We start from the raw sequence: 72089 nt of genomic DNA on the forward strand, positions 1-72089 counted from the left end.
GGGCTCGCATCGAGAGAGAGATTTCAAGTGTCTATGAGAGGATGACATCAAGTGTTGATGATCATGGTTTACAAGGGCAAGTTCAAGATAACTATCCCGAAGGATTACATGCTTGAAGCTTGTGGATGATCACATGATGGACAAGTGAAGTTAAATACAAAGCAAAGCTTCCCACATTGTGTATGGGGGAGCTACTTGAAGACTTCAACAATGTCTTGCAATTAAACTTTATCCAAGAAGAAACTTCAACTTCAATCTCAAGTGAAAGGTTCGAGTCAAAGGTGTTAGTTCCTTCGACGTTAGTGTTGTGGAGTGATGAACACCGAAGGAACACATACACTAAAGAATGGATTCTTGACAGCTATGTAGTGTAGCTCTTTTACGATTCTTGATTTATAGGGATACCGCACTATTAAGAGGGGATCAAAGGGGTTTGTGATAGATTTTCTCAAGTCAACATCTTCTCTATACAATTCCACTCCTATCCTATATACCAAAGAAAATCCAAAGCCGAATAGGTTACCCAAATATATGATAAAACCTTTGCATATTTGGAATCCTCCTTTTTGGTTGATCTTGGGTAGTTCTCTATGTGAGGACCTGGGGTTTTTCCATACCTTCAAAACGAGACCAAGATCATCAAAATCGGAGTCCGGATGTAAAAGTTGTGCCTGTTTTAGTTTCTGGGCTGCAGTAGTATGGTTTGGCCAGATCATCCGGGTTCCCGGCTGGATCATCCGGGTTACTCGAAAAATTCATCACAGAAACTTATTCTGCTAGCCGGATCATCCGGCTACCCACCCAAATCATCCGGGAATTGCCCGGATCATCCGGCTATGTCCCCGGACATCCGGGTATTACTTCACCACATTGTATATTGACCTTCCCGGACATCCGGGCATTGCCGGGTATGGGTCCAGATCATCCGGGCAGGTCAACAATTGCGGGAAACGGCTCTATTTTCTTGGGGGTATAATATCCCTCTCCCACTCCGGGAGAGGGTTGACCACTTCATCCCAAATCACCCCAAGAACACAAGTGGCTCCCTCTCACTTCTCCTACACTAAATCTTAGATCCCGGAGAGATTAGTGAGTGTCCATGAGAGTTGTTCCAATCAAAAGATAGATCCTCTCCCTCTCCCTCTTGTGACCAAAGAAATTCGTGATTTGAGCAAGTCTTGAGCATTTCCCCTTTGTTCTTGTTACTCTTGGAGGTTGGAGACTCCTAGGCGGTAGGAGTGCTCCGGTGAGGAATCAACTTGTGATCTATCCCCCGGAAAGTTTGTGAAGGTTTGGAGGCCGCCTCAAGGTCTACCACTAGTGGTTGAGAATTGCCTTCGTGGTGATATCTCAAGGAGAATAGGGTGAGCCTTCGTGGTGTTGGTGTGCCTTCGTGGTAACATCCACCTCTTTAACAGTGACTACCTTCCCTCCAAGGAAGTGAACATCGGGATACATCCTCATCTCCGTGTCTTCAGTTAATTCTAACCCTAGCCACTACTTGTGGTTTACTTTGGTCTCTTGACCTTGCATTCACTATATCTTGTTGTCCTCATTACATTGTGTTGGTTACCATATCGTAGAGATTATTTAGGCCAACACTTTATAGTCCACAATTCATACTTGCTACTATTGTTCTATCTTGTGCTTATTGTGAATTGCTAGCTTGTAACATTCATTTCCATATGTTGTGACATAACTTGTGTAAGCTTGTAGTGCTTACTTGAGTTTGATTGCATCATTCAATTCCACATATTGTGATACAATTTGTGTACATTTGTATTGCTTACTTGTGGTTTTACATATCTTGTGATATACATTGAGTAAGTTTTTCTAACTTACTTGTGCTTACTCATATCCTCGTTGTTCTCATCTTGTTTTTCCTAAGTTGTTGGTGCACTTAGTGAGCCTAGTATATTTAGGATTTGTGCTTGAAAAGTATCCGCTTAGTTTATTTCCGCATTAGGATATAGCCAAATCTGTAAAAGATTTTAAAATGCCTATTCACCCCCACCCCCCTCTAGGCGACATCATGGTCCTTTCAACAGTTATGTCAGTGAACACATACTCAAAATGTCCGGATATCATAATCACTTAACTCGGCTGGGAGTTAATCTTCCAGATGATAGTGTTATTGACAGAGTTCTCAAATCACTGCCACCAAGCTATAAAGGCTTCGTGATGAACTATAATATGCAAGGGATGGAAAAGACTATTCCCGAGCTCTTCGCAGTGCTCAAAACTGCGGAGGTGGAAATCAAGAAGGAACATCAAGTGTTGATGGTTAACAAGACCAGTAGTTTCAAGAAAAAGGGAAAGGGAAAGAAGGGGAACTTCAAGAAGAATGGCAAGCAAGTTGCCACTCCCGGGAACAAACCCAAAGCCGGACCCAAGCTTGAAACTGAGTGCTTCTACTGCAAAGGGACTGGTCACTAGAAGCGGAACTGCCCCAAGTATTTGGCGGATAAGAAGGATGGCAAAGTGAAGAAAGGTATATTTGATATACATGTTATTGATGTGTACCTTACTAATTCTCGCAGTAGTGCCTGGGTATTTGATACTGGTTCGGTTGCTCATATTTGTAACTCGAAATAGGGACTACGGATCAAACGAAGATTGGCTAAGGACGAGGTGATGATGCGCGTCGGGAATGGTTCCAAGGTCGATGTGATCGTCGTCGGCACGCTACCTCTACATCTACCTTCGGGGTTAGTTTTAGACCTAAATAATTGTTATTTGGTGCCAACATTGAGCATGAACATTATATCTGGATCTTGTTTAGTGCGAGACGGTTATTCATTTAAATCATAGAATAATAGTTATTCTATTTGTATGAGTAATATCTTTTATGGTCATGCACCCTTAAAGAGTGGTCTATTTCTGTTGAATCCCGATCATGGTGATACACATATTCGTAATATTGATGCCAAAAGATGCAAAGTTGATAATGTTAGTGAAACATATTTGTGGCACTGCCGTTTAGGTCATATTGGTGTAAAGCGCATGAAGAAACTCCATGCAAATGGACTTTTGGAATCACTTGATTATGAATCATTTGATACTTGTGAACCATGCCTCATAGGCAAGATGACTAAAACTCCGTTCTCTGGAACAATGGAACAAGCTAATGACTTATTAGAAATAATACATACCGATGTATGCGGTCCGATGAGTGTTGAGGCCTGTGGAGGGTATCGTTATTTTCTGACCTTCACACATGATTTGAACAGATATGGGTATATCTGCTTAATGAAACACAAGTCTGAAACATTTGAAAAGTTCAAAGAATTGTAGAGTGAAGTGGAGAATCATCATAACAAGAAAATAAAGCTTCTACGATCTGATCGTGGAGGTGAATATTGGAGTTACGAGTTTGGCCTTCATTTCAAACAATGTGGAATAGTTTCACAACTCACGCCACCTGGAACACCACAGCGTAATGGTGTGTCTGAACATTGTAACCGTACTTAATTAGATATGGTACGATCTATGATGTCTCTTACTAATCTACCACTATCGTTCTGTTGAGACGACACCGTATGAAATGTGGTTTGGTAATAAACCTAAGCTGTCGTTTCTTAAAATTAGGGGATGCGATGCTTATGTCAAAAGGCTTCAACCTGATAAACTTGAACCCAAATCAGAGAAGTGCGTCTTCATAGGATATTAGGATACCCTAAGGAAACAATTGGGTACACCTTCTACCACAGATCCGAAGGCAAGATCTTTGTTGCCAAGAACGGAACCTTTCTAGAGAAGGAGTTTCTCTCGAAAGAAGTGAGTGGGAGGAAAGTAGAACTTGATGAGGTAATTGTACCTTCTCTCAATTTGTAAAGTAGCTCATCCGAGAAATCCGTTCCCGTGATGCCTACACCAACTAGAGAGGAAGCTAATGATAATGATCATGAAACTTCAGATCAAGTTACTACAGAACCTCGTAGGTCAACCAGAGCATGATCCACACCAGAGTGGTACGACAATCCTATTCTGGACGTCATGTTACTTGACCATGACGAACCTACGAACTATGAAGAAGCTATGATGAGCCCAGATTCTGATAAATGGCTTAAGGCCATGAAATCCGAGATAGGATCCATGTATGAGAACAAAGTATGGACTTTGGTGGATTTGCCCAATGATCGGTGACCCATAGAGAATAAATGGATCTTCAATAAGAATACTGATGTTGATGTTAATGTTACCTTCTATAAAGCTCGACTTGTTGCAAAAGGTTTTCGACAAGTTCAAGGAGTTGACTACGATGAGACTTTCTCACCCGTAGCGATGCTTAAGTCTGTCCGAATCATGTTAGCAATTGCCGCATTTTATGATTATGAAATATGGCAAATGGACGTCAAAACTGCGTTCCTGAATGGATTTCTTAAAAAAGAGTTGTATATGATGCAACCAGAAGGTTTTGTCGATCCTATAGGTGCTAACAGAGTGTGCAAGCTCCAGCGATCCATTTATGGACTGGTGCAAGCATCTTGGAGTTGGAATCTTCGATGAGCTGATCAAATCATATGGTTTTATACAGACTTTTGGAGAAGCCTGTATTTACAAGAAAGTGAGTGGAAGCTCTGTAGCATTTCGTGTATTATATGTGGATGACATATTTTTGATTGGAAATGATATAGAATTTCTGGATAGCACAAAAGGATACTTGAATAAAAGTTTTTTAATAAAAGCAATCGGTAAAGCTGCTTATATATTGGGCATCAAGATCTATAGAGATAGATCAAGACCCTTGATAGGACTTTCACAAAACACATACCTTGATAAAGTTTTGAAGAAGTTCAAAATGGATCAGTCAAAGAAAGGGTTCTTGCCTGTGTTACAAGGTGTGAAGTTGAGTTAGACTCAATGCCCGACCACTGCAGAAGATAGAGAGAAAATGGAAGTCATTCCCTATACCTCAACCATAGGTTCTATCATGTATGTTATGTTGTGTACAAGACCTGATTTGTGCCTTGATATAAGTTTAACAGGGACGTACAAAAGTAATCCAGGAGTGGATCACTGGACAACGGTCAAGAACATCCTAAAGTACCTGGAAAGTGTTGGGGAACACAGTAATTTCAAAAAAAATCCTACAATCATGCAAGATCTATCTAGGTGATGCATAGCAACGAGAGGGGAGATTGTTGTCTATGTACCCTCGTAGACCGAAAGCGGAAGTGTTATGACAATGCGGTTGATCTAGTCGTACGTCTTGACAATCTGACCGATCCTAGCACCGAATGTATGACACCTCCGCGATCTGCACACGTTCAGCTTGGTGACGTCCCATGAACTCTAGATCCAGCTGAGGTCGAGGGAGAGTTTCGTCAGCACGACGGCGTGATGGCAGTGATGATGAAGTTATCGACACAGGGCTTCGCCTAAGCACTACAACGATATGACCGAGGAGGAAATCTTTGGAGGGGGGCACCGCACACGGCTAAACAATCAACTTGTGTGTCTATGGGGTGCCCCCCTCCCCTGTATATAAAGGAGTGGAGGAGGGGAGGGTCATCCCTCTCTATGGCGCGCCCAAGGGAGGAGTCCTACTCCCAGTAGGAGTAGGTTTCCCCCCTTCCCTAGTTGGAGTAGGAGAAGAATGAAGAGGGAGAGGGGGAGAAGGAAAGGGGGGCCGGCCCCCCTCCCAATTAGGATTGGGCTTGGGGGGGCGCCCCCACCTTGTCCGCCTCCTCCTTTCTTCCACCATGGCCCATTAAGGCCCATTAACTCCCGGGGGGGGGTCCGGTAACCTCCCGGTACTCCGGAAAATGCCCGAACCACTCGGAACCTTTCCAGTGTCCAAACATAGCCTTCCAATATATCAATCTTTATGTCTCAACCATTTCCAGACTCCTCATCATGTCCGTGATCACATCCGGGACTCCGGACAACCTCCGATACATCAAAACACATAAACTCATAATACCGATCGTCAGTGAACGTTAAGCGTGCGGACCCTACGGGTTCGAGAACTATGTAGACATGACCAAGACTCACTTTCGGTCAATAACCAAAAGCGGAACCTAGATGCTCATATTGGTTCCTACATATTCTACGAAGATCTTTATCGGTCAAACCGCATAATAACATACGTTGTTCCCTTTATCATCGGTATGTTACTTGCCCGAGATTCGATCGTCGGTATAATCATACCTAGTTCAATATCGTTATCGGTAAGTCTCTTTACTCATTTCCTAATACTTCATCCTGCAACTAACTCATTAGTTACAATGCTTGCAAGGCTTATAGTGATGAGTATTACCAAGAGGGCCCAGAGATACCTCTCCGAAACACAGAGTGACAAATCCTAATCTCGATCTATGCCAACCCAACAAATACCTTCGGAGACACCTATAGAGCACCTTTATAATCAACCATTTACGTTGTGACGTTTGGTAGCACACAAAGTGTTCCTCCAATATTCGGGAGTTGCATAATCTCATAACTGAGGAACTTGTATAAGTCATGAAGAAAGCAACAGCAATGAAACTGACACGATCATAAAGCTAAGCTAACAGATGGGTCATGCCCATCACATCATTCTCCTAATGATGTGATCCCATTTATCAAATAACAACACATGTCTATGGTTAGGAAACATAACCATCTTTGATTAATGAGCTAGTCAAGTAGTGGCATACTAGGGACTATAAGTTTTCTCTATGTATTCACACATGCACTAAGTTTCCGGTTAATACAATTCTAGCATGAATAATAAACATTTATCATGAATTAAGGAAATAAATAATAACTTTATTATTTCCTCTAGGGCATATTTCCTTCAGTCTCCCACTTGCACTAAAGTCAATGATTCTAACACCCATGGAGCTTTGGTGCTGATCATCTTTTGCTCGTGGAAGAGGCTTAGTCAACGGGTCTGCAACATTCAGATCCATGTGTATCTTGCAAATCTCTATGCCCCCTTCTGACACTTGATGACAGATGGAATTGAAGCATCTCTTGATGTGCTTGGTTCTCTTGTGAAATCTGGATTCCTTTGCCAAGGCAATTGCACCAGTATTGTCACAAAAGATTTTAATTGGACCCGATGCACTAGATATGACACCTAGATCGGATATGAACTCCTTCATCCAAACTCCTTCATTTGCTGCTTCTGAAGCAGCAATGTACTCCGCTTGACACGTAGATCCCGCCATGACGCTTTGTTTGGAATTGCACCAAATGACAACTCCTCCATTCAATAAAAATACATGTCCGGTTTGCGACTTAGAGTCATCCGGATCAGTGTCAAAGCTTGCATCGACGTAAATGTTTACGACGAGCTCTTTTTCACCTCCATAAATGAGAAACATATCCTTAGTCCTTTTCAGGTATTTCAGGATGTTCTTGATCGCTGTCCAGTGCTCCACTCAGGGATTACTTTGGTACCTCCCTGCTATGCTTATAGCAAGACATACATCAGGTCTGGTACACAACATTGCATACATGATAGAACCTATGGCTGAAGCATAGGGAATGACTTTCATTTTCTCTATATCTTCTGCAGTGGTTGGGCATTGAGTCTGACTCAACTTCACACCTTGTAACACAGGCAAGAACCCTTTCTTTGACTAGTCCATTTTGAAATTCTTCAAAACTTTATCAAGGTATGTGCTTTGTGAAAGTCCAATTAAGTGTCTTGATCTATCTCTATAGATCTTGATGCCCAATATGTAAGCAGCTTCTCCGAGGTCTTTCATAGAAAACTCTTATTCAGGTATCCCTTTATGCTATCCAGAATTTCTATATCATTTCCAATCAACAATATGTCATCCACATATAATATTAGAAATGCTACAGAGCTCCCACTCACTTTCTTGTAAATACAGGCTTCTCCAAAAGTCTGTATAAAACCATATGCTTTGATCACACTATCAAAGCGTTTATTCCAACTCTGAGAGTCTTGCACCAGTCCATAAATGGATCGCTGGAGCTTGCACACTTTGTTAACACCCTTTGGATCGACAAAACCTTCTGGTTGCATCATATACAACTCTTCTTCCAGAAATCCATTCAGGAATGCAGTTTTGACATCCATTTGCCAAATTTCATAATCATAAAATGCAGAAATTGCAAACATGATTTGGACAGACTTAAGCATCGCTACGGGTGAGAAAGTCTCATTGTAGTCAACTCCTTGAACTTGTTGAAAACCTTTCGCAACAAGTCGAGCTTTGTAAACAGTAACATTACCGTCTGCGTCGGTCTTCTTCTTAAAGATCCATTTATTTTCTATGGCATGCCGATCATCGGGCAAGTCCATCAAAGTCCACATGTTGTTTTCATACATGAATCCCATCTCAGATTTCATGGCCTCAAGCCATTTCACAGAATCTGGGCTCATCATCGCTTCCTCATAGTTCATAGGTTCATCATGGTCTAGTAACATGACTTCCAGAACAGGATTACCGTACCACTCTAGTACGGATCTTACTCTGGAAGACCTACAAAGTTCGGTAGTAATTTGATCTGAAGTCTCATGATACTCATCATTAACTTCCTCACTAATAGGTGTAGGAATCACTGGAACTGATTTCGGTGATGAACTACTTTCCAATAAGGGAGAAGGTACAATTACTTCATCAAGTTCTACTTTCCTCCCACTCACTTCTTTCGAGAGAAACTCCTTCTCTAGAAAGGATCCATTCTTAGCAACAAAGATTTTGCCTTTGGATCTGTGATATAAGGTGTACCCAACAGTTTCCTTTGGGTATCCTATGAAGACGCACTTCTCCGATTTGGGTTCGAGCTTATCAGGTTGAAGCTTTTTTCACATAAGCATCGCAGCCCCAAACTTTAAGAAATGACAACTTTGGTTTCTTGCCAAACCATAGTTCATAAGGTGTCGTCTCAACGGATTTTGATGGTGCCCTATTTAAACTTTTAAAGTGAATGCAACCGTCTCTAAAGCATAACCCCAAAACGATAGCGGTAAATCAGTAAGAGACATCATAGATCGCACCATATCCAATAAAGTACGGTTACGATGTTTGGACACACCATTTCGCTGTGGTGTTCCAGGTGGCGTTAATTGTTAAACTATCCCATGTTGTTTCAAATGAAGACCAAACTCGTAACTCAAATATTCTCCTCCACGATCAAATTGTAGAAACTTTATTTTCTTGTTACGATGATTTTCCACTTCACTCTAAAATTCTTTGAACTTTTCAAATGTTTCAGACTTATGCTTCATTAAGTAGATATAACCATATCTGCTCAAATCATCTGTGAAGGTAAGAAAATAACGATACCCACCACGAGCTTCAATACTCATTGGACCGTATACATCGGTATGTATTATTTCCAACAAGTCAGTAGCTCGTTCCATTGTTTCGAAGAACGGAGTTTTAGTCATCTTGCCCATGAGGCATGGTTCGCAAGCACCAAGTGATTCATAATCAAGTGATTCCAAAAGTCCATCAACATGGAGTTTCTTCATGCGCTTTATGTTGGGGAACATAGTAATTTCAAAAAAAATCCTACACACACGCAAGATCATGGTGATGCATAGCAATGAGAGGGGTGAGTGTCGTCCACGTACCCTCGTAGACCGTAAGCGGAAGCGTTATGACAACGCGGTTGATGTAGTCGTACGTCTTCATGATTGATCGATCCTAGTACCAAACGTACGGCACCTCCGCGATCTGCACACGTTCAGCTTGGTGATGTCCCATAAACTCACGATCTAGTAGAGCTTCAAGGGAGAGTTCTGTCAGCACGACGACGTGATGACGGTGTTGATGAAGCTACCGACGCAGGGCTTCGACTAAGCACCGCTACGATATGACTGAGGTGGATTATGGTGGAGGGGACACCGCACACAGCTAAAGATCAATGATCAACTTGTGTGTCTATGGGGTGCCTCCCTCCTCCGTATATAAAGGAGTGGAGGAGGGGGAGGGGCCGGCCCTCCTAGGCGCGCCCCAAGGGGAGTCCTACTCCCACCGGGAGTAGGACTCCAACCCTTCCAAGAGTAGGAGTAGGAGAGAGGGAAGGAGGAGAGAGGGGAAAGGAAAGGGGGGCGCCGCCCCCACCCCTCCTTGTACAATTCGGACTAGAGGGGGAGGGGGGCGCGGCCTGCCCTGGCCGCCCCTCCACTTCTCCACTAAGGCCCAATAGGCCCATCACACTCCCTTGGGGGGGGTCCAATAACCCCCCGGTACTTCGGTATTTGTCCGAACTTGCCCGGAACCCTTCTGAAGTCCAAACATAGTCATCCAATATATCGATCTTTGTGTCTCAACCATTTCGAGACTCCTCGTCATGTCCGTGATCATATTCGGGACTCCGAACTACCTTCGGTACATCAAAACACATAAACTCATAATACCTATGGTCACCGAATGTTAAGCGTGCGGACCCTACGGGTTCGAGAACTATGTAGACATGACTGAGACACGTTTCCGGTCAATAACCAATAGCGGAACCTGGATGCTCATATTGGCTCCTACATATTCTACGAAGATCTTTATCAGTCAAACCGCATAACAACATACGTTGTTCCCTTTGTCATCGGTATGTTACTTGCACAAGATTCGATCATCGGTATCTCAATACCTAGCTCAATCTCATTACCGGCAAGTCTATTTACTCGTTCCGTAATGCATCATTCCGCAACTAACACGTTATTCACATTGCTTGCAAGGCTTATAGTGATGTGCATTACCGAGAGGGCCCAGAGATACCTCTCCGACAATCGGAGTGACAAATCCTAATCTCGATCTATGCCAACTCAAGAAGTGCCATCGGAGACACCTGTAGAGCACCTTTATAATCACCCAGTTACGTTGTGACATTTGGAAGCACACAAAGTGTTCCTCCGGTAATCGGGAGTTGCATAATCTCATAGTCATAGGAACATGTATAAGTCATGAAGAAAGCAATAGCAGTAAACTAAAATGATCAAGTGCTAAGCTAACAGAATGGGTCAAGTCAATCACATCATTCTCCTAATGATGTGATCCCGTTTATCAAATGACAACTCATGTCTATGGCTAGGAAACTTTAACCATCTTTGATCAACGAGCTAGTCAAGTAGAGGCATACTAGTGACACTCTATTTGTCTGTGTATTCACACATGTATTATGTTTCCGGTTAATACAATTCTAGCATGAATAATAAACATTTATCATGAAATAAGGAAATAAATAATAACTTTATTATTGCCTCTAGGGCATTTTCCTTCACTTTACACCGATATGACCCAAATGGCAGTGCCACGAATAAGTTGCACTATCATTATTAACTTTGTGTCTTTTGGCTTCAATATTATGAATATGTGTATCATCACTATCGAGATTCAACAAAAATAGACAACTTAGAAAGGGTGCATGACCATAAAATATATTACTCATATAAATAGAACAACCATTATTTTCTAATTTAAATGAATAACCGTCTCACATTAAACAAGATCCAGATATAATGTTCATGCTCAACGCTGGCACCAAATAACAATTATTCAGGTCTAAAACTAATCCCAATGGTAGATGTACAGGTAGCGTGCCGATGGCGATCACATCGACCTTGGAACCATTTCCCACGCGCATCGTCAGCTCGTCCTTAGCCAATCTTTGCTTAATCCGTAGCCCCTATTTCGAGTTGCAAATATGAATAACAGAACAAGTATCAAACACCCAGGCGCTACTGCGAGGATTAGTTAAGTACACATCAATAACATGTATATCAAATATACCTTTCACTTTGCCATCCTTCTTATCCTCCAAATACTTGGGGCAGTTCTGCTTCCAGTGACCAGTCCCTTTGCAGTAGAAGCACTCAGTTTCAGGCTTAGGTCTAGACTTGGGTTTCTTCTCTTGAGCGGCAACCTTTTTGTTGTTCTTCTTGAAGTTCCCTTTCTTCCATTTGCCCTTTTTCTTCAAACTAGTGGTCTTGTTGACCATCAACACTTGATGCTCCTTTTTGATTTCTACCTCCGCAGCCTTTAGCATTGCGAAGAGCTCGAGAATAGTCTTGTTCATCCCTTGCATATTATAGTTCATCACGAAGACTTTATAGCTTGGTGGAAGTGATTAAAGAACTCTATCAATGACACAATCAACTGGAAGATCAACTCCTAGCTGAGTCAAGTGGTTATGGTATCCAGACATTCTGAGTATGTGTTCACTGACAGAACTATCTCCTCCATTTTGCAGCTATAGAACTTGTTGTAGAATTCATATCTCTCAACTCGGGCATTTGTTTGAAATATTAACTTCAACTCCTGGAACATCTCATATGCTCCATGATGTTCAAAACGTCTTTGAAGTCCCGATTCTAAGCCGTAAAGCATGGCACACTGAACTATCGAGTAGTCATCAGCTTTGCTCTGCCAGACGTTCTTAACGTCATCAGTAGCATCTGCAGCAGGCCTGGCATCCAGCGGTGCTTCCAGGACGTAATTCTTCTATGCAGCAATAAGGATAATCCTCAAGTTACGGACCCAGTCCGTGTAGTTACTGCCATCATCTTTCAACTTAGCTTTCTCTAAAAACGCATTAAAATTCAAAGGAACGATAGCACGGGCCATTGATCTACAATAACGTAGACATGCAAAATAACTATCAGGACTAAGTTCATGATAAATTAAAGTTCAATTAATCATATTACTTAAGAACTCCCATTTAGATAGACATCCCTCTAATCATTTAAGTGATCACGTGATCCAAATCAACTAAACCATGTCTGATCATCACGTGAGATGGAGTAGTTTTCAATGGTGAACATCACCATGTTGATCATATCTACTATATGATTCATGTTCGACCTTTCGGTCTCAGTGTTCTGAGGCCATATGTGCATATGCTAGGCTCGTCAAGTTTAACCCGAGTATTCTACCTGTGCAAAACTGGCTTGCACCCGTTGTATGTGAATGTAGAGCTTATCACACCCGATCATCACGTGGTGTCTCGGCATGACGAACTGTAGCAACGGTGCATACTCAGGGAGAAAACTTATACCTTGAAATTTAGTAAGGGATCATCTTATAATGCTACCGCCGTACTAAGCAAAATAAGATGCATAAAAGATAAACATCACATGCAATCAAAATATGTGACATGATATGGCCATCATCATCTTGTGCTCATGATCTCCATCACCGAAGCATCATCATGATCTCCATCGTCACCGGCGTGACACCTTGATCTTCATCATAGCATCGTTGTCATCTCGCCAACTATTGTTACTACGACTATCGCTACTGCTTAGTGATAAAGTAAAACAATTACATGGCGATTGCATTGCATACAATAAAGCGACAACCATATGGCTCCTGCCAGATGCCGATAACTTTGTTACAAAACATCATCATCTCATACAACAATTTATATCACATCATGCCTTGACCATATCATATCACATCAAGCCTTGCAAAAATAAGTTAGACGTCCTCTACTTTGTTGTTGCAAGTTTTACGTGGCTGTTACGGGCTTCTAGCAAGCACCGTTCTTACCTAGGCATCAAAACCATAATGATTTTTCATCAAGTGTGTTGTTTTAACCTTCAACAAGGACTGGCCATAGCCACACTCGATTCAACTAAAGTTGGAGAAACAGACACTCACTAGCCACCTGTGTGCGAAGCACGTCGGTAGAACCAGTCTCGCGTAAGCGTACACATAATGCCGGTCTGAGCCGCTTCAACCAACAATACCGCCGAATCAAAGTATGACATGCTGGTAAGCAGTATGACTATTATCGCCCACAACTCTTTATGTTCTACTCATGCATACAACATCTACGCATAAACCTGGCTCTGATACCACTTTGGGGAACGCAGTAATTTTAAAAAAAATCATACGGTCACGCAAGATCTATCTAGGTGATGCATAGCAACGAGAGGGAAGAGTGTTTTCTACGTACCCTCGTAGACCGAAAGCGGAAGCGTTATGACAACGTGGTTGATGTAGTCGTATGTTTTCACGATCCGACCGATCCTAGCACCGAAGGTACGGCACCTCTGTGATCTGCACACGTTCAGCTCGATGACGTCCCACGAACTCTAGATCCAGCTGAGGTCGAGGGAGAGTTTCATCAGCACGACGGCGTGAAGACGGTGATGATGAAGTTATCGACGCAGGGCTTCACCTAAGCACTACAACAATATGACCGAGGTGGAAATATATGGAGGGGGGCACCGCACATGGCTAAACAATCAACTTGTGTGTCTATGGGGTGCCCCCTCCCCCGTATATAAAGGAATGGAGGAGGGGAGGGTCGGCCCTCTCTATGGCGCGCCCAAGGGGGGGAGTCCTACTCCCAGTAGGAGTAGGTTTCCCCCCTTCCCTAGTTGGAGTAGGAGAAGAAGAAAGAGGGAGAGGGAGAGAAGGAAAGGGGGGTCGGCCCCCCTCCCAATTCAGATTGGGCTTGGGGGGCACCTTGGCCGCCTCCTTCTATCTTTCACCATGGCCCATTAAGGCCCATTAACTCCCCGGAGGGTTCCGCTAACCTCCCCGTACTCCAGAAAAATGCCCGAACCACTCAGAACATTTTCGGTGTCCAAACATAGCCTTCCAATATATCAATCTTTATGTATCGACCATTTCGAGACTCCTCGTCATGTATGTGATCACATCCGGGACTCCGAACAACCTTTGGTACATCAAAACACATAAACTCATAACATCAATCGTCATCGAACGTTAAGCGTATGGACCCTACGAGTTCGAGAACTATGTAGACATGACCGAGACTCACTTCTGGTTAATAACCAATAGCGGAACCTAGGTGCTCATATTGGCTCCTACATATTCTACGAAGATCTTTATCGGTCAAACCGCATAATAACATATGTTGTTCCCTTTGTCATCGGTATGTTACTTGCCCGAGATTCGATCATCGATATCATCATACCTAGTTCAGTCTCGTTACCGGCAAGTCTCTTTACTCGTATCGTAATACTTCATCTCGCAACTAACTCATTAGTTACAATGCTTGCAAGGCTTATAGTGATGAGTATTACCGAGAGGGACTAGAGATACTTCTTCGAAACACTGAGTGACAAATCTTAATCTCGATCTATGCCAACCCAACAAATACCTTCGGAGACACCTGTAGAGCACCTTTATAATCACCCATTTACGTTGTGACGTTTGGTAGCACACAAAGTGTTCCGCTGGTATTTGGGAGTTGCATAATCTCATAGTCTGAGGAACTTGTATAAGTCATGAAGAAAGCAGTAGCAATGAAACTGACATGATCATAATGCTAAGCTAATGGATTGGTCATGTCCATAACATCATTCTCCTAATGATGTGATCTTGTTCATCAAATGACAACACATGTCTATGGTTAGGAAACATAACCATCTTTGATTAACAAGCTAGTCAAGTAGAGGCATACTAGGGACTATAAGTTTTGTCTATGTATTCACACATGCACTAAGTTTCCGGTTAATACAATTCTAGCATGAATAATAAACATTTATCATGAATTAAGGAAATAAATAATAAATTTATTATTGCCTCTAGGGCATATTTCCTTTAAAAAGGACTAAGGATATGTTTCTCGTTTATGGAGGTGACAAAGAGCTCGGCAGTGGTTACGTCGATGCTAGCTTTGACACTGATGTGGATGACTCTAAGTCACAAACCGGATACGTATTTATATTGAATGGTGCAGTTGTCAGTTGGTGCAGTTCCAAGCAGAGCATCGTGGCGAGATCTACGTGTGAAGCGGAGTACATAGCTGCTTCGGAAGCAGCAAATGAAGGAGTCTAGATGAAGGAGTTCATATCTGATCTAGGTGTAATACCTAGTGCGTCGGGTCCAATGAAAATCTTTTGTGACAACACTGGAGCAATTGCCTTGGCGAAGGAATTCAGATTTCACAAAAAGACCAAACCCATCAAGAGACGCTTCAACTCCATTCGTGATCTAGTCAAGGAGGGAGACATAGAGATTTGCAAAATACATATGAATCTGAATGTGGCAGATGCGTTGACTAAGGCTCTTCCACGAGCAAAACATGATCAACACCAAGATCCCATGGGTGTTAGAATCATTACAGTGTAATCTAGATTATTGACTCTAGTGCAAGTGGGAGACTGAAGGAAATATGCCCTAGAGGCAATAATAAAGTTGTTATTTTATATTTTCTTATTCATGATAAATGTTTATTATTCATATGCTAGAATTGTATTAACCGGAAACTTGATACATGTGTGGATACATAGACAAAACACCGTGTCCCTAGTATGCCTCTACTTGACTAGCTCGTTAATCAAAGATGGTTAAGTTTCCTAGCCATAGACATGTATTGTCATTTGATGAACGGGATCACATCATTAGGAGAATGATGTGATGGACAAGACCCATCCGTTAGCTGAGCATTATGATCGTTCGGTTTTATTGCTACTGTTTTCTTCATGTCAAATACATATTCCTCCGACTGTGAGAATATGCAACTCCTGGATACCGGAGGAATGCCTTGTGTGCTATCAAACGTCACAACGTAACTGGGTGATTATAAAGATGCTCTACAGGTATCTCCGAAGGTGTTTGTTGGGTTGGCATGGATCGAGATTAGGATTTGACACTCTGAGTATCGGAGAGGTATCTCTGGGCCCTCTCGGTAATGCACATCATAAGAATCCTTGCAAGCAATCTGACTAATGAGTTAGTTGCGGGATGATGCATTACTGAACGAGTAAAGAAACTTGTCGGTAATGAGATTGAATTAGGTATGAAGATATCGATGATATTGTCTCCAACATATCTATAATTTTTTATTGTTCCGTGCTATTATATTACCCGTTTTAGATGTTTATGGGCTTTACTTTACACTTTTATATCATTTTTGGGACTAACCTACTAACTGGAGGCCCAGCCCGTATTGCTGTTTTTTTGCCTATTTCAGTGTTTCGAAGAAAATGAATATCAAACGGAGTCCAAACGGAATGAAACCTTCGGGAGCGATCTTTTTGGAACAAACGTGATCCAGAGGATTTGGAGTGGAAGTCAAGAAACAATCAAGGAATCCACGAGGGTGGAGGGCGCGCCTCCTGTCTCGTGGGCCCCTCGGGCGTCCATCGACCTACTTCTTCCTCCTATATATACCCATGTACCCCGAGAACATCACAAGCGACCACAAAAAACTATTTCCACCGCCGTAACCTTCTGTATCCATGAGATCCCATCTTGGAGCCTTCGCCGGTGCTCCGCCAGAGGGGGAATCAACCACGGAGGGCTTCTACATCAACACCATAGCCTCTCTGATGAGTTGTGAGTAGTTTACCACAGACCTTCGGGTCCATAGTTATTAGCTAGATGGCTTCTTCTCTCTCTTTGAATCTCAATACCATGTTCTCCTTGATCTTCTTGGAGATCTATTCGATGTAACTCTTTTTGCAGTGTGTTTGTCGAGATCGTATGAATTGTGGGTTTATGATCAAGTTTATCTATGAGAAATATTTGAATCTCCTCTGAATTCTTTTATGTGTTATTAAGTTATCTTTGCAAGTCTCTTCGAATTATCAGTTTGGTTTGGCCTACTAGATTGATCTTCCTTGCAATGGGAGAAGTGCTTAGCTTTGGGTTCAATCTTGCGGTGTCCTTTCCCAGTGACAGCAGGGGCAGCAAGGCACATATTGTATTGTTGCCATCGAGGATAAAAAGATGGGGTTTATATCATATTTCATAAGTTTATCCCTCTACATCAAGACATCTTTCTTAATGCATTTCTCTATTCTTTATGAACTTAATACTCTAGATGCATGCTGGATAACGGTCGATGTGTGGAGTAATAGTAGTAGATGCAGGTAGGAGTCGGTCTACTTGTCACGGACGTGATGCCTATATACATGATCATGCCTAGATAATCTCATAATTATTCACTTTTCTATCAATTACTCGACAGTAATTTGTTCACCCATCGTAATACTTATGCTATCTTGAGAGAAGCCACTAGTGAAACCTATGGCCCCCGGGTCTATCCTTTATCATATAAGCTTTTAATCTACTTTTATTTGCATCTTTACTTTTCCAATCTATATTATAAAATACCAAAAATATATTTATCTTATCATATTATCTCTATCAGATCTCACTTTCGCAAGTGGACGTGAAGGGATTGACAACCCCTTTATCGCGTTGGTTGTGAGTTCTTGTTTGTTTGTGTAGGTGCGTGGGACTTTTGAGGAACCTCCTACTGGATTGATACCTTGGTTCTCAAGAACTGAGGGAAATACTTATGCTACTATTGCTGCATCACCCTTTCCTCTTCAAGGAAAACCAACGCAAGCTCAAGACATAGCAACAAGGATTTCTGGCGCTGTTGCCGGGGAGGTCTTCGCTCAAGTCAAGAAATACCAAGTATCCATCACAAAATTATCTCCCTCGCATTTACATTATTTTCCATTTGCCTCTCATTTTCCTCTCCCCCACTTCACCCTTGCTGTTTTATTCGCCCTCTCTTTCCCAATCTCCTCTCTCTATCGCTTGCCTTTTTGTTTGCTTGTGTGTTGGATTACTTGTCGCGATGGCGCAAGATAATACCAAATTGTGTGATTTCTCCAATGCCAATAATAGTGATTTCCTTAGTACTCCGATTGCTCCTCTTAATGATGTTGAGTCTTGTGAAATCAATGTTGCTTTGGTGAATCTTGTTATGAAAGATCAATTCTCCGGCCTTCCTAGTGAAGATGCCGCTACCCATCTAAACAACTTTGTTGATTTGTGTGAGATGCAAAAGAAGAAATATACGGATAATGATATTGTTAAATTGAAGTTATTTCCGTTTTCACTTAGAGATCGTGCTAAAGTTTGGTTTTCGTCTTTGCATAAGAATAGTATTGATTCATGGAACAAGTGCAAAGATGCTTTTATCTCTAAGTATTTTCCTCCCGCTAAGATCATCTCTCTTAGGAACGATATTATGAATTTTAAACAATTTGATCATGAGCATTTTGCCCAATCTTGGGAAAGAATGAAATTGATGATTCGCAATTGCCCTACTCATGGTTTGAATTTATGGATGATCATACAAAAATTTTATGCCGGATTAAATTTTGCTTCTAGAAATCTTTTAGATTCGGCCGCGGGAGGCACGTTTGTGGAAATCACCTTAGGACAAGCTACAAAACTCCTTGATAATATTATGGCTAATTACTTTCAATGGCACACCGAAAGATCTACTAGTAAAAAAGTGCATGCTATAGAAGAAATTAAAGTTTTGAGTGGAAAGATGGATGAACTTATGAAATTGTTTGCTACTAAGAGTGCTCCTATTGATCCCAATGATATGCCTTTGTCTACTTTAATTGAGAATAATAATGAATCTATGGATGTGAATTTTGTTGGTAGGAATAATTTTGGTAATAATGCTTATAGAGGAAACTTTAATCCTAGACCGTTCCCTAGTAATTCCTCTAATAATTATGGAAATTCCTACAATAGTTCTTATGGTAATTTTAATAAGATGCCCTCTGATTTTGAGAATAGTGTGAAAGAATTTATGATATCTCAAAAGAATTTTAAAGCTTTGCTTGAAGAAAAATTGCTCAAAGTTGATGATTTGGCTAGGAACGTTGATAGACTCTCGCTTGATGTTGATTCTTTGAAACTTAGATCTACTCCTCCTAAGCATGATATCAATGAGTCTCTCAAATCTATAAGAATTTCCATTGATGAGTGCAAAGAAAGAACCGCTAGATTGCGTGCTAAGAAAGATTGCTTTATAAAGGCGTGTTCTTCTAGTTTCCATGAAAATAATGATGAAGATCTTAAAGTTATTGATGTGTCCCCTATTAGATATTTGTTTTGCAATATGAATCTTAATAATGATGGGACTGGAGATGAGTTAAATTTAGTTAAAAGGCGTCCCAATGATTCGCAGTTCTTAGATCTTGATGCTAAATTTGGTAAAAGTGGGATTGAAGCGGTCAAGACTTTAAATAGCATTGAACCCACTATCTTGGATTTCAAGGAATTTAATTATGATGATTGTTCTTTAGAAGATTGTATTTCCTTGTTGCAATCCATTGTGAGTTCTCCTCATGCTTATAGTCAAAATAAAGCTTTTACCAAACATATTGTTGATGCCTTGATGCAATCTTTTGATGAAAAACTTAATTTGGAAGTTTCTATACCTAAAAAACTTTATGATGAGTGGGAACCTACTATAAAAATTAAAATTAAAGATCCTAAGTGTTATGCTTTATGTGATTTGGGTGCTAGTGTTTCCACGATTCCGAAAACTTTATGTGATATTTTAGGTTTCCATGATCTTGATGATTGCTCTTTAAATTTACACCTTGCGGATTCCACCATTAAAAAGCCAATGGGAAGGATCAATGATGTTATCATTGTTGTAAATAGGAATTTGGTGCCCGTAGATTTTATCGTTCTTGATATAGATTGCAATCTTTCTTGTCCTATTATTCTTGGTAGACCTTTTCTTAGAACGATTGGTGCGATTATTGATATGAAGGAAGGGGATATTAGATTCCAATTTCCATTAAGGAAAGGCATGGAGCACTTTCCAAGAAAGAAAGTTAACTTACCTTATGAATCTATCATGCGCGCTACTTATGAGTTGAGTGCCAAAGATGGCACTACTTAGATATATCCTCGCTTTTATGCCTAGTTAGGGGCGTTAAATGATAGCGCTAGTTGGGAGGCAATCCAATTTTATTTTGTGCTTTTTGTTTTTGCTTCTGTTCAGTAATAAATTTTGCATCTACTTTCTGTTTATATGTGTTTTTATGTTTTATTTAGTGTTTGTGCCAAGTAGAACCTATAGGATAACCTATAGTGATAGTTAATTTGATTCTGCTGAAAAACAGAAACTTTGCACGCACAACAATAGTTTTAGTAATACACAGAAACGTGATTTTGCGTCGATTCTTTTTGCTGTAGATCAATAGCCAAATTTCCCAGGACGTCCTATTTTGGTAGGATTTTTAAAGTTCCAGAAGTATTCGAGAGTTACAGATTGCTACAGACTATTCTGTTTTTGACAGATTCTATTTTTTTAGTGTTGTTTGCTTATTTTGATGCATCTATGGCTAGTATGTAAGGGTATGCACCATAGAAAAGTTGAAATACAGTAGGTTTAACACCAATATAAATAAATAATGAGTTCATTACAGTACCTTATGTGGTGGTTTTTCTTTCTTTCACTAACGGAGCTTATGAGATTTCTTGTTGAGTTTTGTGTTGTGAAGTTTTCAAGTTTTGGGTAAAGATTTGATGGAGTATGGAATAAGGAGTGGCAAGAGCCTAAGCTTGGGGATGCCCATGGCACCCCAAGATATTCAAGAATAGTCAAAAACCTAAGCTTGGGGATGCCCCGGAAGGCATCCCCTCTTTCGTCTTCGTTCATTGGTAACTTTACTTGGAGCTATATTTTTATTCGCCACATGATATGTGTTTTGCTTGGAGCGTCTTGTATGATATTAGTATTTGCTTTTTAGTTTACCACAATCATCCTTGCTGTACACACCTTTTGGGGAGAAACCCACTTGATTGCAATTTATTAGAATACTCTATGTGCTTCACTTATATCTTTTGAGCTAGATAGTTTTTGCTCTAGTGCTTCACTTATATCTTTTAGAGCACGGTGGTGGCTTAATTTTAAAGAAATTGTTGACCTCTCATGCTTCACTTATATTATTTTGAGAGTCTTTTAGAATAGCATGGTATTTTCTATGGTTATAAATTGGTCCTAGAATGATGAGCATCCAAGTTAGGTATAATAAAAACTATCATAGAAAGTGCATTAAACATTAGGATCAATTTGATGCCTGATAATTGTTTTGAGATATAAAGGTGGTAATATTAGAGTCATGCTAGTGGATAATTATGAAATTGATAAATACTTGTGTTAAAGTTGGCAAGTCCCGTAGCATGCACATATGGTAAAAGTTGTGTGACAAATTTGTTGCATGAGGTGCTCTTTTGATTGTCTTCCTTGTGAGTAGCAGTCGGGGATGAGCGATGGTCTTTTCCTAACAATCTATCCCTCTAGGGGCATGCGTAGTAGTACTTTGCTTCGAGGGCTAAGTAGACTTTTGCAATAAGTATATGAGTTCTTTATGACTAATGTGAGTCCATGGATATACGCACACTCACCCTTCCACTTTGCTAGCCTTTATTGTGCCGCGCAACTTTTTGCCGGTATCATGCACCCATTATTTACCTTCCTCAAAACAGCCACCATACCTACCTATTATGGCATTTCTATAGCCATTCCGAGATATATTTCCATGCAACTTTTCGCCGTTCCGTTATTATGACACGCTCCATCATTGTCATATTGCTCTTTGCATGATCATGTAGTTGACAATGTATTTGTGGCAAGGCCACCTTCATATATTTTCATACATGTCACTCTTGATTCATTGCATATCCCGGTACACCGCCGGAGGCATTCATATAGAGTCATATTTTGTTCTAAGTTTTGAGTTGTAATTCTCGAGTTGTAAATTAATAGAAGTGTGATGATCTTCATTATTAGAGTATTGTCCCAAGTGAGGAAAGGATGATGAAGACTATGATTCCCCCACAAGTCAGGATGAGACTTCGGACTTTAAAAAAAAGAGGCCAAAGAGCCAACCAAAAAAAGAGAAAGGCCAAATAAATAAAAAAAGAAAGGCCAAATAAAAAATGAGAGAAAAAGAGAGAAGGGACAATACTACTATCTCTTTTCCACACTTGTGATTCAAAATAGCACTATGATCTTCATGATAGAGAGTCTCTTGTGTTGTCACTTTCATATGCTAGTGGGAATTTTTCATTATAGAACTTGTCTTGTATATTCCAACGATGGGCTTCCTCAAAATGCCCTAGGTCTTCGTGAGCAAGCGAGTTGGATGCACACCCACTTAGTTTCTTTTGTTGAGCTTTCATACATTTATAGCTCTAGTGCATCCATTGCATGGCAATCCCTACTCACTCACATTGATATCTATTGATGGGCATCTCCATAGCCCGTTGATACGCCTAGTTGATGTGAGACTATCTTCTCCCTTTTCGTCCTCACAACCACCACCATATACCACCATAGTGCTATGTCCATGGCTTGCGCTCATGTATTGCGTAAGAGTTGAAAAAGCTGAAGCGCGTTAAAAAGTATGAACCAATTGCTCGGCTCGTCATTGGGGTTGTGTATCATGGGAGTATTTTGTGTAATGAAAATGAAGCATGGCCTAACTATATGATTTTGTAGGGATAAGCTTTCTTTGGCTATGCTATTTTGATAGGACATGATTATTTGTTAGTATGCTTCGGGCATTATTATTTTTATGTTTTACAAGCTTTTATCTTGAATCATTTGGATCTGAACAATCATGCCACAATAAAGAAAATTACATTGAGAATTATGCTAGGTAGCATTCCACATCAAAAATTCTGTTTTTATCATTTATCTACTCGAGGACGAGCAGGAATTAAGCTTGGGGATGCTTGATACTTCTCCAACGTATCTATAATTTTTGATTGTTCCATGCTATTATATTACCCGTTTTAGATGTTTATGGGCTTTACTTTACACTTTCATATCATTTTTGGGACTAACCTACTAACCGGAGGCCCAACCTGTATTGCTGTTTTTTTGCCTATTTCAGTGTTTCGAAGAAAAGGAATATCAAACAGAGTCCAAACGGAATGAAACCTTCAGGAGCGATCTTTTTGGAACAAACGTGATCCAGAGGACTTGGAGTAGAAGTCAAGAAACAATCGAGGAAGCCACGAGGGTGTCAGGACCCTGATTCTATGCCACACCGATCTAGCATGTAACACCTCATATCACTTTGCGGCCACACGCACGGTATTCCCACGGGTGTTGCCTTACCATGCCCGGGACCGTTTGCGCCTTTTGGCACATGTATATGATAGTGTCGCTAGCATCCATATGACAAAGAACCCAGGCTGACATGGCTAGTCGTGAACCCAAAGTGGCGCTAACTTACAGGGACATGCATACATGACCCAACAATGAATGTGTCGGTCAACAGTGAGTGAATCCGGGCTATAGCAGTTGGGCTAACAGGACTCCAGAGAATCCGGGATGTAGCAGGCTAACAGGACTCCGGTAGACACCGCGTGACATTTCCCCGAAGGGACAGACACAGGAACGAAGAAGGACACATGCCGGCCAGCCTAAGTGTTCCGGAGCAGTAGCAAGCTATCAGGGCTCGGTGGAAGCACTAGGAGACATTTCCCGGTAAGAGAGGCTACTAAGGATAAACAACTAGATAGTCAGATCCCACACATAGCAATACACATTACACGTACGCATAACATGCAAGTATGTGTTGTACAACATGGCATCACAGCATAACTCAACAACTCATATAGATAAGGCTCAAAGAGCCATCATAGCATTTATTTCAAACAGGGGTCACATGACCCAACATTCAGAGCATACAAGCAACAAGCGGAAGCATTACATGTCTGGGTACAGACATCTACAAATGAAAAAGGCTGAAGAGCTTGACTATCTACAACATCTGATCAAGATCGTAGCTGAGGTACAAGCTACTTGTCGAAGTCCACGGAAACTAGTAAGACCGAAGTCTCCGCTGCAAAAACATAAATAAAGCAACATTAGTACAAAGGTACTCAACAAGACTTACATCAGATCCTATCATACATGCATTTGTATCAAGATGGTAATGTGGGGTTTAGTTGCAGCAAGCCAGCTTTGACTCGGTGGCTATCCTGTTCTACGACTACGAGAAACTTCTTTGAGGTGAGATGGCGCACACGAGTCCACTAATCACCACACAATACACTACTATGGATTCATCCCCGTCTCCCTACGAGAAGGCCATCCATAGCACTCACACTTGTCTTGAGCATTTTAGAGTATCCACTTCAAGTTGTCTATGTACCATGTAAGCATCCAAGAAGTCCATAACCGCGGACCCGGCTATTCGAATAGATCATGTTAACCCTGTAGGGGTGTACTTCTTCACACACGCTCTCGCCACTTACCGCCATGTACACGTCATGTATCTCGGCAACCTTCAAGCGGAAGCCTGGCGAGGGTGTCGGCCATGATCTGACTAACCACACAAGACTCTAGTCCAGGTTTATCGCCTATTCGGGTTCCATCTGCAAGGGAGTCTGGACGAGGTTTCCATCACGGCCCCAAACAATGTGTGCAGGGTTCCCGAGCCCACCATCCGGGTGCCACTCGGTACACCAGGCCATGTGTGCCTAGTCTGTCCCAAGCTCACACTGTCGGGTGCCACTTGGTAGAAAAATAGCACTACCCACAAACACTAGAAACTAGTTGCGACTCCTGGACAGAGATCAAGTTGGTTAATAAGTCGAGAGGGCTTGGAGCGCCCGGAGCCCAATGTGTGGTAGTATCGAGTCATTGGACAACATACATAGAACTCAGTGCTTAAGGACGGTTCCAGTGAGACAACCCACCATGTACTCCTACATGGCCTCTCACCGTTACCTTTACCAAATCATATTCACACACTTAACTCTCAGCACCAGAACATAGCACTGCACTCCAATTCATTCCCAATGAATCAGACCTGACACACTCTAAGCAATAGCAGGCATGGCATGGTAGGAACACAACAATGGCTTCAATCAACTCCTACACATGCTAGTGGGTTTCAACTATTTACTGTGGCAATGACAGGTCATGCAAAGGAATGGGTTCAACTACCGCAGCACAAAGTAGAAATTTAACCGTTGTTTTCCTAATGCAATAACAGAGAGCAGAGGCGAGAGAGTAGGATTGTATCAGAATGAACAAGGGGGTTTGCTTGCCTGGCAGATCAACAAGGGGGCACTGCTCCTCAGACAGGTACTCTGGAACGGTCTCCAGAGCAGGACCTATCGAGAAGGAACGGTGTCGACAATCAATACACAAGCATATGCAACAATATGATGCATGAACATAGCACGAATATGTGATGTGGTTTGTGCTAATGCATCTAGCATTCTATTTGAATGAAGTCCATTTGAACCAAGGTTCAAATGCAACTCCAAACTTAACATTTATAAATGACATTCATATGTTTTCACCTATACAGCAGGTTTAGGTTGGTTTTTCATGCATGAAACTAGTACAGATGGATAGATTGCATTTTTCTGATAATTTTTCATATATAAATTATTTCAATCTGAGCTACGGTTGAATTTCTATGATTTTTTGAAGTTTATATCATTTTTTGGAATTTCCTGATTTAATTTAAATCCATAAAATAAATAACTGCGTCAGCACTGTGTCATGCTTGCATCAGCAAGTCAACAACGCTGACTCAAGTCAAACCTGACGTGTGGGGTCCACACGTTAGTGTCTTAGGGTTAAACAGGGGGTTAGTTTATCCTAAATACATGATTAGGGCGCTGGGCCCACGAGTCAGTGTTAGGGGGAGGGATTAGCTAAACGGTGATTAGCCCTAAGCTAATCACCTGACCCACTGGCCCACCTGACGGGCCGGCGAGGTCAAAGGGGTCAAACCCCATCGGCGTTTAGCCGCCGACGAGGCCGAACGCGGCGAAGGGGCTCGGGATCGTCGTTCCGACGACCAAATGCGCGGCGAAGACCACCTACACGAAGCCCAGGCTCGCGCGCATCCAGTGGGACACGCGGAGACCGTGGGGGTGCCGGAGCTCGCCGGAGCAGAGCTCGCGGCGGCGGCCGGAGCACGGCCAAGGGCGGGCGAGGGCTGCGATGCACGATGGAGTGAGCGGAGAGGCTCTACGACCTCTTGGCGTCACCAGGAGCACGGTGACGCACTCGATTGTGGGCTATGGTGGCTAGGGCGATGGCGGCGACATGGATGGCAGCGAGAAGCTACGGCCGTGGAGGGGGATGGAGCTACGGCGTGCGAACGGCTAAACAGAGAGAGGGGGACGGGGCAGGAGCTCACGACAGTTCCGATGGAGTGTTCGGCGAGCTCGGGGAGGCCGGACGCGAGTGGAACGGCAAGGGTGATCTCCGGCGACCGGAGATGAAGACGGCGGCGATGGCGGCTCTCCAGGGCTTCCCGCATCGCGTGGCTCGACGGAGAGGTGGACGGCGACGTGGCGGAGCTTCTGAGCTGGTCGGAGAGGCGAGGGGGAGGCGGTGGCTACGATAACGGCGAGCGGCGGTGACGGCAGCGCTCGTGCGGGTCGAGAGAGAGAGCCAGGGGAGGAGGGAGAGCGAGGGAGAGTGAGGGAGAGTGAGGGAGGTGCGGAGCGGCGCGTGGCGTCATCCGGGCGTTCCAGGCGACGAGGGGGAGAAGCAGGAGGTGGCGGGAGACGTGGCCGCGGGTGAGCGCGTGCGCGACACGCACAGTACGAGTAGGCGCGAGGAAGAAGACAGAGGAGGAGGCGGGCTGGGCTGCTGCTGGGCTGGCAACACTGCTGGGCCAGCACAGGAGCTGGGCCGCATTTCAGAAGTCTGAGGGTTTCACAAATCCCCATTTCAAATTTAAATGAAATTTAAACATGATGCACACATGACGAGCTAGCCTTGAGCATACCAGAACTAGGGATGTGACAGAGGGTGGAGGGCGCGCCCCCCTGTCTCGTGGGCCCCTTGGGCATCCACCGACCTACTTCTTCCTCCTATATATACCCATGTACCCCGAGAACATCAGAAGCGACCACGAAAAACTATTTCCACCGCCGTAACCTTCTGTATCCGCGAGATCCCATCTTGGAGCCTTTGCCGGCACTCCGCCGGAGGGGGAATTGATCACGGAGGGCCTCTACATCATCTCCAAGGCCTCTCTGATGAGTTGTGAGTAGTTTACCACAGACCTTCGGGTCCATATTTATTATCTAGATGGCTTCTTCTCTCTCTTTGAATCTCAATACCATGTTCTCCTTGATCTTCTTGGAGATCTATTCGATGTAACTCTTTTTGCGGTGTGTTTGTCGAGATCCGATGAATTGTGGGTTTATGATCAAGTTTATCTATGAGAAATATTTGAATCTCCTCTGAATTCTTTTATGTGTTATTAAGTTATCTTTGCAAATCTCTTCGAATTATCAATTTGGTTTGGCCTACTAGATTGATCTTTCTTGCAATGGGAGAAGTGCTTAGTTTTGGGTTCAATCTTGCGGTGTCCTTTCCCAATGACAGCAGGGGCAGCAAGGCACGTATTGTATTGTTGCCATTGAGGATAAAAAGATGGGGTTTATATCATATTGCATGAGTTTATCCCTCTACATCATGTCATCTTTCTTAATGCGTTACTCTGTTCTTTATGAACTTAATAATCTAGATGCATGCTGGATAGCGGTCGATGTGTGGAGTAATAGTAGTAGATGCAGGCAGGAGTCGGTCTACTTTGTCGTGGACGTGATGCCTATATACATGATCATGCCTAGATAATCTCATAATTATTCGCTTTTCTATCAATTGTTCGACAGTAATGTGTTCACCCACTGTAATACTTATGCTATCTTGAGAGAAGCCACTAGTGAAACCTATGGCCCCCGGGTCTATCCTTTATCATATAAGCTTTCAATCTACTTTGCATCTTTACTTTTCCAATCTATATTATAAAATACCAAAAATATATTTATCTTATCATATTATCTCTATCAGATCTCACTTTCGCAAGTGGTCGTGAAGGGATTGACAACCCCTTTATCGCGTTGGTTGCAAGTTCTTGTTTGTTTGTGTAGGTGCGTGGGACTTTTGAGGAGCCTCCTACTGGATTGATACCTTGGTTCTCAGAAAATGAGGAAAATACTTACGCTACTATTGCTGCATCACCCTTTCCTCTTCAAGGAAAACCAACGCAAGCTCAAGACGTAGCAACCGACGGTCGAATCTCGGGCAAGTAACATACCGGTGACAAAGGGAATAACGTATGTTGTCATAACGGTTCGACCGATAAAGATCTTCGTAGAATATATAGGAACCAATATGAGCATCCAGGTTCCGCTATTGGTTATTGACCGGAGAGGTGTCTCGGTCATGTCTACATAGTTCTCGAACCCGTAGGGTCCGCACGCTTAACGTTCGATGACGATTTTGTATTATATGAGTTATGTGATTTGGTGACCGGATGTTGTTTGGAGTCCCGGATGAGATCACGAACATGACGAGGAGTCTCGAAATAGTCGAGAGGTAAAGATTGATATATTGGATGATAGTATTCGGACACCGGAAGTGTTCCGGAATGTATCGGGTACATATCGGAGTACCGGGGGTGGGGGTTACCGGACCCCCCGGGGTAAGATATGGGCCATATGGGCCATAGGATGGGAGCACACCAACCCATAAGGGGTGGCGCGCCCCCCTCAAGGAAGGAGGCCGAATTGGAGTAGGAGGAGGGGGCGCCCCCCCCCTCTTTCTTTCCTTCCCCCTCTCTTCCCTTCTCCCCCTTCCGATAAAAGGAAAGGGGGGAGGCCGACTTGGACTAGGAGCCCAAGTAGGATTCCTCCTACTTGGGCGCGCCTAGGGCTGCCTCTCTCCCCCCTCCTTTATATACGTGGGAAGGGGGCGCCTAGAACACACATCAACTATTCCTAGTCGTGTGTGGCGCCCCCTCCACAGTTTACGCCTTCGGTTATATTCACGTAGTGCTTAGGCGAAGCCCTGCGCGGATCACTTCGCCATCACCATCAACACGCTGTCGTGCTGATGCAACTCTCCCTCGACACTTTGCTGGATCAAGAGTTCGAGGGACGTCATCGAGCTGAACGTGTGTAGAACTCAGAGGTGCCGCACGTTCGGTGCTTGATCGGTCGGAACGAGAAGAAGTTCGATTACATCAACCGCGTTAACAAATGCTTCGCTTTCGGTCTACGAGGGTACATAGACACACTCTTCCCCTCTCGTTGCTATGCATCTCCTAGATAGATCTTGCATGAGCGTAGGATTTTTTTAAAATTGCATGCTACGTTTCCCAACACATCCGTCATCGCAAAACGTTTTGCACCTTTTTTGACGTTTTTTACATCATAATTTGCGATTAATGCATCGCACACAGTTTCATCAAAGGGTCTCTGATCGTAGTGTCACGTTAGCAACATCCTGAAGTAGTGACATTGAACTTAGCTAGTCGCATCATAACACCGAAACTAATGTGGCAACGACGTGAATGCCAAACTTCAAAATCATTAACACTCGAATGAATATGGTTCACAACTTTATTATAAAAATCAGCAAGGGAAAGGCCGAACATTCCTCCGCATTCATGACATTTTTCACCAAATAGTCCATATTTCATAACAACTAATTTATTGGACTCGAAACCAACTTGAACCCTTCTCTACACAAAAAAGAGCCACTAACATGGTTCTTTTTATGGCATGGCGTGGCGAGGCGGGCGGCCAAGGAGGAGCGCGCGAGAACCGCTTCTCTTCTCAAGCTTCAGTAGCATGTGGAAGAGAAAACCTGCTAAGGGACTAATTTCTCACCCCATCTAGTGCCATATAACCCACATGGGCCCTTAGGGATTTTTTGAGTCCTTGGAGGTGCGGTGTTCGAGAGGATGATGACGCTGCTTCTTCAAGTTTGTCTTCCATGATCCTATCCTTCTTGAGTTTGTCTGTTTGGACATAATCGACGGAGCTCCGGCGTAGATCCCTATCGTCTCCTTGGGGCGGTGAGGTTAGGGTTTCTCGTCATGTGCCGAGGTTTGGTGTCAGGTGCTTCAGATCTATGCAATGGTTCAACGGCGACGATCCGCGGCTCAATGTTGATGGTCTTGACGGGCACGAGCACGAAGACTTACCGATTGTCATCAACAAGGTCAAGCCAACTACGGTAGGGGAGCGGCGACAATGCTCGTCGGTGACTTGTTCTGATGGCACTAGCGGTTGTTTGATGGTCTCGGAATCTCAATGTAATTTTTATCATGTTTGAGATGCTCTGTACTTTTCATAAACTTTTGTGATGGATCTAATCTTTGAAAAAAAATGAGCGGTTAAACTTAAATGGACGCTACTGAAACTTCTCACTCTGCATGCTGATGCCATGATTCCTATCAGCTCTATCAAACTTCACGGCAACCAATCCCCGCGGCTATTTGTATACTCCGGCCGGCGGACAGAGCTAGGCGATCGTGTGTGTGCGTGCGAGGCATGTCGCCGCTGCGACTGACGAGGCCTGCTGGAGCAAAAAAATAAAAATAGAAAAAGTGGTGATCACGCTGCTTGCAGTTTCCGGATTTCTCTAGCTGGCAAAGCGTACGTAACCGCACGACTCCGACACAGTGACACCGATAGATGCAACGCAACGCAACGCAACGCAAGCACCCACCCGTGTGCGCATTCTCTATCTACAGAGAGAAACAATGGAAATCATAAATGGTCGCCGAGTGCTGAACAGTGAGCAATATTATTGCTGTCCTACACGGAAGATTAGGGATCTGTTCTCACTCACTAAAAAAATATCAAGTATCCGATCGATGATTTGTTGCGCAATTATGCACGCCCAAGCCCAACCACCTAACTGTACCTTGGTATGCCTTCAATCTTGTCTAGTAGCTTGATGCATGGAAGGATGAGGAAAGAAAGGATGGAGCCAAACTTTTCTTTGCGACGGGGTCCATGACAAGAAGGCGCCTGTTCGATCTATCAATGCTTGGAAGATGGGTCAAGCCGGCCTGCGTGTGATAGACAGTTCCTTCATTTAATTTTGTTTCTATTGCAACCAGTCGTGGTCACGATACCTTGACAGATTTCTTTTGTTTATTTGTTTTTCAGTGGAATAGAATGTTTGGACTACAGATGCCTCTTGAGTAAGCCAGCTAGTCGAGCTTCTGTATGTTATAACTTGGTAGAATAAACATATCTCTTCATCACAGAAAATACTTAGAATAAAACAGCAAACAGATTTCTCTTTCCACGCAGCGGATCAGGTATTTCTAAAAACTTGAAACTAAAACGTCCAATCCACTGCTCCCAACTGTCAACTTTTTTTTTCCACGCTGCAATTTTCAAAGGGATCAGCACTACGCTAGCTAGGCAAGGTCAGGAGGAGTTGCTATCGCGGAATTGAATCGTACGTTGCGCGCCTCCCTGCCGTGTTATGAACACAAACTAGCCGAGACTGAACTGTCAAGCTGGCACTACTAAAATGAGTTGCACAATTCATTAGAAAAAAAAGGAGTTGTACAAGAGCAGGATGGGAAAAGCACAAAGTAAGCGTACGTCGCTCAGGTGACCCACCACTGTTTACGAGTACGCCCAAAATGGCGGTTCGGGCAGGTAGTACCAGCAGTAACTCCTTGGAGATTGCCTTGCACGAGTACGTACAACGTACCAGTACCGGTACGTCGACTCTACATTGGTGGGCGTACATCCGACTTGTACATGGTGAGTGTACATGTACGTGTACAAATTTTCGGTTTCCGGTGCCGAAAGCAATCGAGCTTTTTTTCTCCATCCATAGATCCGTCCACCTAATGACGACACGCTGCCTAACTGTCGGCCAGGTGGGCCACCGCGGCCTCCCGTCCCGCCAATCCACCGCCCTCCTCCTTCCTGCCCCGGCCCTCCCCGCACATGTCACCCCTCCACCCCGCGGCCAAATCGTCCCCGTGATGACGCTTTCACCATCGGAATCGCGGGTTTACCCGCACTAATCCACCCCGATTCCTCCATTCCTGGCTCCAAATCCACCACCACCTTTTCTCCGAAGGAGAATCCGTCGCTGTCTGGCTCGGCTTTAATCCCTCACCCCCGTTCCTAATCCTACCACCCGCCGCCACCTTCCCCCACCTTTAGCCCGCCCGCCTCCCTTTTGGGAAGGAAAGGAAAGGAATGCCGCACGCAGCCGCGGTGGTGCGCTGGTGGTGCTGACGACGACCCGATCCGGCACGTTGGTGCTGGCGAACTCGCGCCGCGCACCCAGATTATTCGCCATTTCTTTTTCCTGTTAATGAGAGTCGCGCGCGCCTGGTTGGCCCTGCCTGCCTGCCTGCCTGTGCTCCCCCCTCTCCCCCCTCGTCGCGCTGTCCCTGTGCTCCCCCTCCTCGCGTCGCCCTCCGCCACCGCGCTCCCCCGCCCCAGCGCGTCGCCGCCGACGCCGCGCGCCTCCAGCCGGATCGCGCCGCCGCGAGGCCATCGGCGACCGGGCCGAGGGGAGGAGATCGCCCGTCGGCGCCGCCACCGCCGCCGAGCCGCGTCTCCTCCCGTCCGATCGTGCCTGCCCGCAACACCTCCTGCCGCGTCCCGATTCTCTTCCTACGGCTGCCGCGACTGCCCCAGATGATACATGGTGCGTCTGACTTGTCACGCTTGCCGTTTTTCTTTTGTTCTCTTCTGAGATTCAATTGAATGCGTCGGGGTGCGCTTTTGTCTACTTCCGCCGCGGTATATTTTTTTTGTCTGGGTTTGGGGGAGAATTCTGTGTGGTTTTCGAGCTCGTGTCTGGGAAACCAAGTGGATTTTAGCCGGCATTCTGCCGAATTTTGGAGGATTTCATTCATCGAGTGAAAATTTATCCCTACACATGCTGAGTGAGCTGAATCCCTGCACCTGCCGACAGTAGCGGGACGTACTTGTTCTGCGGGTGTCACGAGTGAGGCATTTAGCATGAATCTGCTCTAGCTAAGCATTTAGCATCTTTTGCTTGCCTACAACTCAGTCCAACCTGTTTGCTAAATGATGATAATGAAATGGAGTTGAGTGCCTTTTAGAGGTTTAGCTGAATTGTGCCCACCAAGGGGTATAGTTTCAGGACAGAGACACAGATTGCATCAACTAGCTTCACATTTATAATGTTAAACCGGGTGAACATGCTAGTTTATTGTATATTAAAAGGCTCTCATGCTTGTATTGATGTTTCTACTTCTCTTCTGTGCGACTTTGGATAGTTTTATATGCTTATGCCCTGGCAGACAAAGCCCAAATTTACTCAAATCTTATAATCAAACTAAATGCCAATACCCTCTTCCATATGATGGTACATTACTCTGCTCTACTTGTTTAGGTAGATGTCAACTGCACTGGTTTCTGTGGAACCAACCAGACCTAAATTCTCGAGGCTTCTTCCATAAACAATTTTCAGTTTGATAAATGGTTTATAACAATGCAATATCACCATGAGAATTCATTGAAACTCATAGATATTTCTTCATCATACATCTTATTCTTAGGTTTGCTTTACGCATCTCGCATCTTGGTTTCATGAGTCATTCATATCTGATATATAGGTGTTATTATTCTTTTGCTCATTTTTCCTGGGATATTATCAATATATGCACATTATCGGTTTGGCATCTACTGGAATGCCGAATTTCAGTGCAGATGTATGATCCATTATCATGCAATTTTGATCTATTTGACATGTTAAACTTGTCACTTGTCACGTGTGCAGGCTCCCGTGTTAAACATTGTTATAGGCTCTCATGTATGGGTGGCAGACAAAGATTTAGCTTGGATTGATGGGGAGGTCTTCAAAATTGATGGTCAAAATGCTCATGTTCGCACAACCAAGGGAAATACGGTATGTGTCCATGATTTCTGTTGCATCCCTGTTACTTTTGGACTTAGATGGACCTCGGACAAAGAGTGCATTTTGAACTTCAATTTACTCTTTGTGTCATTGACTGTCAATCTTTGAATGTTTCATTAAGCAAGAGTGTGCTGGTTGTTTGAGCTATTTGGAGGCAGAGAAACGGTCGTGTGTTTGAGAGTTTTTCACGCAGATAGATGTTTTCTTCAACCAGACCAAGGATGAGATAGGTTCTCGTTCAGTCGCATCTACTAACGTCGCTTCCTTTCGGGTCTGTGTTTTTCTAGTGTTAGAGGAGTTTTATGGGGTGCAGTGATTGGCTCTCTCGAGTTGTGTAATTTGTTGTACTTTGGGGGTTCTTTCCCCGTTTTTTTTTCCAAACCATGAAGGAGAACTGCATGTGATATTCTTCTAGTACGAAAGTTAGTTTTCTGTCATGAAAACTACATGGTTATACTGTTGTTTGTGCAACCAGATTACTGCAAATGTATCAGATATACATCCTAAAGACACAGAAGCACCACCTGATGGAGTCGATGACATGACAAGGTTATCATACTTGCATGAGCCCGGTGTTCTGGATAATTTGGCTGTCAGATATGCAAAAAATATAATATATGTGAGTGATCATATCTTGCGATGTCAAGTCCACAATCATTATAGTAAGTGCCTTATTTTCTTTTTCTTTCTAATGCTATTATCCTGAGTTTCAGACCTATACGGGGAACATTCTGATTGCCATAAATCCATTCCAAAGGTTGCCTAATCTCGTTGACGTCCAGACTATGGAAAAATACAAAGGTGCAAATCTTGGAGATTTAGATCCTCATGTATTTGCAATAGCTGATGTCTCTTACAGGTGAATGCTTATACTACTATTATGCTACGACTCTCCTACAGTGAGCTTTGCCCCTGTAGGTCTATATTGATGGAACCATTTTGCATTCATTTGAATAAGGAAACAGGCAAATGATGAATGAAGGAAAGAGTAATTCCATTTTGGTCAGTGGTGAAAGTGGCGCTGGAAAGACTGAGACTACAAAATTGTTGATGAGATATCTCGCATTTTTGGGTGGTCGGTCTGGAACAGGAGGAAGGACGGTTGAACAACAGGTTTTGGAAGTAAGTTAGATTTCATAAGTTGTAATGCTTCTCGCTGACAGCAAGCTCTGTGTTTGTTCAAAGATATTCAATGCAATGATTTCAGCTGTATTAATTCTATCATCATTTATGCTTTGCATACAGTCTAACCCAGTCCTTGAAGCTTTTGGGAATGCGAAAACTGTTCGGAACAATAATTCAAGGTATGGATATCATACTATGGAAATCAGAAGATATTTATTGTGTTTCATTGGTGTCGTCAAAGTAACACCAAGCCAGTAGTAGTATCGTATGTTACTAGTAGTATCGTATGTGTTATACAAGTCATAACCAAAAGTATCATACAGTAGCAGAGTTTACTGGGTAACCAAAAGTACGGACAAACATATGGAAGCTTTTTAGTTGAAGGAAATGAAACCTTTTGTTACAACAGCAGGGAAGACCCTACTGAAATATATTGATAAATAGAAATTTACAAGGTTCCAGAGGACCCAAGGCACAGCTCAAAGTGCTAAACAGCCCAATCCAACATAGTATTGAAGGCAACCAAAACCAAGCATGTTATTGTTACTCATGGTTAAAAGCTGCAAACAAAATTAGAATGTAGTATGGTAGGACAAATTATAAATTATAAGATGAACCATTCCCTTTTTTCCTTGATATGCTAATCCACCTAGTCAAAGCTTCAGCTAGTTGTTGGGCAACTCTACACGTGTTATTCTAAATGTGTTTTTTGTCTTAAGAGGGGGTGGGGGGATTTGGAGTGTACACCTTTGAATAAACTATTTTTATCTCCAGCTTTGATTTTGGTAAGTTAACCATATAAAATATTCTAATAGATGCATCTGAACTTATCCAAATTAAGTACCCGTTAGCTCAGACTAAACTGGGACACAAAGAAAAGATACATACATTCACTCCACCACCACATTAGCATTGCATAGGAACCGCTGAACTTCATTCACTAATAATTTTTTGTAAGCAGCATAGCATGCCTCTACTTTTCCAGATCCACCCATTCAAGATTGCATTGTGAATATTGAAGGATGGTTGTGTTTCAACCAAAAAGTATGGCAATGTGATAGTTTCATTAGGGCTCTCCCTACAATTCATCTCTTACCATAATCAAAACATTGTGATATTGATTCTGAGACCAAGATATGGAAGTTTGAAAGATCTGTGGTTTCTGCTTGGTTTCACTCAGAAAGCCCATCACAGTTTTTTTTGAGGTAACCATCACAATTATTGTCATAACTGACAAAAGAGCATGTGGCTTCTAGTCGTCTTTTATTGGTAAAGAAAACAGAGAAAATGAGCAAGACCTCTCTTTTCGATTCGTGGCACAGTATACCTTACCACAACTCTGGTGAAATATAAAATTCCTCCTAATTTGTGTGATATAACTGGTTATGGGTCCCTCCAGATTATTAACTATTTGAGTATTGAATATAAAATAAACAATCAGACTCTGTATGGGAGGTCAAAGCCAAATAGTTCTTTTTTTTGTTTCATTCTCAACATTCATCTCATCTAGATGGGCAGTACACAGTATCATATACTCCCTTCGTTCACTATTATAAGATGTTTTGGATATTTCAATATGGACTACATACGGATTGAAATGAGTGAACAAACACACTAAAACACGTCTATATACATCCGATTCATAAAAAAAAGCTAGAACATTTTATAGTAGTGAACGGGGGGAGTACACTATTTATCGGTTTATGTTCTGATTGTTGCTCTATGTGACTTACATACCTCTTTAACTTTTTCTCGACATGATGAAGTCGATTTGGCAAGTTTGTGGAGCTCCAATTCGACAAGAGCGGGAAGATATCTGGTGCTGCTATTAGAACTTACTTGCTCGAGAGATCTCGGGTCTGCCAAACTAGTAGTCCAGAGAGAAACTACCATTGCTTTTATTTCCTTTGTTCAGCACCGTCAGAGGTAAAAAAAAATGTTACTGGTGTCAGTTTGCTACTTATACTTTTCAAGCTATTATACCTTTTTATGTCTAATTTGGTCCAGGATATTAAAAAATATAAGCTGGGGGACCCATCTTCATTTCACTACCTCAACCAGTCATCTTGCATCAGAGTTGATGGAATCAATGATGCTGAAGAGTATCTTGCGACAAGAAATGCTATGGATATGGTTGGCATCACTGAGGAAGAACAGGTTCAAACTCAGCCCTTTTCAGCAAGGATTTGCTCGTCAGCTGTGGATATCACATTTGTTTTTCAACGGGATGTTTCTTTACAGGAAGCTATATTCCGGGTTGTTGCTGCTGTGCTTCATCTTGGTAATATTAGTTTTGCGAAAGGGACAGAGGCAGATTCATCTGTAATAAAGGATGCCAAAGCAAGATTCCATCTTAATACAGCAGGAGAGCTCTTGATGTAGGCTGTTGGTTTTGGTTCACCAATTCTCTATAATTTTATTACTATCTTTCATAATTAATATTTGTAATCTATGATACATTGGAATGCTCCTTGCAGGTGTGACTGTGAGAAATTGGAGAATGCCTTGATAAAGAGGGAAATAAATACGCCAGAAGGAGTTATTACTACTACAGTTGGTCCTAATTCTGCTACTGTTAGCAGGGATGGCTTTGCAAAACAAATATACTCTCGACTATTTGACTGGTAAAAAAACTTGATCACATATTATGTACTATAATTATGTGCCTATCTTTTCTAACTATATACAATTGTACTATTGCAGGCTTGTAAATAGAATAAATGCATCAATTGGGCAAGATCCAAACTCAGACAAATTGATTGGGGTACTTGATATATATGGCTTTGAAAGTTTTAAGACTAATAGGTGAGTAAGCACTAAGTTGTTCCAGAAAAAGAAATTTGAAGCTAATACATAGTAAGGAGTACCTTATAACTTATATGGTGTTGCTAAATATTCCTTTGGTCTGCAACTACTATTCAGTTTTGAACAATTATGCATCAACTTCACGAACGAAAAACTCCAGCAACATTTTAACCAGGTATATGCAAAACTCATCTTTGTTAGAATTTTCTTCTCCTCTTTCCTGTGCCAAGCAACCAGCGGTGTTTGTTTCGGCAGAATGTATTCAAAATGGAGCAGGAGGAGTACACAAGGGAGCAGATTAACTGGAGTTACATAGAGTTTGTTGACAACCAAGATGTTCTTGATTTGATTGAGAAGGTACGGGTTGGTCGCTGTTACATGCATTGACTCGCTTTTGTAATTTCCTTTTATTTCTCCCCCCTCTTGTACCTAAGACTATTTGTATTTAGTTCATAGTTATAAATATTGTGCAATTTTCTATATTTATATGGCAAACCTCAAGTTTCTGTGATTTGTAAAGGAGTGTCATGCTGATCTTAGCTTCCTTTGATCAGTAGAGCTGAAACACAACAAATTAAGCTCAAGGATAACACATTAGTCTATGTGATCTTGCGCTCAGCTCCGTTCAGTGTTTGATGCAGTACAATATCAGCTACAATGTCCTATATAGATGATGGAAATTATCAATATATTTGTGTATTTGTTGTACATTCTTAGCAATATCTGCTTACTTTTTTTATGTTCGCACATTTAATTACCACCTTTTTGTGTCCAGAAACCAGGTGGCATTATTGCACTTCTTGATGAAGCTTGGTAAGTTTTAATGCCTCATTTGTTGGCACTACATGTTGCAGTTTTACTAGGATGTGCGTGTTCAAATAAATAAATAAACATATATGTCAGTGTGTGTTGCTAAGAGGGCAGGCCTGGTGCAGTGGTGAAGTCCTCCCCACTTGTGCCAAGAGGTCCTGGGTTCGAACCAGCCTTTCTGCATTGCACTTCGCAGGGGTAAGACTAGGTTCCTATAATCCCTCCCCAGACCCCACCTTGTGTGGGAGCTTCTATGCACTGGGTCAGTCCTTTTATACATCAGTGTGTGTTGCTTGCTGCCTTATGCCTGCCTGTTGGAGAGAACCGAAAGTTCTGATTAATTATTTTGGTAGCAAATTTATGACATGCATGCCCAAATTATTCTCCATAGTCTGCCGGATTGATTACCTGATCCTAACATCCAAGCAATGGTTGTTCATTCATTTTTCTTGTTTTGGCTGAGGATATGCATGCCCAGATTATTCTTCATAGTTTGCCAGACTGAACGCGTCATGTCAACATCCAAGAAACACTTGCTAATTCATTTTTCTTGTCTTAGCCAAGGACATGCATTTTTGCACCAAATGATTTTGTTCACATGTTTCTGACAAGATTCTTTCTCTTCCGTGTCCTATATATCCTCCAGCATGTTTCCAAAGTCGACACACGAGACATTGTCTCAGAAGCTGTATGAAAAGTTCAAGAATCACAAAAGATTTGCTAAACCGAAACTTTCTCGTACTGCATTTACAATCCAACATTATGCTGGAGATGTAAGTTTTTTTTACATCATAGCACTTCCTTTATTCACGCATTTATTCAAGTACATCCATTTTTTTAATTCATCTGCAGGTGATATATCAATCTGATCATTTCCTGGACAAAAACAAAGATTATGTGGTAGCAGAACACCAGGAATTACTTAATGCTTCCAGGTGCTCTTTTGTATCAGTTTTATTCCCACCAGCACCAGAAGAGAACACAAAATCATCAAAGTCATCCTCAATTGCTACTCGCTTCAAGGTCACATTCTGCTATAGTTAAAGGCTTGTGTAATATCATCTATCATCATTTGTTGTGCAATACGGGTCCAGGGGTCTCCGTGCAAAAAAAAAGCCTATTGTGAATTTATTTCAAAATTTCCACTTTCTATACCTAAGAAAATGCTTTCAAAGAGATTAATGGTCATAGTATCTCACTTATGCATGATCATTTGTCATTTAATTATTGACTTGGTGCCTCCTTGATCTTGTTGCTAGGTATTTTTAGGAAAAACAGTAAGGGAGAACCTTGCTGCCACATGGTACTAGACTGGGGTTGGTGTACCACACCAACAGTACATTGCTAACGTGGCCCTCCATGCCTGCTAATTCATAACAGAAGGATTTTTAACAGGGAGGGCCTAGTTGAACCCACAAATGAACTTAAGGGCCCCACTTTACAAATTAGAAGAATAGGCATTCAGTTGAAATGTATAGTAAATAATAGGGACCTGTGGTGATATTTACTTCTCAAATTTCTTTGTGGAAGTTTTCTTGTGATGACATTGTGTATCTAATTTTTCAATGTAATTTTCAGATGCAACTTCATGAACTCATGGAGACTTTAAGCTCTACAGAACCTCACTACATTAGATGTGTAAAACCAAATAGTGTTCTTAAGCCTGCTATTTTTGAGAACACCAACGTTCTACAGCAACTTAGATGCTCGGTAATAAGATATTTCATGCTTCTCCCCTTTCTTTTTTTTTCAAAATTTGAGAAATTCAGTGCCATTGTGTCCCCTGATAATATTTTTTCACCATCTTAGGGTGTTCTAGAAGCAATTAGAATCAGCTGCGCTGGATATCCTACAAGAAAACTGTTTCATGATTTTTTACATCGTTTTCGCATTCTTGCTCCTGAAATTCTAAAAGAGAAGTGAGTCTTTTTAATCATGGATTACATTTTCTTTTTTATCTTTCTTTATCTCTAGCCTGTCTTCTTAACAATTACATGTTTTCTTTTCTAGTAGAAATGATGAAAAGACGACTTGCCAAAAGGTTTTGGACAAAATCGGACTGGAGGGCTATCAGGTGAGCAGGTTTTTTATGTTCTAAACCAAGCAACAACTTTGTACTTTAGGTTCAACAATTTTTTTCCGATTAGTGGTTCAACAAATTGGTTTCCCGTATAAGTACAGCATAAATTATCAGAACATTGCACTATTCTGTCAATGCCCAGGCACAATGGTTTCGATGCTTGTTGGATTGCCTGGATCAACTCTATTCTTCGCTCCAGTACATCGTCAGCTGTGCTCCTTAACGGAGTTCCTGGGAAAAAAATTCTACTGCCACAGAGGGCTTAGACAAGGAGATCTCATGTCGCCTCTCCTCTTCGGCCTGGCTGCTGATCTTCAATCCATCAAGAGTCCATCGGCGCAATCTCCTCTAGCTTCCTACCTCTACTAATGATGGGGACTTCCCAATTGTTCAATATGCCAACGATACCCTCATGATCATTCAGGCCTACTAAACTGTTACAAACTGAACCCTTGTATTGCTATGGGCCAAACAGGCCAGATAAGTACAAGGTACATATGCAAATAGACCCCTATATAAGGGAGAAAGAGAAACCAGTGGCGGAGCCAGGAAAAGTCAATGAGGGAGGCCAAGCATAGTTAAGCCTGGTTTGGGAGGTCCGGTGCATCAAAATTCATCATTTTAGCAGCAATTTATCACCTCTTGACATGCATATTAGGCTTAAATGAATGGCGTTAGGGGGTGGCCAGGGCCCCTGCTGGTCCCCCCTGTCTCCGCCACTGGGAGAAACTACACAGCCCTATACACAGCACTATAACACTTGACACCCCCCTCAAACTCAGGGTGGGTCTACAACACTGAGTTTGGAAAGAAAAAAGCTGTGTTGAGCTCGAGTTGTGCCTTCGTGAAGAAATCTGCAAGTTGGAGCTCGGAGGGCACGAACTGGAGAGTCACAATCTGGTCTTGCACCTGCGATTGCGTGTAAGAAGCATCCACACCAATGTGTTTTGTGAGCTCATGATTCACAGGATCACGAGCAATGCTGATCGCGCCGGTGCTGTCCGAAGAAAGAGGAGTCGGTGCAGTAGTAGAGACCCCAAAATCATCAAGAAGCCACCGCAACCAAGTGACTTCAGCTGTCAGTGCTGCCATAGCCCTCAACTCAGCCTCAGCACTCGAACGGGAAACCGCTGTCTGTTTCTTAGTCTTCCAGGCAATCAAAGATGAACCAAGAAAAACACAGTAGGCTGAAAGGGATCGACGATCATCATGATCACTAGCCCACGTGGCGTCAGAATATGCCTGAAGCTTCAAGGAACTCGAACAAGGAAAGAATAGGCAGCGAGAGGAGGTTCCACGAAGATAGCGCAGAACCCGAAGCAGGTGGGAGTAGTGAAGCTGAGTAGGAGCAGAAACAAACTGGCTCAAAATGTGGACAGCATGAGAGATGTCAGGACGTGTGATGCCAAGGTAGACAAGGCTCCCAACAAGGTGACGATATCGGCTGGGGTCCTTAAGAGGCTCGCCATCAGTGGGCCGAAGGTGAACTCCAAGCTCCATGGGAGTGTCCACGGTGCGCTGATCAGAAATACAAGCACGGGCAAGAAGCTCCTGAGTATACTTCTCTTGGGAGAGAAGAGTGCCCTCGGGCGTAGAAGACACCTCAAGACCAAGGAAATATCTAAGTGGACCCAGATCTGACATCAAGAACTTGTCACTAAGACGCTTCTTCACAAAATCAATGAACGGAGAGTAATCGCCGGTGATGATCATATCATCGACATATAGAAGAAGAAGCGTCCGACCACGAGGGGAGGTGTGAATAAAGAGAGCAGGGTCGTGACCGCTGGCTTTGAAACCAGCATCTGTGACAACGGAGGAGAAGCGCTCAAACCAGGCACGAGGAGCTTGCTTAAGCCCATAAAGAGAACGCCGCAGATGGCAGACCATGATCATTCAAGCCTTCCCTCGTCAATTGCTTTGCCTTGAGCGCCTCCTCAAAACCTTTGCCCAATATACAGGGCTCCATGTTAACTATCACAAATTCTGCATCCTCTCCATCAATGTTCTGGAGAACAAAACAAGTCACTTAGCCAGTTTATTTGGCTGCAAGGCCGCCTCTTTCCGTTTCACCTATCTCGGGCTCCCCCTTGTCCTCTCTAGGCCAAAAATCAGAGACTATGTTCCCCTCAAAAACCCAATTGATCGTATGAGAAATAAATCTCCCAGATTGCACTTTGCTATTAATAGCCTAGCCTCAGTTGGTGATGCTTTGAACATGTGTGCCGGATCCTCTCTATCTCCTCCATCTGCCTCTGTCCCCACAAGCTTTTGATGAACTTCATGAATCCAGACAGATGATCCTTCAGTTCCACATAAATAACATTGGTGTTAACTTTTGGAGCTACAGGTGTGTGTGTGTGTGCAGGGGGGAGGGGGGGCTTCCTTCTCTGCCTCAAAAATTTATAAGCTATCCTTCAATCATATTCTGGTCCCTATTTTCTCAAACAGGATCTGGAACTCTAAATGCTCCTCCATGCTTAAGGCGTTTGTTTGGCTTCTGCTAAATGACCGCTTCAACACTAAAGACATGCTGCAAATCGAAATTTCCAGGTCAATGATGGAGTCAACTGCATTCTCTGTAATGATGACCAGCTCGAGACCAGAGATCACCTTTTCTGGAACTGCTGTTTCAGCAAGGAGTGTTGGACATCAATCAACCTGCACCATGATAGCGATCTTAGAATGGAGAACAGGATCACCATGACCAGGGCGGACTTTGGCAAGCCTTTCTTCATGGAGGCCTTCAGTACCGTCGCTGCTTGGGCCATTTGGAAGCAAAGAAATGCTAAAATCTTTGACAATTTAAACCCTAGTCTTGGCACTTGGTCCTTTCTCTTCAAGAGAGACCTTTTCCTTCTTCCTTTCTCTTCAAGAGAGACCTTTTCCTTCTTTCTTCACATCTGTATACATATATACAACTCATATATTAATTTAATTTCAATTTTCCGCCCAGGAAAAAAAACTGTCAGAAATGCATACAAAGTAAGGTGCTGAGTTCACTTGAAATTGTGTGGGCTAATCACTTAGTCAGGGCTAGACCTGACATGGCTGAGTTGAATTATAGGTTGGGTTATAACTGAGCTAAATATATTTTGGTTGGGGACCGCTATTTATTTGTGTAAATTATTAGGCTAGTATGAGTTAAGGTTTAGAAATTGGCTCATTACCAGGCATGTATGAGTTCTATGTTGCATTTGTTTTAGATTCCTTTTACCTTTTAGATAGTTTCACAAGTATTCTGCAGCATACAATGGAGATTCTGAACTAACTCCTTGCTTGCAACTGGTTAATAATGTACTTATTCTTTTGGACTGATTTTGTTTAGTATCTGGGAAATATTTTTATGCAAGAGTTTGTTCACTCCCCCGCAAAAAAAAAAGGTTTGTTCACTCAGTCCTTTAACATTTGCAGCATATTTTCTGATCAACAGATAGGAAGAACTAAGGTATTCCTTAGAGCTGGCCAAATGGCTGAATTGGATGCTAGAAGAACAGAGGTGCGAAATACTGCAGCAAGAGGTGTTCAGAGTCAGTTACGTACTCATGTTGCTCGTGAGCAGTTCCTAATACTGCGCAATGCATCTGTTTGTTTGCAATCCTTTGTCAGAGGTAAATTCATTTCCATATGACATCTGAATTGGACATTATGTTCATAGTATTGATGGAGCCATATGCATATGTTAAGACTTCCTTTGCTTATTGCAGCAAGATTGGCTTGTAAACTGCATGGATTCTTGAGACAACAAGCAGCAGCGCTGAAAATACAGAAAAATATACGCCGTTATTTTGCACGGAGAACTTATTCTCAGCTATGCCTGTCAGCCATTACATTGCAGACAGGGTTAAGGACCATGGCAGCTCGCAATGAATTCAATTCTAGAAATCAGAACAAAGCTTCTATCCATATCCAGGTAGGTGCAGTGCTCCTTTCCTTATTCTGCTGCAGACGAATTTTGGCTCCTGCCATTTTTATGGGTTTCTTGTTCACTTGTATTTGGACCATCACTACAACATTGCAGTCCCGTTGGCGTCGCCACAGAGATAACTTAAGTTATATGAAGTTAAAGAGAGCAGCATTGACCTACCAATGTGCTTGGAGAGGAAGGGTTGCCAGAAGGGAACTGCGGCAGCTCAAAATGGTACTTGATATCACCTGTTGTGGTGTGCTTTTTCTGGTAGTTTTTTTGGTTGTTGCTTTTTTGTAAAGCTTATTTGGGAACAAACTTTTAGGCTGCAAGAGATACTCAAGCTCTAAAGGTGGCAAAGGAGAAACTGGAGGAGCGTGTGGAAGAGCTAATGAGCCGCTTGAGCTTGGAAAAGAAACTAAGGGTTAATACTTGGTCTTGAATAATTGCTGAATATTGGTCATACTGAAATTACTGAGTATATGGTAAATCTGCAGTTTTATTGATGTATTGAAATACCAACTAATTGTTGTACTTGTGTATACAATTTGCAGACTGATCTGGAGAAGTCCAAAGCAACAGAAATTTCTAAACTGCAGTCTGCTCTTCATGACATGGAACAGCGAGTGGAAGAAGCTGCCGCAATGAAGGAAAACGAATCAGCTAAAAAAGCTGTCGAAGAAGCTCTAGCTCAAGAAAGAGAAAAGATCAGTTCATTGACTTCTGAAATTGAGGGCCTGAAGGTATGCTCTTCAACCTTAACTATGGAAGTACAGTTGAACTGCAGTACAAAGGACTGGAGCAAGGGGGTGGTGTTATAGCTTCATATAGTGACTTGCATTTATCAATATATATTACAGTATCTGCTCTAGTTAAAAAGATCCAAATAATTAACATTCTTGCGCGTAGTGCGAAATATTGTGATAATAGACACATGCTACTGTTTCAGGTGCTACTAGTAGCAGAGCGAGAGGAAAATGATGTAACAAAGAAAGCACACGCGAATTCCCAGGAAAGAAATGAAGAACTAAATAGGAAAGTCCAGGATGCAGATGAAATGATCAAGCAGCTTAATGATACCGTGAAGAGGTTTGCTGTTGTTTTTAATTGCCCGAGTTTCTCAATACTATATCTTGTTGATTGCACAGAAGGTTTTCTTCTACACAGAGCTGGTTGAAATATTATTAAAACACGGCCTGTAAAGAAGGTCATAGTCTAGTGAGTCATACCTAAAGATCTTATGGAGTTTCTTGAACTTGCATCTAAATTTCTAAGCATAGTGGCTATTCTGTAAGGTTTCATACTATGTACTAATGTACATCCACCAGTCACTTCCAGGGAGATACCAACTCCAAAATCGGTATTGCTACCAGAAAATGTGTATTGATACCAACATTGACTAAATTTTATTAGAGGCATGCGTCCCTCATCATTTTTCTTCGACATGGCCTCTACTAATTGTTGTTTAAGGGAAGCTGTACTCGAAAACTACTTAGAAGAGCCTCATGCATAACTGTACACACTAATGCTTGCAAGCAACAGAGACATGATTGTGCACACATAAGATGGTACACATTCTGTGTTTCTTATGCTGTATAGGGTAAACCTGTGTTTTTTTTTTGTTTTTTTTTTGCGAAAGGTGTTCTTTTTTTGTTAAAGAACATCAAATTCTCCGATCTTTGATCCTTGATCCAGTGTATCTCCCATCACTCGAAAACTGCCGCCACATGGTGCCACATTGAAGTGTTGATATAAATTCACGGCACATGGTGCTCCAGTTCCGGGAGCAGCATAGTTTCTGGGTTTTGTCTCAACGGTAACATATCCAGAAAGTGTCTGCAATTGCAGTCTGCAGGGGCATTCTGTAAATTACATTTTGAGAACTCGGTTGCCTTTTTGCAGTTTGATGTATATTTATGTAAACTGAAAAATACATTATTTCTCTTGCCCCCACCCTTCCAGTAGTTAATGGGACGGGCACCTGACTTTTTTTAGACTACGAATGGGCCCTAACTTTGCTGGATGCTGCTTGTATTAGAATCTAGTCTCCTAATTTTCAAGGGATTACTCTGAAAATGCCGCATTTTGTTTTCTGTATGAACACAGACTAGAAGAGACTGTAAGAGAAGGAGAGGCCCTTTTGCTAACAGAGAAGCAGCAAAAGGAAGAAGCTAGTACCGCACTAGCTGAATCTCACCTACGAGATCAAGCTTTTGCGATCAAAATTGAAGAGGCTGAGAAACAAATCACTCTGCTCCAGGAAAATGTTGAAAGGTTTGTCCCAAATGTACCTTTGAGCAGTGATTCTATCGCGTAATCAGCCATCATCACATTGATACTCTTTAGTTTGTACCTATGAGTTCATAGTTATTCTTAAACCATTCTTTTGGTGGGTGCACGGGCAGTTACTGAACATGTTTTCATCCTTCTATACGGTGTGATCTGATAGCTTGCACCCTGTTGTGGAATGCAGATTCGAATATAGCATGGCAGATCTGCAGTCTTCACTGACAATTGAGAAGCAACAACATGAGGCAAGTGTGGTAGAACTAGCTGAAGCACAAGGTAAAATTGAGGAACTTCTGAGAGAAGTTGGGGACGCTGATGAAAAGTCTACTCTGCTTGAGACTACTGTACAAAGGTTCTTTGGTTCCCCTTTACAACCTACTCTACATAGGAATCCTTATCAATCATAATATTATGAATTTGTCAACATATTCAAATAATAGTTTTTGACCGGGATATTCAAATAATAGTCATTTCTTCTTTCCATGTATATAGGCTTGAAGAAAGATTAACCGAGAATGATGCTCTATCAACTACAGAAAGACAAGAAAGTGAAGCAACTAAGAAATTACTCAATGAAGTTCAGGGTAAAAATGAGGAATTACTCAAGAAACTTGAAGATGCTGGAAAAAATATTGTTCATTATCAAGACACCACCCAAAGGTGTGTTGCTTGATATTTACCGCCTTATTTCTAAACCTGAGGGCATTTCATTTCTGATTCGTTTTCTAGCATCCAAATCTGAGCTACTAACTTTACACTCTTTGATCTTGTTGTTGGAGAACTGTGTCTATTATCGCACCATTGTCACAGCTGATTATTTGTTCCATGTTGATTTAGACTCGAGGAAAATGTAGCGGCAGTGGAGATTTCCTTGAAAGATGAAAGGCAGCAAAATGATGTGATCATGAAACAACTAGCAGATGCCCAGGTAGAAATTGTAGAGCTACAGAGGAACCTTGAAGGTGCTGATAAGAGAAACAGTCTGCTTCAAGATTCTTTACAGAGGTTCCTTTCTTACCTTAAATTTATTACTCATAATCATATTTGTCAAGATTGTTCCCATTCTTCTGCGAGACAACACATCTGGTTAGCATGCATTGGCAGGGATAACCGATGTGCACTATTTCCTCCTATCAGCAAGAGTCAGTCTTTTGTTTTAACTAGAGTGAATCCTTCTTCCGAGTTTGACAACATTTTTTCTAGAATAAAAATAACAACATTTTGCTGACTAGTGTCAGGAAAAACATGCAATACATAAAGAATTTATGTAAACATGGTGTAAAAGAAAGGAGAAACAAATGAAGAATATCTAAAGAAGTTGGAAGTTCCTGACATGTCTAAGATACTGTACATGTTACATGCTCGACTAGACGATTATACAAAGTACTAAGTGTGATGGACCTAGCATATCGGTAAGTACTTGTCATTGGTCATGCTTAACTGCTAACATATATTTGAGCAACAGCACCAATGTTTCGAGCAGGAGTCCTGTTCTTGCTTTCTCAATCTTCCTGTACACTTGATCAAGTATAAGCTGTGGTCTTAGATATATCATTAACAAAAAAAAAATGAAATGTGGTGAAACCGTGAAAGTGGGCCATTCCTATTGGAGAAAGATGGTTTGTACAATCAGAGAAGCGCTTTCTTCATCATATATGATATTGAGAGGATAAATACCAACAAACTGCTCTCTTTAACCGCCGGTTATCAAAAAGTGCATCCTCATGAATGAAGGCATGAAGGGGTCATCCTCACTAACTAGTATTCACTCAAAGCATGACCTGAATCCTGACGCACAAGGGCATCATGCAAGTAGCCAAGTTTTTTTTTTCGTCGAGAAACTGCAATAAACATTGCACCTCGTTTGCATCATAGAACAAAAAGGTTGTGTACAAATCTGAGAACAGGCTACAGCCAATTGACGAACCATAAAATATAAGAAAGGTCGATAGGCAGAAGCAGCTGTGACGTCTTAGCCCCTGCCTTGATTGAGAATTTAGCATTGGCCCTGCCGAAGTCTCTCTGCGGAAAATGTGTGCATTACTCTGTTTTTTAAATAACATGCGGACAATTTTTTGCACATTTTTTCATTACTAGGAGAAGAAAATAGTTATGAGAGTTGGGCAGCTAGTGCGGGGATCAAAGATCAAAACACGACCAAAGATCAAGCAGCACACACAACAGAAGACAACCAACACCCACTCCAGTTTGTGCAACCATTAATTAAAAGCCTCTTGCCACCACTCTGCTTCGTCCCTGATGTCGTTCTTTACTATCATAATGTCCTTGCTCTCCCCTTGAAATACCTTGGTCACACCAAATGGACCTTGTTACGGTCACACCAAATGGATCAAACATTTAGGGGACCATTAAGTCAAAATCCTTCCTTTTGTGCTTAGGGGGTGCTCTTCTGCATGGTCGGCTGCCATTCTTCCAGGGAGTTTGTCACAGAGGGGATGGCAATGACATGTCCTGCTCAACAGAGGATAAGATCCCATAGATGGCTGGGCCATGGACATTGAATGAAGAGGTGCTGCGCCAACTCTGGTTCCTGGGAACACAAGGAGCAGTTTTTGCGGCTAGGGAGGCCATGGCGCTCAAGCCTGTCAGTTTCCAGCACCGGTGTTGCAAAGCGAGCCAGAGGAAGAGGCGACACCTCAGGGGTGCATGAGCCTTCGCAGGATTTTGTGGCATGGGAAAATGGCGTGACTGACGAAGAAAGCCCTTACACAGATTTCACCAAGTACTTCCAAGTCCAGGGACCAACTCCATATAACCATGCCCTCTTGGTCGGCTATGAGGTGTTGCCAGCAGCATGGTCCAAAAAGTAAGATGCTTGGCTTGGACAGCGGCTATGATGGAGAACTTGACCTTGCCAGGTGCCTGCATCTTCCAGTTTTGCTTCCAGGAATCATACTCGACAGTGCCATGGAAGAGCACCTCGTAGCTGTTGAAGTATATGTGGATTGCCCAACCTTCTCCATCAGTTTGGACTTTTGGTTCTACTGGTTGGTGCATGAAAAAGAGATCTTGGATTCGAATCTTGGCTTTCACAATAAAAATAAAACAAAAATGCTTGCCCTCTTTCTCTTCATGTATGGCCTTCTCGAGCCACACGTGCGAGGATGTGTTGAAGTATATGTGGATTGCCCAATCTTCCCCATCAGTTCGTACTTTTGTTTCTACTGGTTGGCGCATAGAACTTAATAGTAGCATCCAGTATCAAAAAGTTTTTTGCAACTGGAAGGTAGAAAAACTAAGAAGCTGTTAAATGAACTAGCTGGCTAGCACTAAAATGATGATTGACCAAGGAAAATAAGAATTTATGAGTGCCTGACGAGTGACGATAAGGTGTGCAGGTTAGTTTCTTTCTGTCAAGAGTTATTTTAAGCTCGTCTGATTCTGGCTTGCATTACCAATTCTCGTCTTACTCTGAGCTCTATTAGCCTTTCAATATAGGAGAGTTCAGTTTTTTTTTTTCATACACCTAGACTTGATGAAGAATCTACTGCAAGAGATGCTTTATTGGTAGCTGAAAAGCAAGAAAAAGAGGTGACCAAAAAGACACTAACTGAAGCTCTGGATCGAATCGAGGAACTAGTTAAAGAACTTGAATGTGCTAACAGCAGTATGCATCAGCTTCAAGATAGTATACAAAGGTCTGTTTACTCCAAAGCAAGCATCCATGAAACCTCTGAGTGAACCTGTTTCTTACTGTTTTATATCCATGAACGTAGACTTGAACAAAGTGCGTCTGCAAGAGAGGCAGTTTTACTAACAGAGCATCAGGAGAAAGATGCGAAATCTAAAGCACTAGCAGAGGCAGAAGCGAGGATTGATGGTTTGCTGGAGGAAATTTCTTCTGCTAATATAAATATTGATCTACTTAAAAAAACTATGAAAAGGTTTGTTTTTTCATGAAGTGAACTTCTTTGTGTAAACTTTACTACTGGAAAATCACTTGCACATCATCCATTCATTTACCTCCATATGCAAACGTCATGCTGCATAGGCTTTTAAAGCGGTACTCTGGCAGTATTCCATTTCACTTGAGTATTTCACAACCATCCACTTACAATTTCACTAGTGCTTATCTCTTCTCATAAACTTCCTTCCTGTGAGTGTGATAATTAGTCTTCTGAGAGATTGTACCTAAATTTTATAGATGCTTTTTGCTGGCTATCATCCCATTACTGCCCACAGCTCTAGGAATGGAAGGAAATAGTGACAGTTCTTTCCAACATTAGAGTAAACATAAAAGTACATGCCATGGTTCACTTGTTCTGGGAGCTGGTTGAGAGATAAACTGAACTTAGAAAAAAAGAAAGCCAAGGTCACAATATTGTTAAGCATCATGATCTTTCATTTAAGTTGTGCTGCATGTCCTGTAGGATGTGTTTCTTAAAGGCAATATGTGGGGGTTATTTGCAGCTTGAGGCACAATGTAGTAGATTCTAAGTAATTTGGCATCTGCTTTGATAAGATAGATTCTCCCTCATCGATTTTATGGATCGCACCTGTTATAATTTAAACCTGAACATAGGTTAGAAGAGGGTGCAACAACAACGGATGCTCTTTATTTAGAAGAAAAGCACGCACACGATCAAACCAAGAAAGTGTTCTCAGAAGCTCAAGAAGTAAATCAGGAGTTGCTTAGGAAAGTTGAAGAAGCTGATAAAAACATTGGTCATCTTCTAGAGAATGTGGAAAGGTCTGTTTTTTTTTTTTGCTAACTTTATTGGTAGGTTAGCATAAGTAGCAGCTAAGTTTGATGATCTGCACTAACTGCTACAATAGAATTCTGACTCCTTTGATTTCAGTATTGTGAACTAACACTTATTTCCTTCATTTCAATAAATATAGACTTGAAAAAGATGCAATGACAAGAGAGTCTTTGCTTCTTAAAACAAAGCAAAGTTACGATGACACCATAACTGAGCTATTTGAAGCTCAGGAGACAAATCAACAGTTAACGAACAAAATAGAGGACTCGGATAACAAAATCGGTCTGCTTGAAGTTTCGGTGAAAAGGTTTAATCTCTTTGCTTTTAAGTATATGTAAGATTGAAACCAACATTTGTTGGTTTGTCAATTCTACTTGACCACTTCTAGAATTGTCTCCCATCACTGTACATGACTATCTCTCGCGTTATATTAGGTAGTTCTTAGTGTAATTTTTCTCTTCTTTGGACGTAGACTTGAAGAAAGTACATCGGTCATGGATTCTCAATTGGCAATAGAAAGACATGAAAACAGCAAATTAAGGAGCGAACTATCTGATGCTCGCCTAAGGATCGATGAATTACTAAATGAAGCGCAAGATAACCATGCAAGTCTAGCAGAGCGTGATGATATGATAAAGAGGTCTGCCATTTCTTGTATAGGATTAAATCAGGCTTCTCTTCTGACCCCAGAGCACTAACATTATATTTATCTTTGATTGCATAACACAACGATGCGTTCGATCATTACACACATAGACTTGAAGAAAATGTCAGCACAAAGGAGACTTTGTTGCTAACTGAAAGAGAACAAAATGCTTCAACCTCAAAACTGCTTGCAGAAGAACAGTTGAAAATTGCTGAATTAATAAAGAATATTGAAGATGCACATAGAAAATCTGACAGCCTTCAGACTACAATAGAAAGGTCAGATTCTGTACTTCTTTCAATGTTGCGGTGTGTGTTCACGCGAGTTTTGGTGGCAGGGGTTGGGTGGGTCACTACATGTGCTGGTTGTACCATCCTATCTTTTTTTGATTAGAGTTGCAATCATGCACCAACTTCTCTTTGTCAAATTGTTTTCCCTCTTCACATTGATAGGCTTGAAGAAGATGTCACTGCCAAAGATTTCTTGCTTCTAACAGAAAAGCAAGCACATGAGGCAACTCGGAAAACTCTAGTTGAAGCTCAGGAAAGAAATGAAGAATTGCTCAAGAAAATTCATGATGATGATAAAAATATTCTTCAGCTTCAATTTACTATACAGAGGTACATGATAGTTCCTTAGGGCACTAATTTTTATCATAATGCCCATGTCCTCCCTCTAAAAATACTAGGTATATCAACCTTTTTTTTATGTACAAACACAGGCTTGAAGAAAATACAGCTACAAAGGAGAATTTGCTGTTGAGAGAAAGAGAACAAAATGATGCAACAACGAAGGCGCAAATTGAGAGCCAAGAAAGAAGTGAAGAGTTACTAAAGAAATTTGTGGATGTTGACAGGAAAATTGATCTTCTTCAAGATAGCATAGAAAGGTACTTCATCTTCTTAGCCTTCAATGTATAGCTGTATGTTTAGTGCATACTTATTTTCTGTTTTTGTTATGAGATGTTAATGCTTGATATTCATTTCTTCAACATAATTAGGCTTGGAGAAAGTTCAACAACAAAGGATGCTTTGTTACTATCTGAGAGACAAGAGAAGGATGCAATGAAGAAAGAACTTGCTGAAGCTGGAGAGAGAAATGGAGAGTTACTAATGAAAATTGAAGATACTAACGAAAAAATTGAACATCTTCAGAATACCATAATTAAGTATGTGTCTTCACTAATGCTTCTTGTATGATTTTATTATTCTACACTTAGCCACCCACATATCTATACACTCTTTCAGCCACCTCAATCTTACGATGTCCGAAATTTGATTTTGTATACTGTTAAATATTTCCACTTCTCAGATTTATGACATAGTTTTATGTTTACCAATAAAACAGGCTTGAAGAAGATATAGCAGCAAAAGATGTTTCGTTAGAAGCTGCACGGCAAGAGAATGACTCAATCAGAAAATCTCTTACTGAAGCTCAAGAAAGAAATGAGGAATTACTCAGAAAAATTAGTGATAATGAGTACCGGATCCACTTACTTCAAGACACAGTGCAAAAGTTAGTATATTTATTCTGTATGCAGTGCGCTGCCACTGAGTTTCAAACTAGAATAACATCATTACATGATTACTAGTATTGTATGTTCATAAAAAGTCATTGGTGTTATCCTTTACAAGTCTACTTCTTTTCCTGAAATCAGGATTCAAGTAGATGCAATATCAAGATTGTCTTCGTTTGTGATGGAAAAACAAGACAGTGATGTTGCCAAGAGAGCTCTTACTGAAGCTCAGGAAAGAAATGAGGATTTATTGAAGAGAAATGAAGACCTCCTTAACAGGAATAATGATTTGGTTAAAAAAATTGAGGAGTCAGGCAAAGTTATAACTCACCTTCAGGAGTCCCTACAAAGGTGCATATGCATTTTTTTTCTGTTTCATGTTTTCAAGAATAGTGGTCAGGTTCTGCTTCCTATTTTGTACCTCAATCAAACAATTCTTTGCGATCTTTCCATAAACAGAATTGAAGGAAAAGCAGCCAACTTAGAGGCTGAGAATCATGTTCTCCGTCAGCAAGCAACTGCTACTCCACCTTCTACTGCCAAATCTCCACCCTCACGTTCAAAGATCACAAGGATTCATGTAATGTACCTTTAGTGGGCCTGACACATATATGATGATTATTCGATCATCAAACTGATATTGTTAGTATATTTTGCAGAGAAGCCCAGAGAATGGGCATGTTTTGAACGGTGAACTAAGGCAGGCTGAGCTGAGGCCATCAGCTGGCATGTCAGAAGCAACACCCCCAGTAGTGAGTTATAGCAACTATGTATCTGCATATAATTTCTACAAAATTGCATTTAATTGAATGTCTAAACAATAATATAGGGCAATGCTCCCAACTCGAGTAATCAAAAAGACTTTGAACACGGAGAAAAGCTGCAAAGAGTGCTTAATCAGAAACATCAGGTATTCTACAAATTTGATGCTGGTTCTTCGTGTTCAGTTGAACTGTCAACCTACTTTTGAGATGATCATTTGTTGCTTTTTGGAAGTCTCTGCAGCCCCAGCAGCCCCAAGATGACCAGCAGTGGTTACTTACTTGCATTCCACAATATCTCGGATTTTCTGGGAGCAAGCCTGTTGCCACTCTTCTTATATACCAGTGTCTTCTTCACTGGAGATCATTTGAAGCCATGAAGACTGGTGTATTTGACAGAATTCTGCATGCTATAAACTCTGCAATAGAGGTTCCTCACACTTCTTTGGATTCGAATAACATCTTTCTTCATTTAAATGCAGCATCGATGACATGGAGTACAACTTCTGCTTGTTGCAACAAACTAGGAGAGAATGTCATTTATTGAATGCCCTATTGCAGCAGAATTGGAATTAATCTCATTTATCCAATTTTCTATTGTGCAACATCTAACATGTACATAAAATAATATTTGGCAAGATTAGGATCCATGTTCTCTCAGAGTGCCTTGAATAATTGATAAAACATGAAAATATGGAAATTAACTACAGTAACAACTTTTCAAATTGGTTGCAAAACTACACTTAATGCAATTGGTGTAGAGTTTGGCTACTTGTCCTGATGTCGGCTTTCCCTCTCTTGAAGGCTGAACATGATGTGAGAACATTGGCATATTGGTTGTCCAACTTATCTGCATTAACAGTTCTCCTTCAACGATCATTCAAAACTACTAGGACCACACTCTCAACCCCGCAAAGGCGAAGATTTTCGTCTGAGAGGACATTTCATACAAGTCAAACTTCAAATGCTGGGCTTGCTTATCTCGGCGGGCAATCAGTTGTTGGAGCTACCGGATTACCCCAAGTTGAAGCAAAATATCCAGCTTTGCTCTTTAAACAGCAGCTTGTGGATCTAATTGAGAAGGTTTACGGTATGATAAGTGACAGCGTGAAGAAGGAACTAAACCCTTTACTTGAATTGTGCATCCAGGTGCTGTTACATGCTCTCATTTTCTGGAAGAAAGTTAAAGAAGCTTCATCCTTTTCTATTTAAAGATGGTTAAATGTTGAATCTCTTCAGGATCCACGAACTTCTCACTCAAATCTGGCAAAAAGCAATACAAATGGCTTGGGACAACAGAACCAATTAGCACATTGGTTAAGCATCGTGAAAGTCCTCGCCAACTATTTGGATGTATTAAAGGCGAACCATGTAGGTGTAAAATGATCATGGACCCATGGTATCCGTTCATAAAATTGTCTGAATGCATTTTGTCTTATCTGGTTGAATTTGCAGGTCCCATCAATTTTGGTGCATAAATTGTTCGTACAGATATTTTCACTGATTGATGTTCAGCTATTTAACAGGTTAACACTTTGTCCTAGCCTCATGTATTCACATATGTATAAGCTTCTCTTAAGATCTTCCCCTTGGAAACAGGCTACTTTTGCGGCGTGAGTGCTGTTCATTTAGCAACGGGGAATATGTCAAAGCTGGACTAGCTGAGCTAAAACACTGGTCTGATAATGCTACTCGAGAGGTATTCACTTCCCTGTTTACAAATGGATTTTCCAAAGCTATTGGCTTATCTGTTGTATTTGATGCAGTTTGCAGGTTCGGCCTGGGAGGCATTGAAGCATATCAGACAGGCTGTTGATTTCTTGGTGCGCGTTCTTTTTAACTTACTGAATATTAATTCCCCAATAGTATTTTATTCACAAATACATTTTATTCCTATTTTTCACTTCTGCCAGGTGATTTCTCTTAAGCCAATGAGAACACTAAGAGAGATACGTGCTGATGTGTGCCAAGTAAGTATTTGATTTGACTGACATTCTTTTCTTAATAAGAAAGGAAGATTCTTCCACTGCTAGTCCTTACCCCTATAAGTTGTACTTCTAATATTTGTATGAAATTCTTTCAGGCCCTCAGCATACAGCAGCTAGAGCGCATAGTTGGTATGTACTTGGATGACGTCAATGGTTCAAACACTATTTCAGCAGAGGTGAGATGATGTACCCTCATATACTATTTGGTCGGATGCGATCATACCATCACTTAAACCCCAAATCTAACCAGAACTCTGAAGTTAATCATGTGACTCTGAACTTGAGCGCACTTGGGGCGAGAGTAATATCATGACCTCCTAGGATGTCCTTATGTGGCAACCCTCATCCACTTCCACTTAAAAAAATACAAAATTTGGTCTTTACTACAATATTGATTTGTTTCTCATTTACAAATGAACTGTTAAATGATACGTGATTTCTGTTTCTCTATTTATAGTTCGCATCAAGCTTGAAAGCTGCAGCGCGTGAGGAAGCAAATACTGTCACAACTTTCTCTATACTGCTAGATGATGATTCTAGGTTTGATACATTTGACAAAAAATAGCATCTTTCAGCTTAAAGCCTTCTAATGTTTATGGCTCATGGTTTCACCGTTTCATTCCTCAAATGCAGTATACCTTTTTCACTCGATGATATTACAAAGACAATGCCAATCATTGAGATGGCTGATGATGACTTGCTACCATTTGTCCGTGAAAACCCAGGCTTTGCGTTTTTATTGCAAAGAGGGGAATAGTTATTTTTCTCACCGTGGAGCCTTCGGCAGCTGTGGATAAATCAGGAGTTCCTGTTTGTAGGTTGTACAGTATGTGTGATTCTTTTTATACCAGATAGCAAGCCATTGAGGAGTAGTTCCTAGGAGAGCTTAGGTATCTGATTTCGATTGATTGGTTCGTTGATTGTAAATTTGTGTCCAGTTTTTCATGCCATGTTTTATTTTCAATTATGTTGGGCTTGTATAGCAAGGGGACAAGGGCAAAAGTCCCTGTATAAGCTTAGTAATACAAAGTTTTGCTGTAATTAGTGAAGCTGTACGTGTTGTAAATTGTTACAGAAAATGAACATCATTGTTCTGCTGGTATAGAACAATGGCATTGTGGTTGGTTTGTTCGTGCCTTCTGTCGGTGTACTAAAGTAGGGGTACCCTAGTATCCCGAACTCATGCACGGGCAGTCGCAGCACCCCGCGGTAAGGCTTGCCGGGTGACCGCCAAGGTCCTCCGTGGTTTCTTTGGAGCCATTCAAGAACAAAGTATTCAAGCCAAGGAGACAAGGCCTCGGCAAGAGGAGCTTGTCGGGAAGGTCAACCAAGGCATCTCAAGGAACTTGCTGCGACGCGCCACGCGTCTCGGCGAGGCCTGGTAAGCGACAAGCTTCCGGACGTGACAAGACAACGACCGCGGCAAACTACCACTCTGTACCCGCGTTCCAGCACATCCACCAACGTGTCGCCCTGGGACCTTTCCAGGCGCGCGTGGCAAGAGGCTGTGCGGCCAGCGGTGCGCGGTGGCAAGCGACGCTGACAAGATTGCCATCGTGGCAAGCGGTGGCGTCCCCGACGGTCCCTTTTTGCACTATTTGAGCGACGTAGACGGGCATTTAATGCCTTTGTCCCCTGCCGTCAGGGTTAGGTATGATACACTGTACAGGTAGTTGTACCAACCGCAATTCCTTTTTCATTTTTACCCTTGTCTACGTTGCCACCTGTCGGAGACCCCTTTAGCATATAAAAGGAGGCCCATGCGCAACGTAGAGGGGGGTTGGAAGGCAGAAAAACACTCACGCTCGGTCTCGTTAGCAGCTAGTGTGTACTGTAGCACTCAGCGCTAACGAGCAAGAACTCAATACACCCAGACATGCAGCAGTAGGAATGTTATCTCTCTGAAGAGCTCCGAAGTTGGGTAAACTGCTTGTGTGCTTCGCCTCGATCCGCTCTTCGTGCGATCTCCGCCCCCCGCCGAACCGAAAGGGGCTCGGTCCGCCGGTCCCATAGGTGTTCGTGGATCAGTTTCCCCGACATCTTTGGCGCGCCAGGTAGGGGGCGTCGAGGTTGTGTGAACCTGATCCGGCGTTCACACGAGCTAGATCTTCATCTTCTTCATCGACATGCCACCGAAGAAGAAGGCTTCGGCGGCAGCTGTTTCGTCCACGTCGATCCCACCACCACCGGAGCAAACGAGTGGTGGGGTAGACGCCGGCGGAAGAACGGGCATCGACGAGGGAGCTCACGGTGCTGCCAGGTCCAAGGACAAGGCTGCGCAGACTTCGGCGTCCGTACATGCGCCGCACCCATCTCAGGAGGCGCAGGACCGACAGCGTCATGGTATTCGCAGTGCCATACGTTTGTTGGACCAAGATCGAGCTGGTGGATCTCGGGGTGCTCAAGACCAGCATGCACGCCAACATGCTGGCACGAGCGAGACACGGTCGCCTGGACGGGATACTGCTCCTTCTAACATAGTTAGAAGCCTGAGCATATCCCGCTCCTCGCACCGTTCGCCACTGCCGCCCACCACTCCAGCAGAAGCTTTGGCGCGAGCTCAACTGCTCCTGGATTACCCTCCAACGGCAGACAAGATCGATCAATGGAGGGCCACCATTCAGAGTCTCATCGGCTTCGCCAACGGCGACACTCCGCGGCAGCCGAATACATCACTGCCGCGGCAGGACTGCCAGGCACGAGCCGATGGCGACGAAACCGGTGGGGGTGCAACCACCATGCACTCTCCACCCCGAAGGCCAAGATCGCCGACTCGCCGGATCCACCTCGACAGCGACTCCACCGCATCATCGGATCCACGAGCTCGTCGCGATCAGCGCCAAGTTCTTCACGAACGACAGCAAGAAGACGCTCGTACTCGCATCGAGCGCCGAAGAGAAGCGCGGCGTCAATCGGACCAGCGCGATGGGCCCTCTGTCAACATGCATGCACCAGGGGAACCAGGCGACTTGCCATACGCGGTAGGTTGCCCTGCGTTCACTCATGAGCTGCGGCAAGTCCAGTGGCCCAGCACGAAGAATTTCAGGCCAGACGTACCAGAGAAGTATGACGGCAAGTCGCATCCGTCGGAGTTCCTCAGCATCTACACCATCGCGGTGCAAGCTGCCGGGGGGCGGGACGACAAGATCCTGGCCAACTACTTCCCGCTGGTGCTCAAGCCCAATGTCAGATCCTGGCTCATGCACTTGCCGGACAACTCCATATCCTCCTGGGCAGACCTATGCCATCAGTTTGTCGGCGCCTTTACAGGCGGCCACAAGCCTCATGGCCAAGAGAGCGACCTTCATCTGCTCGCCCAGAAGGAAGGAGAGCCCCCACGCAAGTACATTCAGAGATTCAGCCGCGTACAGCACAACATCCCAGATGTCCACCCTGCTGTGGTAATCAGCGCGTTCCATCGGAACGTGCAAAACCGCAGGATGCGGGAGGAGATGGCGATGTGCAAGATTAGAGACGTCAGTGAGCTATATGCCCTGGCCGACAAGTGTGCACGTGCTGAGGAAGGGAGGAAACTCCCCGGAGAGAATACAGAAGCAGGAGGATCTGATAGTGAGGAGGCTGCCCCGGCAAAGAAAAACCGGCGGCGGAACAACAGGAAGAAGAAAGGCAAAGATGTGCTAGTCGTTGAGGAGTCCGGCAACGGAGGTGGCGCCAAGAAAACCAAAGCTGGTAGCTCCGGCGAGGAGATTGCCGCAGGCACCAACTACCAGGCTGTGGCGGTCGCCGACAAGCAGGACGGCACCAACAAGCAGTATTGCAAGATCCACCGCACCAAGGGCCATGACCTCCAGAGCTGCAAGAAGGTCGAGCAGCTTGTCGAGCAGCAAAAGGCTGAATACGAGCGACGCGACAAGGAGAAGGCCCAGAAAGGTGCTGGAGGAGCCGGCAAGAAACGCCCCGGCTGAGGAGGACGCCGCGGCAAGGCCAAGCAGCGGCAAGGAGACAGACCTCCCCGCGGCCGCGACAAGGATGAAGATGACGACGACGATGAAGATATGGATGACGACGAGACCGATGAGCAGGAGTTCGAGAAAGCCACAGAGGTCCTGTGCGTTGACGGCGGTGCTTCTCTGCATACTTCACACCGCCAGCTCAAGCAGTGGGTGCGGGAAGTCAATGCGGCAGAACCACCCGTCGAGTCACGCAAGCCTCTGAAATGGTCCAGCACGCCTATCATCTTTGATATTGAGGACCACCCTGATCGCATAACTGCGGTCCGGTGCTTGCCGATGTTGGTTTCACCAACTATCCGCAACCTCAAGGTCACTAAGATGCTAGTTGACGGCGGGGCCGGCTTGAACCTGATCTCCTCCGCGGTACTCCAGAAACTCCAGATCCCTGATGGCGAGCTCGAAGAGACCGGCACATTCCAAGGAATCAATCCGGGAAGGAGCAAGCCGAAGGGAAAGATCACGTTGCCGGTAACATTTGGCAGCGAGTTGAACTTCAGAACTGAGAGGGTCACTTTTGACGTTGCTGACTTTCCATTGCCTTACAATGGGATACTCGGCCGTTCAGCACTCGCCAAATTCATGGCAGCCTCTCACTATGCATACAACATGCTGAAGATGCCAGGCCCGATAAGTGTCATCTCTGTCCCTGGCGACAAGAAGGATGCTCTTATCTGCGCCGACAAGATCTACCGGGAAGCAGCAGCCGCAACAGATCGCAAGTCACTTGCCGTTGAAGCTCCCGGGGCGAAGAAGAAGACCAAGTCCGGCAAGAGTTCTGATGCCCACTCCGGCAAGCGCACCTCTTCGGAGTGCTGCGCTACCGTCGAGGACGCACCATCGAGCTCCACCGGCAAGTGTAAGAAGACAATGGCAGCTCCACCAGAGACCAAGAAAGTGTCCGCCAAGGAGGATGGCACTGGTGGTACCTTTACCATCAGTGCCACTCTCGACCCTAAATAGGAAAGCGCGCTTGTTGCTTTCCTGCGGGCGAACGTCGACGTATTTGCATGGCAACCATCTGACATCCCCGGTGTTCCCAGGAAAGTAATCGAGCACCATCTTGCCGTCTGTCCTCATGCGCGGCCCGTCAAGCAGAAAGTCAGGAAACAGGCAGTGGAACGCCAAGAATTCATCGCAGAAGAAATCAAGAAATTGGAAGCAGCAGACCTTGTCAGAGGAGTGCTCCATCCTACGTGGTTGGCCAACCCTGTAGTCGTGCGCAAGGCAAACGGGAAATGGAGGCTTTGTATCGACTTTACCGATGTCAATAAAGCTTGTCCCAAAGACCCATTTCCCTTGCCGCGCATCGACCAGATTGTTGACTCCACGGCCGGATGTGATTTGCTTTCATTTCTTGATGCATACTCAGGATACCATCAGATCTTCATGGCAGAAGAGGATGAGGAGAAGACCGCATTCATCACCCCATGTGGCACATACTGTTTCGTACGGATGCCTTTCGGTTTAAAGAATGCTGGTTCAACATTTGCAAGGGTAGTTCATGATGCTTTTGAGCCGCAAATGCACAGAAATGTGGAAGCCTACATGGATGACATAGTGGTCAAGAGCAAGGACAAGGCGACCCTGATTCAAGATTTAGACGAAACCTTTGCAAATCTGCGCAAGATCAACCTCAAGCTTAACCCCGAGAAGTGTGTGTTTGGAGTCCCCTCCGGCAAGCTTCTCGGGTTCTTCGTGTCTCAGCGGGGAATTGAAGCCAATCCCGACAAGATCAAGGCCATTGAGCAGATTGAAGCACCAAAGCGCGTCAAGGATGTACGAAGACTTGCCGGTTGCGTGGCTGCTCTCAGCAGGTTTATCTCTAGGTCTGCTGAGCGCACCCTACCATTTTTCAAAATATTGAAAAAGGCAGGTCCAATGAAATGGACTCCGGAAGCGGAGGCTGCACTGCAGGACTTAAAGAGATACCTGTCCTCCACTCCAACACTTGTCGCACCTAAGCCACAAGAGAAGTTGCTGCTATATATAGCGGCAACCAATCAAGTGGTTAGTGCTGCGTTAGTAGCGGAGAGGGAGGCGGATGATGAGCCAGCAACCACGGCAGATGCATCCAGCGACAAGCAGGGGACTTCACCGGCAAGCTCTGGTCCCGACAAAGATGGATCTGCGCAGGCGCGTGAGAAGATGCAGAAAAGAATGGTGCAGCGCCCAGTTTACTTTGTCAGTTCCCTTCTGCAGGGGGCTAGGTCAAGGTACTCTGGTGTGCAGAAATTGCTTTTCGGCCTTCTCATGGCCTCGAGAAAGCTGCGCCATTACTTCCAAGCACATGAGATCACAGTCGTCACTCGTTTTCCGCTGAAAAGGATACTGCAAAATCCAGAAGCAACAGGCGGGATTGTCGAGTGGGCACTGGAACTGTCAAGTTTTGGCCTCAAGTTTGAGAGCACTTCAACTATCCAAAGCAGAGCATTGGCGGAGTTCATAGCAGAATGGACGCCAACACAAGATGAAGAAATTCCAGAAACAAGCATCCCCGTCAAGGAAGCAAGCAAAGAGTGGCTGATGTACTTTGATGGTGCCTTCTCGCTGCAAGGCGCCGATGCGGGCGTGCTTCTTGTTGCGCCCATCGGAGAGCACCTCAAGTACGTAGTCCAAATGCACTTTCCCAAGGAGCAAGCCACGAACAATACCGCAGAGTATGAAGGTTTGCTTGCCGGTCTCAGGATCGCAGCAGACCTTGGGATCAAGAAGCTCATTGTCAGGGGTGACTCACAGCTTGTCGTCCGCCAAGTGAACAAGAATTATCAGAGTCCGTTGATGGAAGCTTACGTTGATGAAGTGAGAAAGCTAGAAGAGCACTTTGACAGCCTACAAATGGAACATGTTCCAAGAGCTCAGAACGACATTGCCGATGGCCTGTCGAAGTGCGCCGCACTTAAGTTACCTGTGGAACCAGGGATCTTTGTGCTCAAACTGACTCAACCGTCTGTAACGCCATCAACTGTACAGAGCAAGAAGAGGAAGTTGATTTCTGGTGACTATTTTCCGGCAGAGCTCCCCGAAGCCGCCGCCAAGAAGGTCCTTAAAATCAACACCAAGGGTGCTGAGGAGCAGTCTGCTCCGGCAAGCCCTAGGGTTTGTTCCGTTGAAGCAGACGCTCCCGACAAGTTTTGCTCCGGCAAGCTTGCCGGGGAACGTCAAGCTCCGGCTGAGCCGCAGGTTCTCGCCGTAGAAGCGGATGTTCCCGCAGCAGCAGATGTGCCTTTAGTCCTTGTTGTCGAGCCGCAAGCTCCAGCATGGGCACAACAGATTGTCCGTTTCCTTCAGACAGGAGAACTTCCCGAAGAGCAAGAAGAAGCGGAAAGAGTAGCCCGGCAGTCAAGTATGTACCAGTTTGTTCACAACACACTGTACAGAAGAAGACTCAACGGCGTGAAATTGAAGTGTATTCACCGGGAAGACGGACAAAAGCTGTTGGCAGAGATACATGGAGGCATATGTGGTCACCACATTGGCGCAAGAGCACTTGCCGGAAAAGCGTTCCGGCAAGGTTTCTTTTGGCCGACAGCCCTCCAGGATGCAACTGCACAAGTAACCAAGTGTGAAGCGTGCCAGTTCCATTCCAAGCAGATACACCAGCCAGCTCAAGCTCTCCAGACGATCCCTTTATCCTGGCCATTTTCGGTCTGGGGGCTCGACATCCTCGGCCCCTTTCCCCGAGCTGTCGGGGGCTTTGAGTACTTGTACGTTGCAATCGACAAGTTCACAAAGTGGCCGGAAGTGGAAGCAGTGAGGAAGGTGACAGCACAATCAGCAGTCAAGTTCTTCAGGTCGATTGTTTGCCGCTTCGGGATCCCTAACAGGATCATCACCGACAACGACACGCAATTCATGAGCCGCACCTTCATGCAGTACGTCCAAGATCTTGGCGCCAAGGTCTGCTTCGCTTCTGTTGCTCATCCGAGAAGTAATGGTCAAGCGGAGAGGGTGAATGCTGAAGTGCTGCGCGGGCTCAAGACCAGGACTTTCGACAGGCTGCGCAAGTGCGAAAAGAACTGGATTGAGGAGCTGCCGGTGGTTCTTTGGTCGATCAGGACGACGCCAAATCGAGCCACTGGCCAGACACCTTTCACTCTAGTCTATGGAGCAGAGGCAGTTCTCCCCACGGAACTCGTATACGGGTCACCTCGAGTGCTCGCTTATGATGAGCTTGAGCAAGAGCAGTTGCGACAAGATGATGCGCTGCTCCTTGAGGAGGACCACCTTCAGGCCGCTATACGAGCTGCTCGATACCAGCAAGCTTTGCGCCGCTACCGTAACCGCAAAGTTAATGCCAGAAGTCTCGAGGAAGGCGACCTTGTTCTTCGGCGCGTTCAGTCTGCCAAGAAGTCCAACAAGTTGACGCCGAAGTGGGAAGGCCCTTACCGGGTGAAACGAGTCACTAGGCCTGGCGCTGTCCGCCTTGAGACCGAAGATGGCATTCCGGTGAGCAACTCCTGGAACATTGAGCATCTTCGTAAGTTTTACCCGTAGGGCGCGGTTGCCGGAACCTGTTCCGGCAACCACCTTTTGTACAAGTCTTGCCGATGTTGCATGTAATCCTTTGTACGAAGCCGGGCGCAGACCCCATGCATAAGTAAAACTCATGTGCTCCGCACATCTTGTCAATTTCATGCTTTCTACTTTGCATGCATTTTCTGACACTTTGTGCAGCGCCTACCCCCGGTAAGCAATAGCGAGCCGAAAGGCTCCATATCTTTATTTTCTCTTATTTCTCTTTCTCAAAGAAAGGAAGGTTCCTTCGCCCACAAGTTTGCCAGGGGGAAAGGAGAAGATAATGGTGTGGACCAAGCGTCGTTCGAGGAAGTTTCGCCTTACCGGGAAGCAAACGACAGAAAAGCTAAGTTGCTAAAGTTTGAGCAATCAGTTTTAAAATTTTTAAGTTATCTTCCTCGAATGACCGTACTTTGTATGGAAAACCTGTGCGCGGAGGAACCAACTCGTAGCTAGTTGCGCCCTTACTTTGTTTCGAGTCCGCTCAACAACTTAAGTGAGCTGCGACTAGTTGCGACAAGGTTTCTTGTCGGTAGCGGCACCGCCAGCAGGCTGCTGACGTCCCGCACTCAGCGCTCACGGCTAAGGTGCCTGCGCCGACAAGTTCCCTAAAAGTGTAGGGCAAAAACATACAAAGGAAGGAATCAAGTAAAGGAAACAACATAGCAATCGCTACCCAAAATAGAGTCATATTACAAGATAGCTTGTCGCAGCTCTAACAGATTGTTCTCATAACATGACCAGCAGCGACAAGAAAAAGAGAAAACGGGCGGCCTAATCTACGCGATCGCCCTCAACCCTCTTGATCCCGCTCACCTTGTCCACAATGGGTGCGACAAGGGTCTTGAGCGCTTCCAGATCAGCATCCGGCGGCAAGGTCCTGAGGACGTTGGTGAGGTTGAGGCCTGGGTTGCGGAAGGCCACCTTCACCAACACCTTTTGAAGAGCTCCCGCGCAGATCTTGCGCGACTCGTCGACCAGCTGCTTTGGGATCTTCTCCCGGAGTCGCTAGAGGGCCGTCGCCACGCCTTTGAAGAACAAGCTGAGCTTGGCGCTGGGTTGGAGGTGCTCATCGGAGGAATACCCGAGATCCTCCATCCCCAGCTGCGCCAGCTCCCTGTCGATGACTGCGGCAACATCCACGAGACCCTCGGTCCAATGCTCCATATTCTCCCTAAAAGCGTTCTGGGCGGCAGCAGCACTCGCCAGCAGCGCCTCGTCGGCCTTGATCTTCTCCTTCAAGGCCACCTCCTGCTCCCTGGCGCCGTCCATCGTCTTGGTCAAAGTAGTCAGCTTCAGCTCAAGATCTGCGTTGGAGTCCTTGGCGGCGCTAAGCTCCTTGCTCCTCTCGGCGAGACGACCCTGCAGCTCGCCATGTGTGTAGGCGTCCTTCTCGCGCTCACGCTTGAGCGCAGCAAGCTCCTCGCCGCTCACCTTGAGATCGGCCTCCAGCTGCGCCACCTTCGTCTCCAGCTCCTTCTTGGCGGCCTCGGCAGCTGCGGCAGCATCCTCTGCTTACTTGAGAGCCCCACCGAATGTTTGCTCGCGCGCGGCAAGCTCCTCCTCGTGGCTGTCAAGGTTAACCTTTCGCTGTGCCAACTCGCCTTCCTCGCAGACAGCTTCTCGGCAGCAAGCCGCTGTTGCTTTTCAACTTCAGCCTTTTCGAGGAGGAAGGCTTTCCGCTCCTCGGCGAGTTGCTCCCGCTCCTTTGCCAGGGACCGGAGAGCTTCCTAGTTGAGGCCCCGGAGCTCCTCCGCGCGCTTCTCGATGTCCACTCCCGCCTTCGCGACAAGCGCTTCTCAGGATACCAGCTTGGCTTGTCGGGCGCGGTAGAGCGACAACAGCTTCTGCAGCAGCTCCTCCTCCTCAGGCTCGCCGCTGCTGCTGCTCGGCGCGTCGACCAGCGTCAGCCCAGCGGAGGCGAGCAACTCTTCATCAAAGGTTTCTCCTTCGATCGGCGCCCTGGAGCTCGACTCCCAGGGGAGCTTGATGAAGATGCCATCGCTGGCCTTCAAATAGGCGCCGAGCTGAGGCTCTTCGGAGCCTGGCGCTGCAGCAGCGGCGGAGGGATCGGCGATCGGCGTAGCGCCTGACGCTCCTGCGGCCTCGGGGCCGTCAGTGCGATCGCCGGACCCCTCGCCAGCTTCTGCGGCGGCAGCTTTGGCGGCCTCTTCGCCGGCGGGATCATCAGCGCCGGCCTCTTCTTCGGTGGTAGCGGCGTCGTCGGTATTGCCGCTCGCGTTCTCATCGCCGGCGACCTCGGTTTCCATCGGCTCCATGGCAGATGGATCTGACGACCGGAAAAGGGAGACAAGTCAAGCAAATATTCAAAAAGAAAATCAGAAGAAGAAGAACCCAAGGGAAGTTTTCAAGCAAGAGGATTACCTGTACTAGGATCTACAGTCGTGGTCTCCGCCACCGGGGGGTCGCTGGTGCTGTCCCTTGCCGGAGAACTGTCCCTTGCCGGAGACTTCTCCCTTACCGGAAAATTCTCCCTTGCCAGAGAACGCTCCCTTGCCGGGGAATCCTCACTTGGCGGTGTAGTCGAAGCAGATGGCATGTCGGGAGCGACTGCCGGGCACTCCTGGTGAGACTGCTCTGCTCCTACGCAAACCAATAGTCAGATGTCAGCAAAGAAAGAGCAGCCATGCGCGCCTAACAGCAGGAAGTAAACCATATACTTACGCTGGGGGCTGCGCTAGGGGCTGCTTTGGGGAATAGTTGCCGGGTCCGGCAAGGTGGTCTCGGACACACCCCTTGCTGTCGCGGTGGGTTCGTCCTCGATGACAATCACCGGGACCTTGGCTCTCTTTGCCGCTCTCTGGGCCAGAGTCCTGAAAAGGAATGGGTTCGGAGTAAAGCAAATCAGATACAAGATAAAACAACAAGAATTGAAGAACTACAAGTACAGCAAAAAATCTTACTCTTCCTCTTCCTCGTCGGAGCTGAGTGCGGAAAGGTCGAAGTCCGGCTCACCTCCGGCGCGACAAGGCGGAGGAGTAGGTTCCCTTAGCCGCTTGGCGGGAGCAGAAGCGATGGTCCGGGAGGGCCCCGCTCCAGTTGCCGCAGCGGCGTGAGGTGCTCCCGCGGCAACAGTGCTTGCCACGGTGGAGCGCATCGCGCGGCGGCTGTTGACCCATCTACCGTCCCGCTACGTCCACGGCCTTGCGTAGACGCTTTCTTGGTGGAGCTGGGGGCTCCGCTTGCGGCGAGCTATCTGAAGGTTCGGGCCCGACAAGCTCTCCCTCGCCGGGGTCGCTCGACTCAGCTTCAGGACCGACAGGCTCTCCCTCGCCGGCAAGCTCCTCTCGCTCGGCAAGGCTTGCCGCCTCTGCTGCCTCTGCCTCCTCCACAGTGAATCCAAACTCGCCCGCGGCAGCGGCTGCCGCCGCCTCTTCCAGCCTAGTGGCGATGCGCTGCATCTCCGCATCGGTGGTGTCGCGAGTAAGGCTCTTCTGTTCATCGGAGCGGACCGGCACTTCTACCAAGCCATCAAAGAACTCCTGCACGACGTCGTCTGCAGGCTCTTGCCAAGTTGGGACAATTCCATGCGAATCGCACAGCGGCATCATTGCACGGATGCGGTCGAGCGAGGAATTGTTGCACAGCGGAACGACACCCCTCGGCAACATGAACGCTTCGGGATGTTGAGGATCGCGCTTAAACAGTTCCAGGAGCATCGCGTCCAGTTCTAGGACAGTGAAGTTGAAGTTGAGGCCTGGGCGCAGCCTCATGATATCCGCTGCATTCTGGAACTCCCAGGCGGGTCTCCTCCTCTCCTGCAGGGGGCGATGCGGCGGCGAAGAAAATCTGCGCCAACAGCACCTACGGTGAGCCCGGCAAGCCTGAGGCATAGGATCCGGGTGACGGCAATCTTCAGCCTATCGTCTTCCGGGGCCACGTTGCTCCAATCGTTGCCGCGCGCTATTGGGGCTTGGCGCTGGGCGGTAAATGGCTGCGGGTTCTCCTCGACAATCCAGCACCAGTCTGCTCTCCATTCCTCCCACTTGCTGCAGAGCTCTCCCTCCAGATAAGCTTCCTTCTTGCAGCTCTCGAGATCCAGGCGATTCCACTGGATAAAGGCTCCCCTCTCTCAACTCGGGGCATAAAGAAGTGGCGAAAAAGAGCTACATTTGGATAGACTCCGACAAAGTTTTCGCAGAGATGTGCGAAAACTGCCATGGTCAGAACGACGTTGGGGGTGAAGTCAAGGAGGCGGAACCCGTAGGTGTTCATAATATCATAGAAAAACTCAGAGAAAGGCGGGCAGAGCCCACAGTAGAAGAACAATGCGAAGAAGGGATATCCGTTCGGAGCCAGTTCTGAGGCGGCAGCTGAGAGTACCTTCGTGCGCGGATGCGCTCGCGTCTCCGTCGACCAGAAGAGGTAGTAATACTCCCTCAGCTCCTTCGCGGCGAGCTGAGGGGGGAAGATTGCCCGCTCCTTTTGCAGCACCGCGAGCCGCTGCGCCTCAGCCGACTTCACAACCTTCTCGGCTTTCGGAGCCATGGCGGAGGTGGTGAGAGAGATCGACGGCGTTGGTGGTGCCGGTGGCGATGGGGGGCGGAGCGCTGCTTTCTTTCAGCTTTGAGAAGAAGGGGGGAGCGGCGGAGGATTTTAAGATTGAAGTAGCAACCGGCGAGATGGGCGGACTGCCCCTGTTTCCCCTGCTTATAAAGAGGGAGGGGGCGGACGTTCCGTCTTTCCGAATAAAGAAACCACCCACGATCTCTCCCACGACGCCGCATTCGACGCGTGCCGTTCGAGGAGGGCGCGGTGGATACAGAGTGAGATACGGTGTAACCCAGGCCGCGCGTGCCTGTGCCCTGTTTTGGGCCTGGCCCAACAACGCTCGGCACCGTGTGTGGCCCAGGCCCGGGGGCTCCTGTCGGTGTACTAGAGTAGGGGTACCCTAGTATCCCGAACTCGTGCACGGGTAGTCGCAGCACCCCGCGGCAAGGCTTGCCAGGTGACCGCCAAGGTCCTCCGTGGTTCCTTTGGAGCCATTCAAGAACAAAGTATTCAAGCCAAGGAGACAAGGCCCCGGCAAGAGGAGCTTGCCGGGAAGGTCAACCAAGGCATCTCAAGGAACTTGCCGCGACGCACACACGTCCCGGCGAGGCCCGGTAAGCGACAAGCTTCCGGACGCGACAAGACAACGACCGCGGCAAGGCGCTTGCCGCGGCAAACTACCACTCTGTACCCGCGCTCCAGCACATCCACCAACGTGTCGCCCTGGGACCTTTCCAGGCGCGCGTGGCAAGAGGCTGTGCAGCCAGCGGTGCGCGGTGGCAAGCGACGCTGACAAGATTGCCATCGTGGCAAGCGGTGGCGTCCCTGACGGTCCCTTTTTGCACTATTTGGGCGACGTAGACGGACATTTAATGCCTTTGTCCCCTGCCGTCAGGGTTAGGTATGATACACTGTACAGGTAGTTGTACCAACCGCAATTCCTTTTCCATTTTTACCCTTGTCTACGTTGCCACCTGTCGGAGACCCCTTTAGCATATAAAAGGAGGCCCATGCGCAACGTAGAGGGGGGTTGGAAGGCAGAAAAACACTCACGCTCGGTCTCCTTAGCAGCTAGTGTGTACTGTAGCACTCAGCGCTCCCGGGCAAGAACTCAATACACCCAGACATGCAGCAGTAGGAGTGTTATATCTCCGGAGAGCTCCGAAGCTGGGTAAACTGCTCGTGTGCTTCGCCTCGATCCGCTCTTTGTGCGATCTCCGCCCCCCGCCGAACCGAAAGGGGCTCGGTCCGCCGGTCCCATAGGTGTTCGTGGATCAGTTTCCCCGACACCTTCAATTCTAATTCTTTATTATTTGTTCAGCTAGTTCCCTGTGTGCTAGACTTACATTTGAAGATTTATTATGGTGTGTTAATCTAGACGAGTAGAAGAGGATCATTTATCGCCACAGAGAAAGATGCACCTGCTATACCGTTGTGTTCTCTTGGGTGTGTGTGGACTATCCTTGTATGTGTGCTCTCTGATGGTTTGCTTTATTTATAAAACACGGCGAAAGCCTTTTTCGGTATACCGTTGTGTTTGAGGATTCTATATGTAAATAATTAGCCCCCAGCTTAAAAATAAATAAATAGTTAGCCCTCACTATAAGATTTTTCTACACATGTGTGCTTTCACATCACCTTAATTACCTGTGGCCATACAATCAAAATTGTATGACATCAGCAAGTCATGCTTGTATTGAGAAGTTCCATATTTTGCATTAATCCATCGTGCAAACAATGCCACATCATTTTATTTTTGCATTAATCTATCCATGCAAACAACGCCACCTCATCAACAACAACTTGCCAATAGAAAATGTATTACTCCCTCCGTTCGGGTGTATAAGTCATTCGCGTAGTTCTAAGTCATCGATTTGAGGAATTAAATATGTGTTATATGTCATGAAAAGTATATCACTAGATTTCCACGCGGATGTAGTTTTTAAATATATATTTTTTGTCACATATAATACATATTTAGATAGTTAAATTATCGACCTAGAACTACGCGAATGACTTATACACCGGGACGGAGGTAGTAGTAGACATGATACCAC

General features: G+C 44.4%; 1 protein-coding gene across 11 annotated transcripts; it reads left to right on the top strand.

The window, feature by feature from the left end:
• Window positions 1–32962: 32962 nt before the first annotated feature.
• Window positions 32963–58162, top strand: LOC119276545 (myosin-17-like). 11 transcript variants are annotated; one of them, XM_037557631.1, is made up of 53 exons: window positions 32963–33141; window positions 34243–34371; window positions 34856–34999; window positions 35094–35239; window positions 35346–35502; window positions 35626–35684; window positions 37272–37431; window positions 37513–37662; window positions 37747–37883; window positions 37983–38129; window positions 38209–38310; window positions 38428–38485; window positions 38566–38667; window positions 39086–39123; window positions 39767–39893; window positions 39973–40143; window positions 40699–40830; window positions 40930–41039; window positions 41131–41194; window positions 44634–44811; window positions 44908–45113; window positions 45222–45341; window positions 45433–45531; window positions 45662–45850; window positions 46057–46196; window positions 47214–47381; window positions 47581–47748; window positions 47889–48056; window positions 48234–48401; window positions 50888–51055; window positions 51134–51301; window positions 51940–52107; window positions 52260–52427; window positions 52593–52760; window positions 52877–53044; window positions 53219–53386; window positions 53488–53655; window positions 53767–53934; window positions 54114–54281; window positions 54424–54633; window positions 54742–54862; window positions 54942–55034; window positions 55112–55192; window positions 55288–55473; window positions 55848–56192; window positions 56283–56414; window positions 56499–56569; window positions 56643–56742; window positions 56810–56866; window positions 56957–57013; window positions 57127–57207; window positions 57489–57571; window positions 57665–58162. In XM_037557631.1, the coding sequence occupies exons 1-53, from the start codon at window positions 33139–33141 to the stop codon at window positions 57786–57788; spliced, it is 7161 nt and encodes a 2386-aa protein (XP_037413528.1). In that variant the 5' UTR covers window positions 32963–33138; the 3' UTR covers window positions 57789–58162. The 11 variants fall into 11 exon arrangements, with proteins under 11 accessions (XP_037413528.1, XP_037413526.1, XP_037413527.1 ...); XM_037557629.1 differs by having other exon boundaries at window positions 32964–33141; window positions 55279–55473; XM_037557630.1 differs by having other exon boundaries at window positions 32964–33141; window positions 41134–41194; window positions 55279–55473.
• Window positions 58163–72089: the final 13927 nt, after the last annotated feature.

This window comes from Triticum dicoccoides, chromosome 3B (assembly GCF_002162155.2).
Source record: "Triticum dicoccoides isolate Atlit2015 ecotype Zavitan chromosome 3B, WEW_v2.0, whole genome shotgun sequence".
Lineage (NCBI taxonomy): Eukaryota > Viridiplantae > Streptophyta > Magnoliopsida > Poales > Poaceae > Triticum > Triticum dicoccoides.

Coding starts and splice junctions, on each gene's coding strand:
- LOC119276545 (XM_037557629.1), top strand. Junction 37,432..37,512: donor TTTGTTCAGCACCGTCAGAG/GTAAAAAAAAAT, acceptor AATTTGGTCCAG/GATATTAAAAAATATAAGCT. Junction 44,812..44,907: donor TTTGCAATCCTTTGTCAGAG/GTAAATTCATTT, acceptor TGCTTATTGCAG/CAAGATTGGCTTGTAAACTG.